At 45.2% G+C, this 72089-nt stretch overlaps 1 pseudogene; it reads right to left on the minus strand.

Moving 5' to 3' along the window:
- Positions 1–2470: 2470 nt before the first annotated feature.
- LOC100406279 (protein FAM98A pseudogene) lies at positions 2471–9568 on the minus strand (annotated as a pseudogene).
- Positions 9569–72089: the final 62521 nt, after the last annotated feature.

Here is a 72089-nt window from a genome sequence, read left to right on the forward strand (position 1 = left end):
GGACAGTGATTTGCTTTTAAAATTACTCCATGCGTGGGTCGATCATTCAGATTTTTATCACAATGGGGCCTCCTAACAGTGGGGATGGCCCTGTCCCACATCCTGCTCACCCACCTGGCTCCTGCTGGCATTGCCTTCTTTAAAGCACTTAGCGCCATTGTGATTGCGATCCTTCTTAAAATCTGTATGCTAGTTAACTGTCTGTCCCTCTGACAAAAATGAAAACTGCACAAGGGTGGTGCCAGGCAAAATGTCTGACCTACTGAAGAGGACTCAGTAATATTAATTGGTTGAATGAATGAAAGGTTAGCGTGATAAATAAATCCAAAATTGATTCATGAGAAGCAGTGCAGTCTTTCCTGCCTCTGATGGATTGAGATTTTTTTTAAATAGAAAAATCATAATTAAATTTAACTTTTGGAGTGTTTATTGGGAATAATAAACAGGCTAGACATTTTAAAAAGCGCCAGGAAGCAGATGACTATGTAATTTTTTTTGAATTTAACAGATACATTATTGCTCACCTTTCACACAAAGCACACCTCCAGCCATTTCCTGTCACACGTGACAACGTTTACATGTACAGAAACCCAGCAGGAAGCATCATGTAGATTTCAGTGCAGATTTCAGGAAGGCAGAATGTAAAACGTCGACTCTGCCAGGCTTTTCTTTTCTGCAGCAATAATAAAGGGCCTCCTGCACTTGGCAAAAATCTGTCCTAACTTCGTAGTGCATTTCTTCCATTACAAAAAAAGTCTCCCGCCTAAAGCAAACTAACTTGTATTTGCTGAACCAGTGGTATTAACTTATGCATAAAACAAATTTCACTTGGCTCTTCCTTCTAACAAATTTCAAGTAACAGTAAGGTTGAAGGAGGAATTTGTTTTGGATGGATGCTGGTCAGTGTGAATTGCTGTACTTAACTAAATGCCTACGTGTCTACAGGTTCACAACTTCGTTTGCTTTTATAATCTTTATGGGTTTTGGCCGTGTTCAAGGTTTTCAGAATTGAGATATGATACAGAATTCCACCAATAAAATAAGACTGCTGAATGTGCTATCTGCAGAAGAGCGCGTTTCATAGGAACTGACCTCAAAGTTCTATCGTGAAGCACATGTGGCATAACATCTCCAAATAAAAAGCCAACCAGGGGCAGAACTGTGCTTGGAAAATAGGCATTGGAATACTTTAAGCAAAACACGTATAAATGGATTATTAATATGAGGAAAGTTTCCTAGAAGTAAATATAAAAAACTCTAGGTGAATCCTCATTTTCAAAACTGCATATTGAAAACATGAAAACTACTTATTTAAGTAATTTCTTCCAAAATGTATGCATGTTCTGACTGTGGTTAATTAAAGGCGATTTTAATCACCTTTTAAATTTTTTTCATAGAAAGGAGAGATGTTACATGTTTCTCAAATAAATAGCTTTATGTATTTCCAATTAAAAAACCCAACAGAATTGAATGAACACCTACAAATGCTTATGCCAAGCAGGAATCTGCCTGCCACCTGTGGTCTCACAATTCAAAATAGGTGCTGAATTCAGGATTCTGAAACGAAGTTTCTATTACTTCAGCTCTAGCAAAACGTAAGGTTCAGTAGCCTCGACTAGTATAATGTCCTCCCTGTCCAAATCCAAAATGATTACACTGATAACCTCCCTTGTGGGAAGAAAGTTGCCCAGGTGCCATGGCAAGAGACTGAAGGCACACTCTGTCCCAGCATAATAAATAACTGATTACTTAGTTATAGCAATGATACCAAATAGATTTACTGATTACTTAGTTATGGAAATGACACCAAATAGATGTTGGATTCAATGACATAATCAATTATTTAATCAATCTTTTTACTTCATTATTCTCTATAATCTTTACGTTAGTGTAGGAACATTTTAGTTTTATAGTATAGACATAATCGGGTGAAATACAATTTGGAACTGAAGGAACATCGCGAGAAGTGATCGTGAGGCGAGAGTAAATGCCTTGCGGTAACGCCAGCGCCTGGGGAGGCGCCCATTGCCTAGCAGGCCATGAGGGGGAGTTTCCCTCTCACTGGGATGTTCAGAGAAAACTCTGCTCTGTCCGGCTCTCAAGGAAGGTATGACACTAGCCAGGCCGGCCTGCCGACATCCAGGGGCTTAAACCCCCTCCGTGGTGCTGCACTCAAATGGTCACCATCCTTGTCCACTTTCATGTTCCACTTTCCCACCCGGTGCTCTCTTGTAAATTCTTAGAAGCTGTGATAAGTAAGACTAGAAGAATCCTAAAAGCCTTTGATCTCTCTGATAAGTGCATAGAAAGATACTGATGTATGTGCCTCCTCTCATTGCAGCGGCTACCTGAGAGGGAGGGGCCCTCTGTACTGTATCCACGTGACTCCCTGAACTGTGCCCACGTGGCCCCCCATGTTGTAAGAATGTGATTTGGTAGGGGTCAACCCCTACCAATCATGTCAGATGAGTCACTCTCTGGCACTGCCCCCTGCCTTGTATGCAATAAATATCAGCACGTCCAGGCATTCAGGGCCACTGCTGGACTCCACCCCTTGGTAGCAGTGGCCCCCCCGAGTCCAGATGAATTCTCTTATCTCTGTGTCCTTGTGTCTTTCTTTTCTATGATCTATCATCTCCGCACACAAAAGAACATCCACTAGACCCTGCGGGGATGGACCCTGCACCCCGTGCTGGAAAAGCTGTTCATATTGACCCCCTTGGTGATAATTCTGGCTCCCTCTTCCTCCCCAGCCTCCTCTCTGATCAGCACAACCACCTTGCCCTCCACAAGGTGCTCTCACCACTGCCACAATCACCTTGGTGCCCGCCATCTTGGTATCTATTATCCTGCTGGTAGCCACCACCCTGGTATCCGCTTCCTATATATGAATATGTCTGAAATCCACCATAACCTCTACCTTGATAGCCGCCACTGTGGCCACCATAATAGCCACCTGGCTGGAAACCTGAATCTCCATAGCCACCATCTTGGTAGCTACCTTCTCCTCCACTCCATCTGTCCAGCCTCTTTTTTAGTTATTTCCTCTTCCTCCCCCTTGGCCACCATGGTCATAGCCGCCACGTCCACCTCTCCCACCTCCTTGTTCACGACCTTCTGGTCCTGCATATGAGGAATATTCATAACCACCTCTTCCTCCTCCTCAGCCTTCTGTTTGCTGCTGGGGCTATCTTGCCGCTTCTGCCATGGTGGCATCTCTGGGAGTGGAGGTTTGATTTCATTGGGTCTGCCACCTCTGTCAGGCACCTTGCCCATCAACACCTTATTGATGGCACCACAGTCTTCTCTTATAGAGCCACTGCTTGTCCTTAAAATCTTTGACAAGTGCTGTCTTGCAGCCAAAAGATGGGCAACAGAAATAGTACTTTTAGGGTACAGGAAAAACTTTTCAACTGGTAAACCTTGGCTAATTTTTCTGTCTGACTTTTAGCTCTGTCAGACCAGCTCAAAGACTGTACAGTGACATCCAAACGTTTTATAAGCAACTTTCTCCAGACTTCATACAAACAAAACCTCCGAGAAACATATGGGATTATGAAAAAGACGAGACCTATGACTGACTGGAGAACCTAAAAGAGATGAGAATGCAACCAAGTTGGAAAACACACTTCAGGATACCTTCCAGGAAAACTTCCCCAACCTAGCAAGACAGGCTAATATTCAAATTCAGGAAATACAGAAAGCCCACAAAGATACTCCATGAGAAGATCAACTCCAAGACATGCAATCATCAGATTCTCCAAGTTTGAAATTAAGGAAAAAATGTCAAGGGCAGCCATAGAGAAAGGCCAGGTCACCTATAAAGGGAAGCCCATTGGACTAACAGTGGATCTCTCAGCAAAAACCCCACAAGAGAAGAGAGTGGGGGCCAATATAGAGCATTCTTAAAGAAAAGAATTTTCAACCCAGAATTTATATATGGCCAAACCAAGCATCCTAAGTGAAGGAGAAACAAAATTCTTTTCAGACAAGCAAATGCTGAGGGAATTTGCCACCACCAGGTCTGCCTTGCAAGAGCTCCTGAAGGAGGCACTAAATGTGGAAAGGAAAAACTGGTACCAGCCACTCCAGAACACATAAAAATACAAAGACCAATGACACTATGAAGAAACAGCATCAACTAGTGTACAAAATAACCAGCTAGAGTCATGATGACAGAATCAAATTCACACGTAACAATATTAGCCTTAAATATAAATTGGCTAAATGCCCCGATTAAAAGACACAGATTGACAAATTGCATAGAGTCAAGACCCATCAGTGTGCTGTATTCAAGAGACCCCTCTCATGTTCAAAGACACACATAGGCTCAAAATACAAGGATGTAGGAATATTTACCAAGCAAATGCAAAGCAGAAAAAAATCAGAGATTGCAGTTCTAGTCTCCGACAAAACAGATTTCAAACCAACAAAGATCAAAAAAGACAAAGAAGGGTATTACATAATGGTAAAGGGATTAATTCAACAAGAAGAGCTAACTAAATTCATATGCACCCCACACGGGAGCACCCGGATTCATAAAACAAATTCTTAGAGAACCACAAAGAGATTTAGACTCCTACACAATAATAGTGGAAGACTTTAACATCTCACTGTCAATATTCGACAGATCAATGAGACAGAAAATTAACAAAAATAATCAAGACTTGAACTCAGCTCTGGATCAAAGGGAACTAATACGTGTCTACAGAACTCTCCACCCCAAAACAACAGAATTTATACATTCTCCTCAGTGCTACATGGCAGTTACTCTAAAATCAACCACATAACTGGAAGTAAAACAATCCTCAGCAAATGCAAAAGAACTGAAATCATAACAAACAGTCTCTCAGCCCACAGTTCAACCAAATTAGAACTCAGGGTTAAGAAACTCACTCAAAACCACACAACTACATGGAAATTGAATAACCTGCACCTGAATGACTCCTGGGTAAATTATGAAATTCAGGCAGAAATCAAGTTCTTCGAAACCAATGAGAATGAAGAGACAATGTACCAGAATTTCTGGGACACAGCTAAAATGGTGTTAAGAGGGAATTTTATAGCACTAAATGCCCACATCAGAAAGCTGGAAAGATCTGAAATCAATACCCTAGCATCACAATGAAAAGAGCTAGAGAAGCAAGAGCAAACAAATCCAAAGCTAGCAGAACGCAAGAAATAACTAAGATCAGAGCAGAACTGAAAGGGATAGAGACACGAGACCCTTTAAAAAATGAATCAATCCAGGAGCTGGTGTTTTGAAAAAAATTAATAAAATAGACCATTAGCTAGACTAATAAAGAAGAAAAGGGAGAAGAATCAAATAGACACAATAAAAAAATGATAAAGGGGTATCGCCACTGATGCCACAGGAATACAAACTACCATCAGAAAATAGTATAAACACCTCTATGCACATAAACAGGAAATTTAGAAGAAATGGATAAATTCCTGGACACATACACCCTCCGAAGACTAAACCAGGGACAAGTCAAATCCCTGAATAGACCAATAACAAGTTCTGAAACTAAGGCAGTAATGAATAGCCTGCCAACCAAAAAACACTCAAAATCAGATGATTCACAGTCAAATTCTACCAGAGGTACAAAGATGAGCTGGTACCATTTCTTCAGAAACGATTCCAAACGATTGAAAAGGAGGGACTCCTCCCTAATACATTTTATGAGGCCAGCATCATCCTGATGCTAAGACCTGGCAGAAACACAACAACAGAAAAGCAAACTTCAGGCCAATATCCCTTATGATCATCAATGCGAAAATCCTCAATACAACACTGGCAAGCTGAATCCAGCAGCACATCTAAAAGCTTATCCACCACAATCAAATCAGCTCCATCCCTGAGATGCAAGGCTGGTTCAACATACACAAATCAATAAACATAATCCATCACATAAACAGGACCAACCACAAAAATCACACGATTATCTCAATAGATGCAGAAAAGACCTTTGATAAAATTCAACATCCTTTCATGTTAAAAACTATCAATAAACTAGTATTGATGGAACATATCTTAAAATAGAGCTATTGATGACAAACCCATAGCCAATATCATATTGAATGAGCAAAAGTTGGAAGCATTCCCTTTGAAAACCAGCACAAAACAGGTATGCCCTCTCTCACCACTCCTGTTCAACATAGTATTGGAAGTTCTGGCCAGGGCAATCAAGCAAGAAAAAGAAATAAACGTATTCAAATAGGAAGAGAGAAAGTCAAATTGTCTGTTTGCAGACAACATGATCCTATATTTAGAAAACTCCACATCTCAGCCCCAAAACTCATTAAATTGAAGCAACTTCAGCAAAGTCTCAGAATGCAAAATCGATGTGCAAAAATCACAAGCATTCCTGTACACCAACAATAGACAAGCAGAGAGCCAAATCATGAATGAACTACCATTTACAATTGCTGAAAAGAGAATAAAATACCTAGGAATACAGGTAAGAAAGGATGTGAAGTGCCTCTTCAAGAAGAACTACAAACCACTGCTCAAGGAAATAAATGGAAAAGCATTCCATTCTTATAGATAGAACTGATATCATAAAAACGGCCATACTGACCAAAGTAATTTATAGATCCGATATTATTCCCGTCAAACTGCCATTGACATTCTTCACAGAATTAGAAAAAACAACTTCAAAGTTCATGTGGAACCAAAAAAGAGCCTGCATAGCCAAGACAATCCTAAGCAAAGAAGAACAAAGCTGGAGGCATCACACTAGCTGACTTCAAGCTATAATACAAGCCTACAGTAACCAAAACAGCATGGTACTGGTACCAAAATAGACATATAGATCAATGGAACAGAATAGGGACCTCAAAAACAAGACCACATATCTACAACCATCTGGTCTTTGACAAACCTGACAAAAACAAGCAGTGTGGAAAGGATTCTGTATTTAACAAATGGTGCTGGGGAAACTGGCTACCCATATGCAGAAAACTGAAACTATATCCCTTCCTTATACCTTATACAAAAATTAATTCCAGATGTATTAAAGACTTAAATGTAAAACCAAAAACCATAAAAACCCTAGAAGAAAACCTAGGCAATACCATTAAGGACATAGGCATGGGAATAGGTTTTATAATGAAATCATCAAAAGTAATTGTAACAAAAGCTAAAATTGACAAGTGGGATCTAATTAAACTAAAGAGTTTCTGCACAGCAAAAGAAACTGTCATCAGAGTGAACTGGAAACCTACAGAATGAGATAAAATGGTTGCAATCTACCCATGGGACGAAGGTCTTATCCAAATTTACAAGAAACTTAAACAAACTTACAAGAAAAAAACCAAAGAACGTCATCAAAAAGTGGGCAAAGGGCAGACACTTCTCAAAAGAAGACATTTATTCAGCCAACAAACATGAGAAAATCTCCATATCACTGATCATTAGAAAAATGCAAATCAAAAACAATGAGATACCATCTCATGCCAGTCAGAACGCCGATTATTAAAAAGTCAAGAAACGACAGATGCTGGCAACACTTTCACACTATTGGTGGGAGTGTACATTAGTTCAACCATTGTGGAAGACAGCATGGCAATTCCTCAAGGATCTAGAACCAGAAATACCATTTGACCCAGCAATCTTATTACAGGATGTATACACAAAGGAGTGTGAATCATTCTATAATAAACACACACACACATACGTTCATTGCAGCACTGTTCACAATTGCAAAGAAGTGGAACCAACTCAAATGCCCATCAATGATAGACTGGATAAAGAAAATGTGGTACACATACACAGTGGAATACAATGCAGCCATAGAAAGGAATGAGCTCCTGTCCTTTGCAGGGACATGGATGAAGCTGGAAGCCATCATCCTCAGCAAAGTAACACAGAAACAGAAAACCAAACGTCATATGTTCTCACTCCTAAGTGGGAGTTGAACAATGAGAACACATGGACACAGGGTGGGCAACAGCACACACCTGGGCCTGTCAGTGGGGGAGGCGAGGGAAGGGAGAACATCAAGACAAACGGATGATGCATGTGAGGCTTTTTTTCCCTAACAGCGTCTACAGAAACCAGCTGCAAGCATGTGAGGCTTAAACCTGGGTGATGGGTTGGTAGGTGCAGCAAGCCACCGTGGCACACGTGTGGCAAACCTGCATGTTCTGCACTTGCATCCTGGAACTTAAAGTAAAAATAGATATATAAATAAACAAAAATTAAAAAAACTTCACTAGTAGGCTTTTAAAAGCCTTACGAAGCTATTACCACAATTTTCAAAAAGCTGTTCTTTGAAGAAAGAAGAATAAATAAATTTTAAGGGATTTGTTGTTTACACACTTTTTTGGACAGTAAGTGTGTACTTCACACTTTACGCTTTCCACTCAATTTGTTCCACACCTATTACTAGTTCCCAACACCTGGCAGTATTTGGGAGGAAAAAAGGGTTGCACTTTATTTCTGACCTAATCCACATATGGCGTTCCAGCTGTTTTAGGGGAGGCAAACTATGGCCAGACTCTCCTGAGCTCCCAGGCTAGGAAACGCACGCATTGGCAGGCACACCTAGGACCCTGCTGGGGACGTCCTGCTTCGGGTCTTCCCTGGGGTGTGTTCTCTTGAGGTGGGAGGATGAGCAGGTGTCTGTCTGCTCCTGACTCTTTCATGCCCTCTCCTCTCTTGGGGGTGCAGACCCACTGTGACGTCGTGCAGCCTTGTGTAGCCCTACAGATCACTTTACTCTTCCCTGTGGCTTCCTGGCTATGTGAGGGAGGGTTCCAGGGCGTTAAGCCTCTCAAGCAGCTGTGGCCCAGCAAGCATAACCGTGCCTTCTGACCAGAGCCCTGACTCAGTGCGTCTGCAGTGCCTAGTGAGACCTGGTACTTGTGTGGCAGCCATCATGTTGGTGTGGGGAGGAGGTACAGCATGCTGGCCAGAGGCATGGCTCCGACCCCTGATAGCCCAGGATTCACCCCTGGCTCCGCTCCCCAAGACTAGAACAGGCTTTGCTGAACTCCCTTTTGCCTCAACTTTCCCATCTGTAAAATGAGGTTGTTCCTACTGCTGTTGACTGAATCGTGTCTTCCCCAAACTCATGCGTTCAAGCGCTCACCCCAATGTGACTGCATTTAAAATCGGGCTTCCAGGAGGTAATAAAGGTTATATGAGGTCCTAAGGATGGGGTCCTAGTCCTACAGGATTGGTGCCATAAAAGAAGATGGTCTCTCTCCTCTCCATGCTCACACATCAAGGGAAGGCCATGTGAGGACAGTGGGAGGGTGGCCGTCTGCTTGCCAGGAGGAAAGCCCTCGCCAGAAGCCGACCCTGCGGGGTCTCAATCTTAGGCTTTTCAATGTTCAGAGCAGTGAGGAAATAAATGTCCGTTGTTTCAGCCACCCAGTCTGTGCTGTTTGTTTCAGCAGCCTGAGCTAGGCCACCTGTCCCGTAGAGCCTCTGGGAGATGTGAGACGAAGCTGGCCTACCACCTGGCAAAGGGTACATCTTGCAGGGTGGCTCGTAACTACCAGGAGAGCTAGCTTCAGAGTCTCCAAGGCCACTGTGCTCTTGGGCTCCTTTCCTCATCTAGCCCTTTTAGAACAGTGCAGGGCTAAGAAAGCTCTGTGAAGACTGAAAACCCACGTGCACCTGTAAGCCCCAGGTAAGGCCGGGACGCAGACCCACTTTGGTGTGCAGAGCTGAATCACTAGTTCTGCCTTTCCATGGACACCCCCAGGGGCTCTGAAAGAGACTCTGACAGGAGTTAGGGTAGAGGGACAGCTCTCTCAGCCCTGACAACTCAGGGAGCTGATCTAGGAGAGACAGAGGAAGGATGTCCATTATTCTTCCGAACACAAAGGTAGGTTAAGAGAGCTACTGGAGTAGCCCCTGTTCCAGCACTCACTTTAATTCTTTAAAGAACTTGGAGTGAGTTCAGCCTTCAGAAAGCTGTTCATTGTCCACTTCTATCTTTTATGTATTCGAGAAATATTTGTGAATATCTGCTGTGAACTACTCAAGGTAGTTGCTGGGAGTAGGATGTGAAGGAAAAGAGAGATTATCTCTGCTGTGTGGAACGCACAGACTTTCAACAATGCTGAAAATACAAACATGATGACAGATTAGCATAAGTTCTACGAAGGGGACAGTGGAGCTGTGAGTGAGGACTTGCAGTGGAGGCGAATTTAGCTTGGTTGTTCTGGGAAAACATCTTTGAGGACACATATGTGAGCCAAGGCCTGAAGGACACAGTGGAGTGGTGAGCGCATGAGAGAGTCTATGGAGAGCACAGGGGACACAGCGAGAGAGTCTGAAACAGGCAAAGACAACAAAATAAGCAAAAACCACCTTACGACTCCAGAAGCTGCAGAAAAGGGGTAGAAATGCAAATTGTGTCCAGTAGAACGCAATGAATAACTGCCCTGTGGATGGCGACCAGTTCTGCATCTGTCTGTAAATGCATTTCTATATTCTTTTTAGGACTGGAAATTCAGTAACCACTTACACTCACAAACAACTGTATGAATACGACAAGTCCTTCCTTACGTGACTGTGAAACTTTAATTCTTCTTTGTGACATCTCTGTGTCTGAACATCGGAGCTCTATATGTCTTATGATTATTTGTCTGCATTCAAAACAGGCTTTATCTCTTGTGGGAATGTATAGTTTTCTTATCCCTGGATGGTTGTAGGACAAAATAATCTTTAGATTGCAACCAAATATTGGGAGATCAGGGATTCTCTGGAGGGAGGGGAGCTGCCAGGCCTCAGCAAGTTGTCCTGTTGGTTTGAGCCATAAAGATAGCTCTATAAGAGAGCTCAAACCAAGTTCATTAAGGTATAATTTGTGGATACCTGGATGATTTCTAAGTAAGATAGAATATTGAAACACTGATTGCTGAGCATAATTTTAAGTGTATATACTTTTGCTTATTTTTATATGCTAGATAGAGGCTATGTCTTTGGGTCATGCTAACGAACTGAGCACCAGTAGGAGATTTGTCAAAGGTTAGGGGCACCTCCACTCAGAGTCCCTTTGTGATTGTCAAATTGTCAACCAAAAGGTATCTGAGATAGGCCCCAATCAACTTAGTTTATTTTGCCAAGGTTAAGGACATGCCTGTGACACAGTCTCAGGAAGACTTAATGACATTTGCCCAAGGTGTTGGGACACAGCTTGGTTTTATACATTTTAGGGAGACATAAGACATAAATTAATATATGTAAGGCGTACCTTGGTTCAGTCTGGAAAGGTGGGACACCTCAACTTGGGTAGGGAGCTTCCAGGTCATAGGTAGTTAAGAGACAAATGGTTGCGTGCTTTTGAGTTTCTGATTAACCTTTAACTGAATGCGCAATTGACAGGAATAGTCATTTATGCCTTAGTCTGGCTTAGTGAAACTAGAGGGCAGAGGAAGAAATCAGATATGCATTTGTTTCATGTGAGCAGAGGGATGACTGAAGTCCGTGTGCCCTTGGTCCACAGGGAATTTCCTTGTGGGTCAATTGTGAGGGAGGTATGTAGCTTTTTTATCTTGGTACATATCTTATTTAGGAATAGGATAGGGGGCAGCTTTGAAGTTCCAAGCTTGTCTTTTCCCTTTGGCTTAGTGATTTTGGGGTTCCAAGATTTATGTTCCTTTCACAGTATTAATAAGTTAAATCATAAAATATCTTAAATTTGGCCGGGTGTGGTGGCTCAAGCCTGTAATCCCAGCACTTTGGGAGGCCGAGGCGGGTGGATCACGAGGTCGGCAGATCGAGACCAACCTGGTCAACATGGTGAAACCCTGTCTCTACTAAAAACTACAAAAAATTAGCTGGGCATGGTGGCGCGTGCCTGTAAAAAAAAAAAAAATCTTAAATTTAAGGAGCTCTGTCTGATTGGTTTACAGAAATACATTAGCACTTACATAAAGTGAAAATTTCTAAAATTTCAAGAAAATGGGAAATTGAACTTAATTAATGAAAGTATGCTTTAAATGTGATGTGATGTGTGTGTGTATGTATACAAAATCTAATTCAGAAATGTTCTAAAAATTCAAGTTTAAAAACTAAGCAAATCCTTGGTAAATGAGACGAATTCAATCCCATCTAAAATCTGGTTTTAAAACAGCTCTCCCTGATTTAGCAATGTTAAGCAGAATACTTACTACTTGGGTTAGTTCTTCCTTAACTAAGTCTACTGATTGAATAAGCCAGCATTGCTCCTTTGTAATTTAGAAGATTATTGAAAGTCCGTGGAATCCTGATTCTGATGAGCCGTTTACTTCAGTGCTCGTATGTTGCACTGTCAGCTTGAAGATGATCTTCCAGATCTTTAGACAACCTAAGACCTCAGAGCGATTTCAAATTGAGCTAATTAAGGCATAATTTGTGAATACCTGGATGATTTCTAAGTAAGATAGAATATTGAAACACTGATTACTGAGCATAATTTTAAGTTTATATACTTTTGCTTCTTTGTATATGCTAGATACAGGCTATATCTTTGGGTCATGCTAATAAACATATTCATTTTTGCCACATTGGAAAGGGATGTGTCTGGCTTGTAGAAAGTGGTATGAAGACATCGCTATGCTGCTAACATGTTCACGTGTGACAGGCAGTGAGACAGAAACCCCAGGATGCTCAGATCCAGAGAGATTTCTTTTTTTTTTGAGACGGAGGTTTGCTCTTGTTACCCAGGTTGGAGTGCAATGGCACGATCTCGGCTCACTGCAACCTCCACCTCCTGGGTTCAGGCAATTCTCCTGCCTCAGCCTCCTGAGTAGCTGGGACTGCAGGCACGTGCCACTGTGCCCAGATAATTCCAGAGAGAGATTTCTTATTGGGAGTTGGCTCACATGATCATGGAGGCTGGTGAGTCCAAGTCTGCAGTTGACAACCTGGAGACCCAAGAAAGCGTCTGCGGTGTAAGTTCCAGGCCAGGCTGTCAGGCTTAAGACCCCAGAAGGGCTGATGTTTTAGTTAAGTCCAGTGGCAGGACAAGACTGATGTTCAGCCCAAGGCGGGGGAGAACAGTTCCCTCTTGGTTGGCATGGGCAGGGGCAGTCTTTTTTGTTCCCTTCAGGCCTGAACTGGGTGGGTGGGGCCACCTGCATTGTGGAGGGCCATGTGCTTTGGCCAGTTCGAAGATTCTAAGGTTAGTCTCATCCGGAAACACCTTCACAGACACACCCAGAGTAACGTTTGACTAAATGCTGGGTCTCCTGCAGCCCAGTCAAGTTAGCACATAGAATTCAGCAGCACCCTAGCCCTCAGGTTTCTCTTCTGACATATGGGTGAACACACTCATAGCAGCAACTCACAGAGATGCACCCAAGCGTGCCTGTGGTTTTGGCAAGGAGAAAGGTGGTTTTGTCCTCAAATGGTGGTTTTACCTTTTTGATCTCTGGACACTTTTAGCCCTCTTAGGACTTAACAAAGACTTCAGCTCTGTTTATGTAGGTCATAGCCATATTTATTACATCCAACACTGAAGTTGGAAACTTTTTTTTCTAATTGTACTTTAAGTTCTGGGGTACATGTGCAGAACATGCATGTTTGTTATGTAGGTATACATGTGCCACGGTGGTTGGCGACATCCATCACACACTGCATGGTAACGAAAATGAAATCTCAGTCTTATTCTCAGTATTATGGCAAAATCAATTCTGGCCTTGTAGACCCTCTGAGATCTGTTTCAGAATATTTAGGAGCATAATGAAGGACAGATATTGGAAAAAGATTTTTATTTGCCTGATTTTACGATATCTGAATCTGAAATAAAAGCTTTGAAATATGTAAAATTTCAGTGAAGTCCACTGAATGTTGATGGGCTTGTCCCATGGTGACTGCAGGGTCATATTCCCTTCTCAGTCACCCTTGAAGCCTAAGTGAGCTCCTCAGCCTCAAGGGTGTCCCCAGGTGACATCCAAGCACCCTGCCTGCCTTCCCCGGAATCCTGCTAGGTGGGTTTAGCCACAGTCCCCTCAACCCTGAGATTTCCACTCACTCATTTTCCACTACTGACCCCACTCTACTCCTTGGCTACAAATTCCGTGTTTGTGCTGTCTTTGGAGCTGAGCTCATCTCTCTCCACTGCAGCAGTTCATCTGCTGAGCTGGTTTATCTGTGAGGTCCTCCAGGCTCAGGATCAGCACAGCGGGTGGGAGCAGGAACAGGTGGCTGGACTCAGTGCCCAGGGCACTCTCTGTCTGGTGCCTGATTCTACTATCAGGAGTCACAGAATTGGGAAGGAGCTTGAACCTGTGGCCATTGCCCCTTGAGTAAATTCTGCTTTCCGTCTTCAGCAAGTGTCATGGATCGTTTTTCTCTTTCACTGTAGCTTTAGCTGAGTCATTGGAAGTTTCAAGCCTTCAAAAACACAAGGAATGCCAGCTGTACCCTTCTTGCAGGGCTAGGTAGGATCAGGTGGGATAGCGTGCATCCAAACATATTTAAATATCATGGAAGTAAACAGAAACCACCCAGACGAGAAAAGCAGAGCACATTATTCGGAACTTGCTGTATCAAGGGCATCAGCTGCCAACCAGAGAATCTGGCAGCGATTAGAAGGCAGGCAGGGGAGTGGGAGAGATTTATGACGAAGACGAGGGGAGGCTCCTGCAGGCACACCCGGAAGGCGGCTGTTGGCCCGAGGGTGCTGCAGGCTGTGGCTGAGTGTGGTAGGCCGTGTGACCGGTGAAGGAGTGTGTCTGGTTCTCTCTTCTCGGTCCTGAATGGGAAGTAGGGACAAAAATTACGGAAATCATTAATCAAGTTTGGGCCACCGGGGCTGATTGTTACAGAGTCACTGTTTGCAATCTGACTTCCTGCAGGTCTGACCTGCAGCAGGTGGCTGCCAGGGCTGGGCTCTGCGTCTCCACCCGGGGCTGGCTTCCAGGGCAGCAGCTGCATGCTGTGTGCCCAGGCTCTGTTTTTAAGTCAGGCCTGGCCACTGTCAACGTGTGCACTTAGTTTCTACATATGTATTAAAGACATAAAATTTCTAATATGTGACTGAACTGATTTATGACATTAGTGTTCAATATTCTAAAAATAGAGTATTTTTAAGCCAAATTCCAAAATATTACTTGAACTAAGTAGACACATTCCCAGAAACTTCCTTCAGAAAGCAACAGCTGCTCCTATTTAAAGATTTCCCTGAAATCAACTGCCCGGAAAGCTGAGCTGGTTTATCTGTGAGGTCCTCTGGGCCCGGGGTCAGCACAGTGGGTGGGAGCAGAAACAGGTGGCTGGACTCAGTGCCCGGCACTCTCTGTCCAGTGCCTCATTCTTCTGTCAGGAGTCACAGAATTGGGAAGGAGCTTGAAAAGGGACGTGTCCAGCTCTCTCCCTGGAACAGTTCATCTACGTTGTTTGTCAAGCAGTTCTTTTGAGACCATGATTATCCTACTTGGCAGCTGATGTGGATTCTAACTTCCAGAAAAGTCAAGTGGGAGAAGAAATTATACAAGGAGCCAAAGGCAGCCACAGGAACGAGGCAGGGAGTCTGTCTGTGGGACTGATGGCTCCATACGAGGACGTAGCAGCTGTTCTGGAGCCTTTGCTGGCTGAGGCTGAGGCAAGGAGACTGTACTGTTGTGGGAGACCTCCCACCAGGCCTGGGTTGGCTAACCTCACAGTGACACAGACTCGAAAGCCCTCGGCTAAACACTCCCATTCCTGTCTTCTCTCTAAGACTTCATTTCCTTAGCAGCAGGCATTGCCAAGGGACTTCTTCATTTTTAATGTGTTTATGGGATATGTATTAGTCTGTTCTCACACTGCTATAAAGAGCTACCTGAGACTGGTTAATTTGTTAAGAAAATAGGTTTAATCCACTCAAAGTTCCACAGGCAGTACAGGAAGCATGGCTCGGAGGCCTCAGGAAACTTACAATCATGACGGGAGCAAGCAGATCTTCACATGTCAGGGGAGGAGAGAGAGAGAGCGTGCAAAAGGGGAAACACTGCACACTTCCAAACCACCAGATCTCATGAGAACTCACTATCCTGGGAGCAGCGCAGGGGAAACTGCCCTCACGGTCCAATCGCTTCTCACCAGGTCCCTCCCTAAGTCCAAGGATTACTATTTAGTGTGAGATTTGGGTGGGGACACAGAGCCAAACCATATCAGGTGCATGCATAGCTTGTGTACTGGTGAAGTCAGGGCATTTAGAGCATCCATTACTGAAATGACAAACGTTGCACCCATTCAAATATTATTTTAATACACTTTAGAAAACCTCAAACATATATAAAAATGGCCACTTGCACTACAATAAAATGTTCCCTCCCCAACCATTTGAAAATAAGTTGAGGTCACAATGTTTTATCACCCTCGAATGGCCTTGGTGTACATTTTTAATGAGGGCTTTCTCCCACACAGTTACAAAATGCCTGTCCAGGTCAGGAAGATAACATTGTTTCATTATACATTATGTAATAATAAATTACAGAATATTACCACTATCTAATCCTTAGGCCCCGTTTAGCATTAACCCTTAGCCTCAAGTTTAGCAAGATGATGAATATACTGATTAATTGAATGAAATAAAGAGCTTTTCCATATGACTGTGATAACTAATTGTAAGATGTACTTTAGAAACATTTCTCACATGAGGAGGCTTTAAAAATTTCATGAAAAATGGAATTGAGATAAAAGTTTAAAATATGATTTTATTTCTCAACATGAGTTCCATCAAGTTCCAGAGAACTTTGGAAGCAATGACGTCATGATTTAGTCCATCCCTGAAGAACTGAGTGTCCTGGGAATTTAACCACGTTAGTGCAGTGTATTTTACATTATTAAGTGGAAAAAAATGGGTGCCCTTTACAGATTTTTTAAATATTAGGAAGCAAAGAAGTCAGAAGGAGCCAAATCAGAACTGTAAGGTGAATGCTTAAATATTTCCCATTGAAAGTCTCGCAAAATTGCCCTCACTTGTTGAGAGGAATGAACAGGAGGATTGCTGTGGTGGAAGAGGGCTCTCTGGTGTCGCTTTCTCAGGTGTCTTTCTTTTTAAACTTTGGCTTTTTCAAAGCACTCTCATAAAAATCCAATGTTACCGTTCTCTGGCCTTTCAAGAAGTCAACAAGCATAATGCCGTGAGCATCCACAAACACTGTTGCCCTGGCCTTTGCTCTCGGCTGGTCTGCATGTGCGGTGACAGGGCCACCTCCACCCTGAGCAGCCATTGCTTCGATTTGGCTGGTCTGCATGTGCGGTGACAGGGCCACCTCCACCCTCGGCAGCCATTGCTTCGATTTGGCTGGTCTGCATGTGCGGTGACAGGGCCACCTCCACCCTCAGCAGTCATTGCTTCGATTGTGCTTTGTCTACAATGGTACTAGGAAAGCTGTTTCAGCTCCTGTGGCAAGTCTTTGAAGAAATGCTTCTGGATGTTGATCCCATTTTTAAAAATTCCCATTGAAAGCTCTGCTCTTGTCTGCAGCTAATCTGGGCACAATGGTTTTGGTACTCGTGGAGCGGGAAGTTTGCTCAATGTTGTTTTTTCAGTCAGAATTGTGAAGCTGAACCCATTCAGATGTCTGTAGTGTTTGCTACCATTTCTGCTGTTAATCATCAATCCTCTTCAATTATCACATCAATGAAATAATTTTTTTTTCTCAAAAATTGATGTAGACAGTGTGCTGCGAAGGGCTGCATCTTCAAAATTACCTCACCACTTCCTAAAACAAGTTACTCATTTGCAAACCACTGATTTCTCTGGGGATAGTGTCTCCATAAATCTTTTCATAAAGCATCAATGATTTCATCATTTTTCCACACAAATATTTGAGATTGGGTGTAATGGTTCACACCTGTAATCCCAACACTTTGGGAGGCCAAGGTAGGAGGATTGTCTAAGGCCATTTTGAGATCAGCCTAGGCATCATAGCAAAACCTCATCTCTACAAAAAAATTTTTTAAAAAGCTGAGTGTGATATGGGACACATCTGTCGTTCCAGCTACTGAGGAGGCTGAAGTGGGAGGATTACTAGAACCCAGTGGTTTCAGGTTACAGTGAGCTGCGATCATGTTATTGCACTCCAACCTGGGTAACAGAGTAAGACCCTATCTCTAAAAAAATTAAAACTTTAAAATTTTAAAACGTTGTTTGTTTTGGCTTCTGTTCTAGCAGAATTCATGTTGCTCTGACAGGCATGCTTTTCAAACTGATGTCTTATCCTTCTCAGTGCCCCACTATATCCTGTTCAGACATGGTATAACAAGTTGGAATGTGTTTATTTTAGTGCAAAGAAATTGAATTCCATTTATAGTTTTTTCATAATATGCATTTTTCATGGGCTTTTTGAAGACCCCTCATAATGGCAAAACTACACTATACTGGGGATATAACCCTAACACACCCAGTAGAAAATATGCAGAAGACGTCTGGTTTTAAGTAAGTGTAATAAACTTGGGTATTTCCTCTCAGCTGTTCAGAAATGGCCCCAAAGCTGAGAGAATAAGAAACAGAAATGCTTAGTCTATTACATGACATGTGAATACATTTGAAGCCCTAATGCTCTGAACAGCAGAAAGAGCTGCTGGAGGCAGTAAATTCTGCTTGTAATGGATGAAGTTGTGGAGGGAAGATACACTGTTTAGTTAAAAAAATAAAATAAAAAGAAACAGCGCAGAATGACTTCCATAATATCATTAAACTTATGCGTTAAAGTTTTTAAAGTAAAAAAAGTTACAGCAAGCAAAGTTTATTATTGAAGAAAGAAAAATGTTGTAAATAATTTTAGTGTAACCTAAGTGCACAGTGTTTATGAAGTCTGCAGGGGTCTACGGCCGTGTCTTAGGACTTCACACTCACTGTCGTGTCGCTCGGAGCGACCTGCAGTCCTGCAAGCCCCATTCATGGCAAGAACCCTATACAGGTGAGCCATTTTTAAGCAGTACCTTCTCTGTGCTTAGATACACAAATGCTATTGTGTTACAATTGCCTACCATATGCAGTACAGTCACGTGCGATACAAGTTTGCAGCCTAGGAGGAATAGGCTGTACCATCTAGCCAGCTGTGTGGTAGCTTATACCATCTACGTTTGTGTAGGCACACTCTCTGATGTTCACAAGACAAAATCGACTAACAATGCATTTTTCAGAATCTATTCCCATATGACTGTATTTTCTATGAGAACATATGCATGTAACTGTATAAAAGATCTGAAAAGTCCACACCACTTGATAAGAGGGTCCCTGTGGGAAGCAGAGGCAGGTGCTGGGAAGGCACAAGTACTCAAGGAGAACTTTAGCTTTATTAATTTTTTTTTTTTGGAATTACGTTAAAATGCACTTGCAGTGCTTCTGTCATTGAAAAGCTGATTTAATGACAACCTCTCCTCTTGTCAAGCAGTAGGGATCAGAGCAGGACAAATTCTTGTCCTTTCATGTATCCAACTGACATCAACTTGTGGAAACATCACTGAAGATGGTCTGAATGGAAACTGTTCTAACTCTGGGAGAAGTAGAAGATGGGAATAGTTACTGCAGCCACAGCAGTACAATAAACTCAGGACTTCGTGAAGGTGAGCTGCACCTGGACCCAGAGGAACTCTGAAAACATCTAAAACACATGACGTTCTGGGGACACTGGCACACACTCTCTCAGATGAGGACCTCCATCATTAAAATGAAACTTGAACTATAATCTCTAATCATTCCCATTCCTGTGAGCTCTGTTTTTCTTTATTATTGCTATGTCGTTTGTGTTTAAAATAGAGGCTTCCTTATTCCTAGTTACTAACCAACCTGTTGCGGTCTGACTTCTGCCTTTGGAATTGCTCTTGCCACGTCCATCAAAGGCACAGTACTTGCCAAACTTGAGAGCCATTTTTTCAGACCTTTAAAGAATTTTTTTAGGCCGGGCACAGTGGCTCACGCCTGTAATTTCAGCACTTCGGGAGGCCGAGGCGGGTGGATCACGAGGTCAAGAGGTCGAGACCATCCTGGTCAACATGGTGAAACCCCGTCTGTACTAAAAACACAAAAAAATTAGCTGGGCACGGTGGTGTGTGCCTGTAATCCCAGCTACTCAGGAGGCTGAGGCAGGATAATTGCCTGAAACCAGGAGGTGGAGGTTGCGGTGAGCCGAGATCGCGCCATTGCACTCCAGCCTGGGCAACAAGAGCAACACTCCGTCTCAAAAAATAAAAAACAAAAGAATTTTTTAGACATTGATTCTGCTAAGAGTCCCTCCTGGACTCTCCTCCCTTGCTCTATAAGGCTAGCATCTCTGGCTCTCTTCTTATCTCTATGAATTCCTTGGCCTCTTACCTGCTATTCTTTTCCTCTGCCTGTTTCTTAAGTGTTAATGTCCCTCAAGCTCAGTTCTGGGTCCCTGTGAGAATTGCCAAAATGGCCCGAATTCGGCCTCCCCCCACCCCACCCACCCCACCCACAACCCTCACAGTATGGCTTTGTAGGGTGGAGTCTGTTTCCCCATTGCTGGAATCAGGGTTGGCCTTGTAGAGGAAGTGACGCTCTATTAGGTCGGGACTGAGGCCTCGTGGGCATCGTCTCCGTCTTAGAGTCTGCCTGGCAGCAACAGAGAAAGCCTGAGCTGATTGGCGAGCTGTGCAATTGCAGGGTCAGATCCTACTGGACCTTGCAATCCATGTCCCAACCACTTGCCATCAGCCCCAGAAATAGAATTACCTAGTTGACCGGCCACTGAACCTAGACTTTTGAGAGAGTCCAGCCAGGAAAAAACTATCCAGCTGAGTCCCGTCCAAACAGCTTACCCACAGATTTATGAGCTAAATCAATGCTTGTTTATTATGTAGCAAAAAGTCAACTGTTACATCCTCTTCTTAATTCTTGGGGGCCCCCTTACTCACAGGCATGACATCAGCTTCTATGACCCGATGATGATTCAAACACAGTGCCAAAAAACATCTTGATGAGATGAAGACACAGGCTTTTGACATGATGCTTTTGAAGAATATTCATTCTCTGGATTTTTAGCGCCAATACATCCTTATTTAGGACTTCCTCCTTTCATTGTAGTCTGGAGTTGATGTTATAACTACGGTTATAATTTTTAAACTTACAATGACTTATTTGAACAAAATAGCTGGAAAGATCAGAAACTGAAAGAAAACGTACAGTGCTAGCCTTTACTCCCTGCTAATGTATTTGACTAAAACCCACACTCCACTTGAAAATAAATCCTAATGCAAGTGTTTGGCTTAGTGCACATGAATGTGGCACCTACCCCAGTCCACAGTGGTGCCTAGCAAACCACTCCAACAGTAACTACATAAAACTCCATCTTCTTAGGCTCACAAGGTTGGGGATTTGGAAAGGGCTTGGCAGGGATAGTTTATCTCCACTCCATGGTGTCTGGGCCTCAGATAGGAAGGTAAGAAGGCTGAAGGGTGAGTCAGTGGCTCAGGACTGGAATATTCTGGAGGCAACTTCACTAACACGTCTGTGGCTGATACTGGCCATCAGCTGAACTTCAGCTGGATGCTGGGCCACTCTCTAAGTGCTCTCTCTGCCTTGGGCTGGTTCGGGCTTCCTCAGGGCATGGTAGCTGGGTTCCCAGAAGAGGCGTTCAAGAAGGCCAGGTTGAAATGCTTGGTAACTTTACAATGTCGTCTAGCCTCAGAGGTCACATAACATCAATTTAGCCACACACTTAGTCAAGGCTATAACCAAATTAGCTCAAATTCTAGTGCAGGAGACTGCTTGTTCAATAGGAGTATCAAGGTCACACTGTTTTGTGTGTGTGTGTGTGTGTGTGTGTGTGTATTATTTTTAAAGCACACGGAATGGATGACATTGCCCTGGTGATTCTTGGAAATTGCACTCTGAAACTGAAGCATATGCAAAATGCATCTGGGAGGAGGATCCAAGATGGTCAAATAGGAACAGCTCTGGAGTGCAGTGCCCAGCGAGAAAAGAGCAGAGGGTGAGTGCACAGAAACTCACACAAATCTGAGTGGCTATTTCGACTGGCACCTGGATCACCTGGAAGACAGAGCCACCCATTCAGCTGAAAAGGAGGGGGCAGAGACAGGGAGCCAGGCGATCTGCTCGGCGGGTACCACCCCCACAACACAAACAAGCTTAAACCCACTGGATTGAGAGTTTCACAGGAAGTGCAGCTGGACCCAGGATGGTGCAGCTCACTGGGGGGAAGGGCGTCCCCCACTACCAAGGCAGTTCTCACAGCAGCTGGGCAGAGCCTGTGGCAGTTCAGTAACACCTCTGCTGGCAGACTGTGATTAGACTACTCCATGCAGGGCAGGGAATCTATGAAAAATGGCAGCAGCATGACAGGAAACTTCCAAGGACAGAGCACCTGGGAAAAGAGGCAGTTATGAGTTCTGCTGCAGCAGACTTAAAAGTACCTGCCCAGCAGCTCTGCAGGGAACAATGGAGCTCCCAGTACAGCACTTGAGCTCTTATAAGGAACAGTCTCCTCAAGCAGCTCTCCAATCCCCATATACCCAAAGAGACACCTCATAAAGGACATCTCAGGCCAATATCTGGTGGGTGCCCTTCTGGGACGAGGATGACAGAAGAAGAAACCAGCAGCAACCTTTACTGTTCTGCAGCCCCTGCAGGTGAATCCCCAGGCAAGTGGAGTCTGGAGTGGACCTCCAGCAGTCCTGCAGCAGAGGGGCCTGATTGTTAGAAGGAAAACTAAGAAGCAGAAAGAAATAGCTTCAACATCAACAAAAAGGACATCCACTCAGAGACCCCATCTGAAAGTCACCAACTACAAAGACCACAGGTAGATAAAGCCATGAAGATGGGAAGAAACCAGCACAAAAAGGATGAAAACACCAAAAACCAGAATGCCTCTCCTCCTTCAAGGGATCACAACTCCTCACCAGCAAGGGAACAAGGCTGGATGGAGAATGAGTCTGATGAATTGACAGAAACCGGCTTCAGAAGGTGGGTAATAACAAACTTCTCAGAGCTAAAACAACATGTGCTGACCCCATGCAAAGAAACTAAGAACTTAGAAAAAAGGTTAGATGAGATGATAACTAGAATAAACCTCTTAGAAAAAAATATAAATGGCTTGATGGAGCTGAAAAACACAGCACAAGAACTTCACGAAGCATACACAAGTTTCAATAGCCAAATTGACCAAACAGAAGAAAGGATATCAGAGATTGAAGATCAACTCAATGAAATAAAACAAGAAGGCAAGAATAGAGAAAAAAGGGTGAAAAAAAAATGAAGAAAGCCTCCAAAAATATGGGACTATGTGAAAAGACCTAATCTACATTTCATAGGTGTACCTGAATGTGACAGAGAGAATGAATCCAAGCTGGAAAACACTCTTGAGGATATTATCCAGGAGAACTTCCCCAACCTAGCAAGGCAGGCCACCATTCAAGTCCAGGAAATACAGAGAACACCATAGAGATATTCCTCAAGAAGAGCAACCCCAAGGCACATAATCATCAGATTCACCAGGGTTGAACTGAAGGAAAAAAGGCGAAGAGCAGCAAGAGAGAAAGGTCAGGTTACCCACAAGGGGAAGCCCATCAGACTCACAGGGGATCTCTCTGCAGAAACCCTACAAGCCAGGGCTGCACTATGCCCCACCACGTGTACCCACACGGGACTTCCTCCTGGGATGAGTGGCCAGCTGGCATACACACAGGAACAGCCCCATGAGTGAGAGTTCCAGTGACTTCCAGCACCTTCAGGCAGAGACCGCAGCCTCCTGCTGGGAAACTTCCCGAGGGAGCCTCACCATGACCAGGTGGCTGACGAGCAGACCATTCCCTAAATGCAGAGGGAGCAATCGGTGGATGCCAGTGACAGTGAGCTGCAAGACAGACGCTGGAGGTGGAGATGCAGGGCTCCTGAGGGTGCAGGAACAGGCCAGGAACTGCAGGCGGGGTAGGAAAAGAGCACCAGAAAAGCCCAGGGCAGCTGCCAGCTCCTAGTCCCCAAGCCCCTCCCTCCTCCTGTCCCCCAGGTGGTAGCTGCTGGGCCCCTGCTTGCCTTTCCTCCTTCTGTACCCTAAGTGGGAGGGCAGCCAGCAATGAACTATGGCCCACAGTATGTCAACTCCCCAGGGATCATCTAGTCCAGGGATTCTTTTTTCAAAATTTGTAAACATGGGGAGCTGTTTTTCAAACAAATACAATGTGTGAAACAGATCAAAATGAGAAAATGGGAAAAAATAGATAAACAAATAACTGATATGCACAGCACCACGGAAAAATCCCAAAACCATTATGTGAAGTGAAAAAAGCTAGACACAAAAGATATATAACGGTATGCTCCTATTTGTGTAAAATTTCAATAAAGTCAAACTAATCTATAGTGTCAACAAGCAGATCAAGAGAGACTGGGTCAGAGGGAGAAATGGACCACAGAGGAGGGACGTCTGCCATTGATGGAAATGTTCTGTTTTCCTGGCATTGGCAGTGGTTCCTGGGTGTCTTTATCTGTCAAACCCACTGAACCACATATTTTGAATCGGTGCACTTTACTGCACATAAATTAGACCTCATTAAAGTTACATCTTATCAATAATAATTTAATTAGCATATCTCTGGCATTGAGTCCTAGAATTTGATGTGTTCTTTTGGTCTAAATATTTTATTTATTTTCGTTTAGGATAAATTTTCTTGTATCTCTTCTTAATTTACTATTTATTGTCTGTTTAGTTCAAAATCTCCAGAACATCAATTATGCATATGTTGGATCCTCTTTTTGTCTTCAGTATCAGTTAGCTTTGCTCTGAGGTCTGGGTTTTTATCATCTGCATCCATTATGGTTATATTAAACCTTTTTGCAATATCAATAATTTCCTTTTCAGCCATGTCTGTTTTGTATGTTGATTTTTCAAATTTCTTAATTGATTCTTTAATATTATTTTGTCTCTAGTTTTATGCTTTTCAGAAAACTTTTAAATGTCATGGCAGACACAGAAAATGGTAATATTTTTGCAGCATATGGGTACAAATGGCTGATGTTGTGGTCAGAACACAACTTATCCAAGAATCTTCACTATTAATAGGCCTTGTTCAGCCTTCCTGAAGGCCAAGAATATCAGTGTGTGGCATAAGTTGAAAAATTCTGCCTTATTTGTTTCTTTGGGCTGAAGTATTTCTTTTAATTTCATTTACTTTTTTAAACATCCTGTCTTTTAACTCTTTTGTGTTATTAAATTCCTGTGTTAAATAGTTGTTTTATAATCACAGCCAACAGAGAAATGCAAAGCAAAACCACAGTGAGATATCATCCTACCCCAGACAGAATGGCTATTACTAAAAAGACAAAACCAACCAACCAAACAAACAAAAAACAGACGTTAGAGAGGATGCAGAGAAAAGCAAACTCTTACACACTGCTGGTGGAAACTAGTGCGGTCACTGTAAATAACAGTATGAAGATTTCTCAATAAAGTAAAAATGGAATTACCATTTAAGCCAGCAATCCACCCAAAGGAAAAGAAATCAAAATATCAAAGGGTTTTCTGCACTCGAGTGTTTATTGCAGCACTGTCTACAATTAAAATATGGAATCAACTTAAGTGTCCATCAGCGGATGAATGGATAAAGATAAATGTATATATACACAATAGAATACTATACAGCCATGAAAAAGAATGAAATCTTGTCATTTGCCGCAACATGGATGGGACTTGAGATCATTATCTTAAGTGAAATAAATCAGGCCCAGAAAAACAAATAACATCTTCTCACATGTATATGGTATCTAAAAACTTTGAACATGTGGAGGTATGGAGTGGAATACAGAAAACAGACTAGAGAGAGTGAGTTAGGGGAGGCAGGGGGAGGTTGACCAGACATGAGTTAAACGGTACATTCATGCAATAAGATAAAAGGAATAAAACCAGTGTTTGATAACAGCATAGGGTAACTATACTTAACAAAAACGTATTGCACGTGGCCGATGGATACCCTGAGTACCCTGAGTAAGTTTTCCTAATCCTTTGCCCCTCCCAACTTCCACCCTCCTGTAGGCTGCAGGCTTGCAAACTACACATGATACACATGTCACATGTTTCTTCAGGCAACCCGTGAGTCTGCAAAAAAAATGTAAAAAATTTTGTTTTATATGTCAAAGCACTTTTGGAGAATTTACTCCATTTTTGGAGGAAAAGATTGTGTGTGTGTGTGTGTGTGTGTGTGTGTGTGTGTGTGTGTGTGTGTGTTATTCTCTAGCTATATTTTCATTTGGCTGAAATAAGAGTATATAGAGCCAGCATTTAAAAAAAAACAATTCTTGCTCATATTTGTGTGGCTCTTTGGGTTGATACAGAGGTTATTTTTTTCCACTGTGCTATCATTTGAGATCCAGGAACTTCATGTTCCAGACAGTTTTTTGGTAGCCCCTGAGGAAGGCAGGGAGGAAGGTGTCCAGCTGAGGTAATGTTTGGTCTTCCTTAGACACTTGCGCCGTGGTCTCGCTTCTGAGAGTTTGCTATAGGTCCATGGCAGTGTTGATTCCTCCCACCTGGAATGTATATACCATCCCAGTGGTGGGGTCTGACCCTGGCTCTAGGAGTACAATTCACTGAATAAGCTTCCCTCGTGCGGAACCCCAATGTGAGGTCAGCAGACATTGCTGTTTATGACTCCTGTTTTACCTATTCCTTTCACCTTTGCAGCTCTGTGTATTTTAGAATATTAGTACAAAATTCTCAGTTTTTGTCTGTTTGCCAGTATGACTTCTTTTTGTTTTAACTTTTAAGTTCAGGAGTACAAGTACAGGTTTGTTGTATCGGTAAACTTGTGTCATGGGGGCTTGTTGTGCAAATAATTTCACCACCACATATGAAGCCTAGTACCCATTAGTAATTTTTCCTAATCCTTTCCCCCTCCTAACCTGCACTCTCTGATAGGCCTCAGTGTGTGTTGTTCTCCTCTGTGTGTCCATGTGTTCTCATTATTCAGCTCCCACTTATAAATAAGAATATGCAGTATTTCGTTTTCTCCTGTATCAGTTTGCTAAGGATAATCCTATGTTCTCACAAAAGACAAGACTTCGTTCTTTTTCATGGCTGCAATAATGTCCTTTGACAGTGAACCAGATCTTCACTTTAAAGGACATTATTGTGACACCTGGAGACACGAAAGCAAAGCCTGGGGGTGGGTGGGGTGGTGGTCAGCACAGCTGTCATGTATGGTGGCCACGGATGGTCAAGGACGAGTGTGTTCTTGTTTCTTGGAATCACAGACCAAAGTTTTTGGACACATTAGGGCAGGAATTTCAGATAGTTTGGAGAAGAAAAAAAAGAGTAAAGCCAGGTCAAAATAAACAAACCAGAAGCTGACTAATGAAAAGAGGAAATTTATACATAATGTCATCAGAAGTCAGTAGAGAAGGGTTTAAATATCATGGCTAGGCTGGGCGCGGTGGCTCCAGCCTGTAATCCCAGCACTTTGGGAGGCCGAGGCGGGTGGATCACGAGGTCAAGAGATCAAGACCATCCCGGTCAACATGGTGAAACCCCGTCTCTACTAAAAATACAAAAAATTAGCTGGGCATGGTGGCGCGTGCCTGTAATCCCAGCTACTCAGGAGGCTGAGGCAGGAGAATTGCCTGAACCCAGGAGGCGGAGGTTGCGGTGAGCCGAGATTGCACCACTGCACTCCAGCCTGGGTAATAAGAGCGAAACTCCGTCTCAAAAAAAAAAAAAGAAAAATATCATGGCTTAGCACTGGGGGAAAAAAGTTTTAAATTGCCACCTCACACCACGCTCTAAGATATATTCTACGTGGAATAGAAAGATGAATGTCACAAGCTAGACCAAGGACTAGTGTCCTGCCACATATAGAGAATGCTTTAAAAATGGATCAGAAACCCTATCAAATCACAATGGCATTTTTGCAGAAATAGTAAAATCCACCCTAAAATTCATATGGAATTTCAAGGGACATTGAATTGCCAAAACAATGTTGAAGAACAAAGTTGGAGGTCTCACACTTCCTGACTTCAAAACATATTACGGAGCCATAGTAGTTTAAAAACTATGATGCTGGCGTAAAGATATACCTATAGACCAATGGAATAAAATTCACAGCCCAGAAATAAACCCTTGCATGCATGGACAATACTTTTCAACAAGGGTGCCGAGATCGTTCAGTGGGGAAAAGGCAGTGACAGTGAAGAAATTGACATTCATTCACGTACAAAAGAAGGAAGCTGGACCCTTACCTTCCACCACATATAAATATTACTTAATAGTAATTACTGCAAATGGATGTACTTGTATTAATTATACTTTAAGTCTTATTAAATATAGTTTTATAAGATTCAGCTCTTAAATGTAAGATTAAACTATAAAACTCGGACCACCTTCATACATTGCAGTTGGCAGTAATTTCTTGAATATGACACTGGAAGCACAAGCAACAGAGGAAACAAGGGATACACTTGACCACATCAATATTGAAACCTGTGCACCAAGGACACAGCCATCAAAGGCAACCCACGGGATGCGAGAAAATACGTGCACATCAGATACCTGATAAAGGTATCCAGAATATGTAAAGAACTCCCACAACTCAACAACAACAACAAAACGTTTAACAACGGGCAAAGGAATTAAATAGACATTTCTCCGAAGAGCTACAAACGGCCAGTAAGCACACGGAAAGATGCTCAACGTCACTATTCATTAGGGAAATGCAATCAAAACCGCGGTGAGGCAGCACCTCGCCCACTAAGGTGGCCACTGTACAAGATGCCTCTGGAGTTGAAGGACATGGATATTTTCTCTCGCACAATGAATTAAACTAGAAATAAGTAATAAAGAAACACTCGGGAAACCCTCACATATACCAGGTAAGACATACACGTCTAAATAACCTGTGAGCCCCAGAAGAAAACATGGTGGAAATGTGAAAGTATTCTGAACTAAATGACAATGGAAGTACTACGTGTCAGTAGCTTTTAGGCTACAGCTAAAGCCTTGACTGAAGAGACGTATGAATTCAGAAACACGTATCACAGAGAAACAGCCAAAGTAAGCTGAGTATGCATTTTAACACGTTAGAGAAATAGCAGCATTTTAAACCCAAAGAAACTATAAAAATAAAAGCAAAAGTTAATGAAATAGAAAATAAGTGTATAGACAAGATCAGAAAATAGATCAATAGAATCAGTAGAAATAGACAAGATCGATAAAACCATTACTTGGTTCTTTGAAATAACTAAAATCTCTAATCATCCGTTTGTGAGACTGACCCAAGAGGGAAGGCATAAAATTCAGGAATATAAAAGACCCAGCGAATCTTACTGAAATAATAAGAGGCTCTAATAAGCAACTTTCTAATCAATGAACTTGAAATTTTACATAAGATGGAGAAATTTCAAATGTTCAAAATATACACAAGAAAAACCTATATAAGTCCTATGTCCGAATTTATTACCTGAAGGTGTAATTTAAAACCTTCCCACAAAGAAATCTTTAATCCCAAATAAATTTGCCTGTAAATTCTTATAAACATCTAAGAATGAAATGGCAATCACAAATTCTTACAGCGAATAAGTAAAGAAGGAGCACTCCGTATTTATCTTATGAAACCAAAACAGCATTGATGCCAAAACGGGGCATTTCAGGGGAGGAAAACTGCAAGCCGACTGTGTTAGGCCGTTTTTGCATCACTATAAAGAAATACCCAAGACTGGGTAACTAATTGAGAAAAGAGGTTTAACTGGCTCTGGTTCTGCGAGCTGTAAGGAAGCTTGGCGCCAGCATCTGCTCAGCTTCTGGGAGGCCTCAGGGAGCTTTTACTCACGGTGGAAGGTGAAGCGGGAGCAGACACATCACCCATTGAGAGCAGGAGTGAGAGACAGAGGGAAGGTGCCACCCCTTTTAAACAACCAGGTCTCTGGAGAACCGATCCACTGTCTTAAGGACGCACCGAGGGGATGATGCTAAGCTACTCATGAGAAATCCACCCGCGATCCAGTCACCTCCCACCGAGCCCCACCCCCACACTGGGATTGCATCTCCGCTGAGATTCGGCAGGAACGAACATCCAGACCACATCTCTGACTACTCCTGAGCCTGGATGTAAACCGAGAGCACGTCATGTTCATTCCAGGAATACAAGATGGGTTAACGTTTGGAAATTAACCAGTGTGTCACGTCAACGAGAAAGAAAAAAGAAAAATAATTTGTCTTAATCCGCGCAGGAAAGTGTTTAATAAATACACATTTGTAATATAAAAATCTGGAACTTTCTTATCCAAATTGAAGGAAACTACCGAAACCTTAGAGCAAGCATCACACAGAAAATAGTAAATGTTGATAGTGTTCTGTTTGAGATTAGGAACAAACGAGAGTGCCCGCTTACCCACGCGCGTTCACCTTTTACTGCAGCACCGAGTTGTCCAGTGCTGTGGGACTCTCTGGGTGTGCAGGCACAGCGTGGCTATGTAGCTCACTGCCCTCAGCTGTTGGGACTGCCATCCTGGGTCGCCACTCTCTCCAGAGAGTGGCTGCCATCCCCATGCTCCAGCCACGGTTAAAGGACAGAGTGCTCTGTCTTCGTGGGCAAAGCCTCTGTGGAGGCTTTGTGCCATCAAATTGGAGCAGTGTGGCTGGAGCAGTTGGAGGTCCTGATGCCCAGCGCATAGAGAATGCGTCCGGGACGTGCTGAAGGATGTTGCCAGCAGGGTTCTCAGCCTGCCCATGGAGCCTGTCTTCCTAGCCTGGCACCTGCGCCATCATTGGATCAAGATGTCATTGGGCACCACCCCTTTGGACAGGTGCTCTTCAGCCCAGGCAGCCAGGAGGACACTGGTAAGCTCTCGGCATTTGGGATGACACTGATCGACACGGCATTAAGGCCGACTTTCATCTCTTTGTCACCTTTGTCACAGGGTAGAAAAATAAAGTGATCCAACACTCAGCTGGACCAATGTTAGACTTAACCGTAGCCTCTAAAGCCTCCCAAATGTGGTTGCTGTAAAAATTGAGACCATATTGTAGATGCTGCTCCTAAATCCTTTTCTCTCCCCACAGGCAAATGGCCACTATGGCCACAGGAGAAAGCCCAGCTCATTTCAGTAATTGATTTTGACATCTGAAAACTAACAGCAATAAGACATTTTGGAATGAATCACTGAGTAGGCCAAGTGAATTTAAAACAATCATCTTGGGTTTAATGTTTAAAGGGGTTTAATTTAAAATACCTAGTTGCCCCTTGATTATTCAGCTCTGAAGTTCCGTGCATCAAAGTTTTAATCTCAGAAAGAACCCTAGACTAGCTGGGTTTCCCCTGCGGGCCGGTATGTGCTTAGGGAGCGCAGCTGAGCCACGAGGCAGCCTGTCACAAAGTCACCGAGGCTCCCCAGCTGCCACACCAGTGGGTATCGTAGTTTCCGTGCAGGGACCCCCTCTGCGTTGTCACAGACAACTTTTGTGGAGAGCTCATGAGCACTGGCCAGTTCTCTGTGCCTCTGTCTTTCTCACAATGGGCTACATTAGGTCTAAATCGTGACTTTCTTGCAAAGAAGCCACACTTCTCAAATTCAGGCTGCATTAAGTGAATGATCACTTGGGCAGCCACGTTTACTAGAAATGCTCTTGCTATCCCAGGCTCATTCTTGCTGTCTTAAAATAGATGTATTCATCATTAGCAGCTGTTTCCCCAGTGGGTGTCTGTGGGAATGACAAATCCTGCAGTCCCACGACTTCATGCTGGATAGTGCCAGGCGCCAGTGTGTTTGGAAGGGTGAAGTGGCTCTTTCTGTAGGCCCAGGTCAGCTCCGGCCTTTGTGTTGTGGCCAGTGAGCTGTGTGGAGACACCTGTCCCCAGGAAGCAGCTCACTCCTACCCTCCAGCCCTCAGGCGGGCAGGCACTCCCGCCCAGCTGTCCCAGTCCTGATGTGAGTCAGTGACCTAGAATCCAGAGTCTTCCAACAGCCATGGAAACCTCCTGTCACATGTGATTTTTTTCAGAACTCGGGCTCACGGTGCAGTCCTGTGCCCTGAGACACCCGGGCTGTGGCCGGATCTGTGGACGCACACCAGCTCACCCAAGCTCCTCAGTCGATTGCTCGGCGGCTCTTACTGGTGATCAGAGCCTATAGGCCGAGCGACTGCTTCTCTAGGAAAATTAACTCCTGTCAGGTCTGGCTTGGGGCTGGTGACCCATCCCATGTCCTCAGCTCCAGCATGGAGGAAGGGGCTGGCTGGGGAGTGTGGAGGGACAGGGAGCTGTTCCCAAGCTCCACACCACTGCTCACCACTGGGCAATCCAGTGAGCTTCCACGGATCTGACCACAGCTACAGGGTCTCAGGGCACGGGACTCTGCACTGCAAGCCCAAGATTTAAAATAAAAATAACATGCCCCCCACTCCTCCAGGGGGATGTGGGTGGAACAACCTGGGACCAGCCAGAGAAACATGGTGGGCAGGTTTCTGGCTTGGTTCCCCTTTCCAACTCTTCTCCCAGTAGTCAGGTCCTGTGAGGACGCCCCACGCTCCCGACCACCCCAGGCTCGCACCCTCTAATACCTAGCCTGACTCTCATCTGAGCCATTGGGCCTTGCTGGAGAGATGGGCGCTGGGCAAGCACTGGCCTGCTGGGGCCTCTGGATCCTCTCACTGGGGTGATGGCCAGGCTGCCTCCTGCAGGAACCACTGGTGTCACCTCCATGACCAGAGGCCACTGCTGGGGATGACCAGGCCCACCATCGCATCCTCTCTGCTTCTGGTGCAAACTCTCTGAGAGGTACGTGCAGGACAGAGCCTGGACCTGGGCCCACACTAGCTTCCTACCAGCCACTGTGCCCCAAATCAACTCATCCACGAGCCACAGGTGGGGCGACTGTGCCCCCAGGGGGTCCCTGACAGGGAGAGTGAGTGCATGTGTATGAAGAGTGGCAGATCAAGAAGGTCCTGAACATCCTTTTGTAGGAGGAGTGGCCTAGAGCCAGGGGAGTGACAGTCCCCCCGGTACCTCCTCAAGCTCTGGAGGGTTGAATCCTCCTCGCGCCCCACATGCGTGATGATGCAGAAGCTCAGAATGTGCCGTCATTTGGAAACAGGGTCTTATGAACGTGCTTAGCTAGGGAACATGACATGAAACCATCTTAGATGTAGGGCAGGCCTAGTCCAACGGCTGGCGTTCCCACAAGAAGAGGAGTTGACACCACAGGAGGAGTCCACAAAAGCAGAGGCTGAGACTGGAAGGACACAGCCACAGGCCAGGGAGCGCCTGGAACACCAGACCCTGGCAGAGGCCAGGAAGGACCATCCCTGGAGCCTGTGGAGGGGCGCAGTCCTGCAAGGACGTCACACAGACTCCCACCTTCAGAACCCTGAGATTAAAACTGCTGCTCTGTTATGGCAGCTCTGGGACAGTATAGACAAGCTAAGGCAGAAACAAGGGGAGAGAAAGAGAGAGACATAGAAACACAGGGAGAGAGAGAGAGAGGAGAGGGAGGGGAGGGAGAGACAGAGATACAGAGACAGAGAGAGAAGAGACAGCCAGAGAGAGGACAGAGGGGGAGGAGAGTAACAGAGAAGAGAGACAGAGAGGGAGAGAGAGGAAAGAGGGAGAGAGAAAGAGAGAAGAGGAGGAGAGGGTCCTCTTTCCTGGCAGTGGGTGTGTGGGGGGAGCGGCGGTGGCTGGAATCGGGGGTGCTTCCTGCTCACAGTCACTTCCATGTGCCAGGGTCACTAAGCAATCTGTGTGGGACACTGTGCTCCCTAAACACATCCAACAATCTGTTCCATGAAACTGCTTTGCCTCTGACTGGTGAGTCACAATATTGAGTCACAATTTGTATTAAAGTTATGATGCTCGATTTCACAATATTTGAAAGTTTATAAATTCCTCCTTGGAGTTGACTGAGGTTTTCCCTATCCTGAGCCTCTAGCTCCAGCATTAAACTCATTGCATCCTAGAGATGACTTTATAGGTGGGAAAAGAAAAAAGAAAAACTGGGAAGAACAGCTCTTTCTGGAAGCAGTCCCTATGCCTGTGCAACCTCCACTTGCCCTGAGCCAGGAGGAGGCCGGCTCCACCCACGGGGGCTGCTGAACCCAGGCTCCTGCCACCGCCAGAGGAGCCCACAGAGAGGGACAGCTCTCAGGGTCCAAGGATGGGTTTCAGGACTTTCAAAATCATTTTAAACTGTGGATTTGTTAATATCAAGTGGCATTTTAATATGAATGAAACCATTAGTGAAAAGGTAACATGCTTATGATTCATCACAAAATCACTTGTGTGGGCTGTTTCGTGTCTTAATTCTTCTCGTGGACAAGCTTGTCATGGTCTGTTCCTCCTTGTCTCTCCCACTCAACTTCAACAACAGGAGCCTGAGGTGGTCCTCTCCCCCGGAAGTCCTCTCTGTACCCCCAACTCCTGGCGAGACTTAGACTTGGAGTGCAAAAAACATCTGTTAAATTGGACTGAATCAACATCAAAAATCAGACATAAGTCAAAATTTTAAAAAATTTAAAAACAATTTTTAAAAAGACAATATTGGCCAGGCACGGTGGCTCAAGCCTGTAATCCCAGCACTTTGGGAGGCCGAGGTGGGCGGATCACGAGGTCAAGAGATCGAGACCATCCTGGTCAACATGGTGAAACCCCGTCTCTACTAAAAATACAAAAACATAGCTGGGCATGGTGGCGTGTGCCTGTAATCCCAGCTACTCAGGAGGCTGAGGCAGGAGAATTGCCTGAACCCAGGAGGCGGAGGTTGTGGTGAGCTGAGACCATGTCATTGCACTCCAGCCTGGGCAACAAGAGCAAAACTCCATCTCAAAAAACAAAAACAAACAAACAAAAAAGACAATATAATACCAGGTGTGGTAACTCATGCCTGTAATGCCAGCACTTCGGGAGGCTGAGGTGGGAGGATCACTAGATTCCAGGAGTTGGAGGCTGTAGTGAGCTATGATCACGCCACTGCACCCCACCCTGGACAGCAGAGTGAGAGATCACCTTAAAATATTAATTAATTAAACCTAAAACAATCTAGTAAAACAGTGAGGAATCAATTGCAGAATGTGAAAGGATATGGTAAAAATTATTGAGATAGTAAGTGGTTCTAAGCCTACAGGTAAAAGTAGACTCCACAAAGGACCAAAGAGACATTGAAGGAAAACGTTAATTGCCTAAATTATATTTGCAAACAAAGACTGGAGGAGTCATGACAAGTGACAGTATAATCACGCATGAAGAGGGCCGGGCGCGGTGGCTCACGCCTGTAATCCCAGCACTTTGGGAGGCCAAGGCGGGTGGATCACAAGGTTAAGAGATGGAGACTATCCTGGTCAACATGGTAAAACCCCATCTCTACTAAAAATACAAAAAATCAGCTGGGCATGGTGGCGCATGCCTGTAATCCCAGCTACTCAGGAGGCTGAGGCAGGAGAATTGCCTGAACCCAGGAGGCGGAGGTTGCGGTGAGCCGAGATCATGCCATTGCACTCCAGCCTGGGCAGCAAGAGCAAAACTCCGTCTCAAAAAATAAATAAATAAATAAATAAATAATAAATAACACATGAAGAACGCTTACAGAGCAGTAAGAGACAAACATACCAGTAGAAAAATGAGCAAAGGACAGGAACACATGACACAGAGAAGCATAGAAAATAAATTTCCTATAAGTCTATGGAAAAAGTTTTTTCTCAGCAATAATCAAATAGATGAAATTGAGATAGGAAGCCTCCCAGCTGAAGCTGCAAATTTCAGAGTATTACTTGCACATGTCGTTGGCGAGAGTGTGATTTATACCCTGGGAACATGCACCTCCTGTGACCTTTTGGAGAACAGTTTGCAGAGTCTGTAAAGTCTGCTCACACATCCACTTCTCGAACGCATCCTCAGAGTTACTTATTTGTCCATTGTTGTCTCAATAAGATTATTTAAGTCTCTGAGAAGTTGAAGACGACCTGTATATTCATCCATAAAATATGCTAAACATAAATGATGGGACCGCCGCGAGACAGAAGACTGTAACCGTTTTAGAAAATCTATATTTTAGTCCTTATAAACAGATATTTACTTGTATGGGAAAATGGCAATAATGTGGAATAATCAAAGGCAGATTACAAAACTGCATAGCATGATTCTATTTTTATGTGGAAATTCTGTACACATAAGCGAAGGGTTAAGGATCATCTTATCTGTGCAGGCAGGGTTGGGAATGCTTTGATTTTCTGTGTTTTTCACTTTTGAACCTATACATAGATAAACACTGTTACTTATAAACAGTTCAAAACTATTATTGAAAATTAAGCTGTGAGACTATGGTAGTAAATGAAGTTACTTTGTTTTAACGATATTTGGGGAGGAGAATGAACTAATATTGAGAATGTCCAAAAACATTTTTGCTGACCCGCTAATGAGCACGTATTGTTTTGAAAAGCGGCTCATAGGGCATGCCGTGGTCTCCGGCATGAACAGTGGCCTGGCTCTTCAAAGCTCCCCAGCCCTGCTTTCGCTTCTCTGCAGAAGACACGATTATCAGGTGACTCGGCTTTACCAGTTTGGATGAGTTTGAACAAAGATTATGCTCTTTGCTTACATTCTTCAGATGATTGATTCACTTCAAATTCTAATGTAATTCTCTCTTAATTTTCTAGAATGGAGTCTCCTGACAGATGACCTTTCAGCTGGAGAATTCTGTCCTGGGGCAGTCCTGTGCACTGGCAGGTGCTCGGCAGCCTCCCTGGCCTCTACTCGATGCCAGGAGCCCCTCTGCCCTCATTGTGGCAACCAGAGATGCTTCAGACGTTGCCAAACGTGTCCGGAGGGGCAGATTCACCCCCAGTTAGGAACCACTGCTCTAAAAGAAGCATTGTTATTCACAATTAGAGAAGCAGACTTGTCCATTTCTTTACCTAATTTGCATTCTATTTTCAAAATCACCCCGAAATTGGTAACATGTTTATATGTAGACATAACACATGAAATATTACATCAATAGAATCAGATTGAGAGCTCCATGGCCTCTTTGATAGAATATTATTAAGAAATAAATTTCAGCCTGCAATTATAAAATGGGGTAAAAGTATTCACTTGTGGTATTCAAACACGTGTTTTTTTGTTTTGTTTTGTTTTGGTAAAAAGTATTCCAGCCAAATTTTAAAATGACGACCTGGGTTTTTTTGTTTGTTTGTTTTATTATTATTATTCTTTAAGTTCTGGGGTACATGTGCCAGTTTGTGCCATGGGGCTTTGCTGCATCCATCGCCCCATCATCTACATTAGGTATTTCTCCGAATGCTGTCCCTCCCTTAGCCCCCTGCCCCCCGAAAGGCCTCAGTGTATGATGTTCCCCTCCTTGTGTCCATGTGTTCCCATTATTTAACTCCCACTTATGAGTGAGAACATCCTTTGTTTTTCTTTTAAGATGGAGACTCACTCTGCCACCCAGGCTGGAGTGCAATGGCACAATCTCAGCTCACTGTAACCTCCACCTTCAGCTTCAAGCGATTCTCCTGCCTCAGCCTCCCAAGTAGCTGGGACTACAGCGCATGCCACCATGCTAGGCTATTTTTTTTTTTTTTAAGTAGAGATGGAATTTCACTATGTTGGCGAGGCTGGTCTTGAACCCCTTACCACAGGTGGACAACCTGGGTTTTTATACAGCCCAGAGGAACATCTCCTACTCTTGGTCTGAATTTGAATAGCTGAAACAGTGTTCCTTGTCTTTAGGTGGAAGGAATTATTAAAAGAAAACCTGGGAATTGAGTAGTGAGGCTCTGAGAGGCAGCTAAGGACATTTCTAGGGGTAAGCACCAAGGTGCCCAAGGCGGGAGTCAGAGAGACGTCCTTGAATGACACCACATGATTCTTTGTTGTAAAGAAACCCCTCCCTGGTTTTAATCCTATCCACCCAAGAAACTTGCAGCAGTCAGTGCCAGTGGAGAGGCCCTGCCACACCCTGGGTTCCCTCCTGGGAACAGCTCCTTTGTGACGTTGGTTTATTCTGGGTTTTGTTTTCATTGTTATCTCACTCTATTTGTGTGTCTCTCTCTGACTTGTAGGTTTTAACATGTGCTGACTTAAAGGAAGACAATGGGGTGTAGACAAAGGGTTGCAGGCTTCAGCGCTCTAAGGCCCAGCGAGGCGGGGAAGTGAGGAGAGCGGCAGAGGCGATGGGGAGGGTGGGTGCTGTGGGGGCAGCTCTGGGGACAGTGGAATTCATGCACGGGTGCCAGAATATATTGCCAGATGGCCCTATTTTTAAAGACAAGTTAGAAATTCATATTTTATGTGAACTTTTCCTATTTTTAAATGTGCCTAACCAATTTAAAAGAGATTTAAAACACTTGGCAGCTCAAACACACTTCTGCAAGCTAGACACAGCCCCTCTGCCACCGGGTGGAGGACCACCTGCTCATTAGGAAGGCTTTGTGGAACGCATTCCCGACCTGGCAATAACCCTTCAGATGGAAACATGCATTTAGATGTGGTGAGCATCTTGCCAAAGCTGACTTCTGAAAATTCTGTAAACTCCCCACCTCTGTAAAGATGCCCTGGGTGTGGAGCTCCCCAGCCCATCTGGCAAATGTCTGACCCAAGGAAGGCCCTGTGTGCAGGTCTCCTAGGCTGAAAGAACGCGGTGGATGGAATACACGCCCCTACCCTGCACACCTGAAAAGGTAAGCCTGCAGCTCCCAGGAGGCAGGCGGGCCTGGGCCTCATCTCAGTCTCACGCGGCCCATCTGGCTTTACTGGACATGGAAATCCCAGGGGCACGGGGACTAGAGGGATCAGGGCGGATTTTCTGCAGGTGCGTGTTGTGGTTCTCCATCCTGGTGTGATAGGAAACGGAAGAAGAAATGGAGGGCGGCTCTAATGGCAGGCAGGAGGCCAAAGCAGCGCCGCAGCCCAGGCAGGATTTTTGCAGGGCTCACTCCTCTCTTCACTTCTTTGCATTCAGAATTCCTGGAGACTTTGCAAGGAAAAGTGCAGCTTTTCAGCTAGCATTGATATCTCTGTTGGGTGATTACTGATATTCATATGCAAAGCTGGAGATCTTCAGAGAAGGAAACAAGTACATAAAACAATCCAGAACGTGGAGCTCAGATGGGGATCAGCGCCAGACCTTGGCTGAGATGCTCGGAACTGCGTTTGCACCGCGTGGGTGGTGAAGTGTCTCCATCTCCTGGCAAAACGCAGCTTCACTCTTCATGCTCAATTTTTTTTTTTTTTTTTTGAGATGGCGTTTCGCTCTTGTTGCCCAGGCTGGAGTGCAATGACTCAATCTCGGCTGACCACAAGCTCCGGCTCCCAGGCTCAAGTGATTCTCCTGCCTCAGCCTCCTGAGTAGCTGGGATTACAGGCGCACACCACCACACCCGACTGATATTGTGTTTTTAGTAGAGATGGGGTTTCGCCATGTTGGTCAGGCTAGTCTCCGACTCCTGACTTCAGGTGGTCTGCCCGCCTTGGCCTCCCAAACTGCTGAGAGTACAGTAGCTGCTGCACATGGCCTACGCTGAGATAATTTTTTACTGAAATGTGTGGTCTTAACCTATTCTATTCGGTTTCATGTAACTTACCTTTGTCCATAAATGGTGGTAGAAAACTTCCCAAAAAATGAATTTATAAAAGCTTCTGAATATCTGACCTATAACATTTAGAGACAGAGTCACATTCTAAGGCACTGGGGTCTAAGGACTTCAACGTATGAACTGGAGGGGGAAGCAGCTGGACCTGTAACAGCGGTGTCATTATTATTGGCATAGAAGAGAAACCTAATCCTTGCTCCATAGTTCAGTGGCTCCAAAAAGTTTCTGGAGCAGTGACAATTTGTCATTATTTTTTTTATTTCCTAGCAACATGTCACAACACACTCTTGCAGGGCAGTTTGACCTATCAACAAAACTAACCTAAATTATCTGTGTTTTAGAAAATTTGCAGTGCTTATGTGAGATGCCTTGGAGACATGGAACACTCCAGCTCACCATGGAAATCCCACTGGATGTCACTGCCCTGGAAATAGCTTAAGGTTTTTTTTGTTTTGTTTTGTTTTTTGAGACGGAGTTTTGCTGTTGTTACTCAGGCTGGAGTGCAATGGCGCAATCTCGGCTCACCGCAACCTCCACCTCCTGGGTTCAGGCAATTCTCCTGCCTCAGCCTCCTGAGTAGCTGGGATTACAGGCACGCGCCACCGTACCCAGCTAATTTTTTGTATTTTTAGTGGACACCGGGTTTCACCATGATGACCAGGATGGTCTCGATCTCTTGACCTCGTGATCCACCCGCCTCGGCCTCCCAAATTAAAATTAAAAGAGAAATGAGCTGAGACAGCCACAGGGCCCCTGGGATCTGCACAGCGCTGTGACTCCCAGCTAGATGACCCTAGGCAGCTGTGTCCACATAGAGGTGACACTCAAGACTTGGGTCCTCCATGAGTAATTGGCACTTCTGGTTTGGACCAAGAGCTGTAAGCACTGAAGCATCTAGGAGATGTTCCGGCTGAGGTCTGACCTCCTGGGCCTCTCCCTGCACCCACAGCTGTCTGGTTGCACACTCTACCAGATGAATTCAGGGGTTTGACCTCCAGAAATGAAGGTGCAAGACAGTGGTGGAGGATGTGGGCTGACTCCCCACATCCGTTTACCTACAGGGAGCTGCACAAGCCAGTGGTTTTGGGCCCTGCCTGTGTGTGTGTGTCTGTGTGTGTGTGTGTGTCTCTGTGTGTGTGTGTCTGTGTATGTGTCTCTGTGTGTGTGTGTCTCTGTGTGTGTGTCTCTGTGTGTGTGTGTGTGTACTTATGTATTTCTGTGATCTTTTGTTTCAAGTTAACCAAGGAAAGATGATTCTTTACCTGTTTCTCTTCCTCAGCCTATTGTTGACAGTCCTGACATTTTACCCTAGGTAATTTCGTCTTTGCTAATTCTCCCTATACTCCTAGAAAGGACAGTCCGTTCACTCGTTTGCCAGGTATTTAATGAGGTTTTCTGTACGATGACTGTGGATGTGAAACTGTGGATGTGAAAAGGGTGATTAAGTCATAGAGCCTGCATTTAATTAATCAACAGTGTCCTAAAGGAAGTTACCCAAAAGACTGAATACAAGCAAAAATTTACACCAACAAAGGTGTGTTCTGCAGTTTTGTAAGATTCTATAAATGTCAATTAGATCGAGGTAGCTGACAGCGTTGTCCAGCTCTTCCACGGTCCCACTGACCCTTCACCTAATTGACCCAACGATTCCCATGAAAGAGACATGAAAATCTCCAACTATAAAGGTGAGTTCATCTATTTCTTCTTTTAATATTTGCATCATGTATCTGGAAACTCTTTGTAAGCATCTACACGTTTATGACGGTCATGTCCTGTTGATAAGTGACTCTTTCACCATTGCAAAAATCCCTCTCTATATCTGACACTACTCATTGTCTTGTGGTCTATTATCTGTGCCACTGCAGGCTTCTAATGCCATCCACAGGGTCAATCTTTTAATATCTTGTGACTATCAACCTAGTCATGTTTCTTTTTTTTTTTTTTTTTTTTGAGATGGAGTTTTGCTCTTGTTACCCAGGCTGGAGTGCAATGGCGCGATCTCAGCTCACCGCAACCTCCGCCTCCTGGGTTCAGGCAATTCTCCTGCCTCAGCCTCCTGAGTAGCTGGGATTACAGGCACGTGCCACCATGCCCAGCTAATTTTTCATATATATATATTTTTTTTTAGTAGAGACGGGGTTTCACCATGTTGACCAGGATGGTCTCCATCTGTTGACCTCGTGATCCACCCGCCTCGGCCTCCCAAAGCGTATCAACCTAGTCATGTTTCTATACCTACAATGCATATATTGCAGACAGTGTGGACTTAGATTGGATGAGGGAAGCACCACTATGGGAATTTGGAATATTCAAATTAGAGACCCCTTGATGAAAAGGCGGCATTTCAAGTCATTGGGAGAGATGGGCTCATGGAGGGTGTGGAGAGCGCAGAAAGAAAAGTATTACAGGGAGGACCTGGGGAAGTCGCAAGGTGTAAGAGACGGGAGAGTGAGAGGCATGTCGTGGAAATCTGGGAGGCGAAAACTTGAGGAAGAAAGGAGCAGCTGATGGTGTAAAATAACGAGAAGAGTTTAAGTGGGATGAGGACCTGGGGAAAGTCAGGTCTGACACTACTCATAGACTCTGTCTGTTATCTGAGCTACTCCAGACTTCTCATAGCATCTATGGTTTTTTTTTTGAGACGGAGTTTCGCTCTTGTTACCCAGGCTGGAGTGCAATGGTGCGATCTCGGCTCACCGCAACCTCCGCCTCCTGGGTTCAAGCAATTCTCCTGCCTCAGCCTCCTGAGTAGCTGGGATTACAGGCATGCGCCACCATGCCCAGCTAATTTTTTGTATTTGTAGTAGAGACGGGTTTCACCATGTTGACCAGGATGATCTCGATCTCTTGACCTCGTGATCCACCCGCCTCGGCCTCCCAAAGTGCTGGGATTACAGGCGTGAGCCACTGTACCCAGCCCTATAGCTTTTAATTTAGATTTCTGATAGCATCCGTATAGTATAGTTTTTAATTTAGATTTCCGATAGCATCTGTATGGTATAGTTTTAAATTTAGATTTCTGATAGCATCTGTATGGTATAGTTTTTAATTTAGATTTCTGATAGCATCTGTATGGTATAGTTTTAAATTTAGATTTCTGATGGCATCTGTATGGTATAGCTTTTAATTTAGATTTCTGATAGCATCTGTATGGTATAGTTTTAAATTTAGATTTCTGATAGCATCCGTATGGTATAGCTTTTAATTTAGATTTCTGATAGCATCCGTATAGTTTTTAATTTAGATTTCTGATAGCATCTGTATGGTATAGTTTTAAATTTAGATTTCTGATAGCATCCGTATGGTATAGCTTTTAATTTAGATTTCTGATAGCATCCGTATAGTTTTTAATTTAGATTTCTGATAGCATCTGTATGGTATAGTTTTAAATTTAGATTTCTGATAGCATCCGTATGGTATAGCTTTTAATTTAGATTTCTGATAGCATCCGTATAGTATAGTTTTTAATTTAGATTTCTGATAGCATCTGTATGGTATAGTTTTAAATTTAGATTTCTGATAGCATCCGTATGGTATAGCTTTTAATTTAGATTTCTGATAGCATCCGTATAGTATAGTTTTTAATTTAGATTCTGATAGCATCTGTATGGTATAGTTTTAAATTTAGATTTCTGATAGCATCCGTATGGTATAGCTTTTAATTTAGATTTCTGATAGCATCCGTATAGTATAGTTTTTAATTTAGATTTCTGATAGCATCTGTATGGTATAGTTTTAAATTTAGATTTCTGATAGCATCCGTATGGTATAGCTTTTAATTTAGATTTCTGATAGCATCCGTATAGTATAGCTTTTAATTTAGATTTTTGATAGCATCCGTATGGTATAGTTTTAAATTTAGATTTCTGATGGCATCTGTATGGTATAGCTTTTAATTTAGATTTCTGATAGCATCCGTATAGTATAGCTTTTAATTTAGATTTCCGATAGCATCTGTATGGTATAGTTTTAAATTTAGATTTCTGATAGCATCCGTATGGTATAGCTTTTAATTTAGATTTCTGATAGCATCCGTATAGTATAGCTTTTAATTTAGATTTCTGATAGCATCTGTATGGTATAGTTTTAAATTTAGATTTCTGATAGCATCCGTATGGTATAGTTTTAAATTTAGATTTCTGATAGCATCTGTATGGTATAGCTTTTAATTTAGATTTCTGATAGCATCCGTATGGTATAGCTTTTAATTCCCCTACTAAGGCTTTTGCATTTTTTCATGATTGCTATGAAGTTAGCAGTATCAGCTTGTGATTTCCCACTGCCTACTCAGTTATTATTGTGCCACTTTATGTAAAATATTAAACAACGTTGGCATCATGTTTTCATTTATTTCTGACAGTCATCCTATGGCCACGAGATAAACCAACCTCGGATGATGTTGGAACTGGTGAACCAACTCGAACTAAGTCTAGACTTTTTAGACAGGGTTTCCCTCTGGCCCTACTGGTGTGTACTACCACACCCCACTAACTTTTGTATTTTTTGGTAGAGATGGGGTTTTACCATGTTGCCCAGGCTGCTCTCAAACTCCTGGGCTCTAGTGATCTGCCCACCTTGGCCACCCAAAGTGCTGGGATTACAGTGTGAGCTACCCTGCACAGTCAGTCGACTTCTTGTTGGTAAGATAATAAATACCCTATTGCTTAAACCACTTATAGTCAAAGTTTTCCATGATTTGCAGCCAAGCCTGCTGTAACTGACAGAAGCAGCCTCTTCACAGAAGAGTCACTCAGTACTGAGAACACGAGGCATGCTGATGCCCACAGAGCAGAGTGAGGGGAAGGGCACTTCGCAGGGAAAGCATCGGGAAGGCAGGGCATGGAGGGGCAGAGCACTGTGCTCACGGTGACCCCTCTTCTACCTGGGACTCAGCACTGCTCATAACGTTTAAGCATAACAGTGTTTGTTCAGAGTATAAGATGCTTTTTCACTTTCACTGTTTTTGCTCTAGATAGTTCAAGAGAAAATAGGCATACTTTTGCCCTACAACACTTTGCCTCACATGATTCTGGAAGACAGCACAGTATAACAAGTCTTGTCCTACTTAGTCTTTGTCCTAAAAGCCACGGGTGGGCTGGGCATGGTGGGTCACAACTGCAACCCCAACACTTTGGGAGGCCAAGGTGGTCAGATCACTTGAGTCCAGTTCAAGACCAGCCTGGCCAATATGGCGAAACCCTATCTCTACCAAAAATACAAAAATTAGCCAGGTATGGTGGCAGGTGTCTGTAATCCCAGCTACTTGGGAGGCTGAGGCAGGAGAATTGCTTGAACCTGGGAGGGGGAGGTTGCAGTGAGCCAAGACTGCACCTTTGTACTCCAGACTGGGCAGCAGAATGAGACTCCATTTAAAATAAAAAGCCACAGGTGAATGACTTTGACTTAGAGACCCCTCCTCATCTGTCCTGATGCTGAGCTCACCTGCTGTCTTGTCTTCGAGCACATGGTCTGTAAGTAATACATCAGCTTGTCTCATGTCTCACTGCCCTTCGCCAGCCCATGTTAAAAGCAAGGCATACTCCCTCCTCATCCTCACTTGTTAGTCATACCTCAACCCCACGACGTGTGACTTGATGCAGCATGGAATGGAAACCACACTCTCACCTCAACCCCACGACGTGTGACTTGATGCAGCATGGAATGGAAACCACACTCTCACCTCAACCCCACGACGTGTGACTTGATGCAGCATGGAATGGAAACCACACTCTCACCTCAACTCCACGACGTGTGACTTCTGATGCAGCATGGAGTGGAAACCAGACTCTCACCTCAACCCCACGACATGTGACTTCTGATGCAGCATGGAGTGGAAACCACACTCTCACTTCAACTCCACGACGTGTGACTTCTGATGCAGCATGGAGTGGAAACCACACTCTCACCTCAACCCCATGACGTGTGACATCTGATGCAGCATGGAGTGGAAACCACACTCTCACCTCAACTCCACGACGTGTGACTTCTGATGCAGCATGGAGTGGAAACCACACTCTCACCTCAACCCCATGACGTGTGACTTCTGATGCAGCATGGAGTGGAAACCACACTCTCACCTCAACCCCATGACGTGTGACATCTGATGCAGCATGGAGTGGAAACCACACTCTCACCTCAACCCCATGACGTGTGACTTCTGATGCAGCATGGAGTGGAAACCACACTCTCACCTCAACCCCATGACGTGTGACATCTGATGCAGCATGGAGTGGAAACCACACTCTCACCTCAACCTCATGACGTGTGACATCTGATGCAGCATGGAGTGGAAACCACACTCTCACCTCAACCCCATGATGTGTGACTTCTGATGCAGCATGGAGTGGAAACCACACTCTCACCTCAACCCCATGATGTGTGACTTCTGATGCAGCATGGAGTGGAAACCACACTCTCACCTCAACCCCATGATGTGTGACATCTGATGCAGCATGGAGTGGAAACCACACTCTTTAAGAGTAGTAATCACTTCTCAACTCTCCAGTCCAACTTGTTTCTTTTGCAGTCCTCGTTCTGCTTCAACTCTTCTCTGCATTTTACACCGTCAGCCGTTCCTTTCTTGGCGACGTTCTCTCCTCCCTGATATCCGTGACATTCCCTGCACTTGCCCATCTCTTACGTGTTGGGACCTCCCCAGGGCCCTTCCTGTAATACTCTTCTTTCTGCACTCCCCTCACCCGCCATAAGCCCATCTATCCCTATGACTTGAAATAGTAATACCACCTTTTCATCGAGAGGTCTCTCATTTCAATTTTCTGAATTCCCAAAGAGGCGTTTCCAACTCCCAGTCAAACATCTTCATTTGTTTACCCCTAGAGACTTCAAGCATAATGTGTCCCAAGCTGCATGTTTGTTTGGGGACACATTATCTACTTTGTCCCCTGCTCTCCTTCCCAAATCTGTTTTTCCTCCCCAGTTCCCTCTCCTCTTGCCTACTTGTCCAAACTCGAAATTCATAATTATAAATTTCTACTCTCTTTATTCCCCAAATCTACCTGCTCACTGAGGCCCTTCGATTCCGTTTATGGTATTGTCCCACACTTTGCATCCTTGGTCACGGGGCACACGGGGACCTGGGCTGGGCTCAGGAAGGGGAGGGTCAAGCCGGGGGGTTGGGGCAGCAGCACAGCTGCCTCTCTTCACAGCAGCCAAGAGCCTTGGTCCCCAGGATGAGAAGGAATCGTGTCTGTGCCCAATGCTGGTGGAATCTGTCACATGAGGCTGCCTTTCCACCCAGAGGCTCAGAAGCAGCCTGGGGGTCTGTCACCCGAGGGTGCGGTTGAATACTGAACATCCTGAGGATCAGTCCCTGTTCACCATGACAGCTGAAGTGGCCAAATCCATTCAGAGTCCAGGTCCACACAGCCAGTGAGGCTGCGGCTGGGACCCATCTGGCCTGGCATCAGGCACCCAGCAAATGGGAGGAGGGGGTGGCGCCAGCAGGTTCATCAGGCTCTAGCATCAGCACCCTTTCCTCTAAAGAAAGATCACATGGAACTCACCCTCAGCTGATAAGACAGGCCCGGAGGACGAGCTGGGTGTGGAGCACACGCCCCTTCATCAATCTGACCCCGTCCCGACACAGAACAGGCGGTCAGTGAGTTCATGCTAAAGGCATGACAGAGGGCGGTGTCCAACCCTGCCGACGTGCCAGCAGCAAAACAGTCTCTCCTGTCTAGTCCAGAACTTTCCAGTAAGATATATCTGCGCCTCCACGGAGGCACACAGTGATGACAATGTTCTGTTACGTGACTGCGCAGTGAGCCGTGTTCATGACTGTATACATCTGTTGAAACTCATCAAATTATGTTCTTAAAGTTGGTGTGTAAATGGTGTATCAGTCAAATTGATGCCCCAGAATAAAAGAGCCTGGTGTTTACATTTGGAAACTGAAAAGAAGTAAACATGATAATTCTTTTAATTAGCACCAGTAAAAACACTGGAAAAAATGTCTTAATGGCTATAAACAAATATGACTGAGTCATGAAGTGTGGGATTCACACCTTCTCTCCCTTCCTTCCACTCTGTATTCAAATGACAGTTATTGAACATATTGAAAGTATCGTCACCTAAATCTTGACCAAGTCCACCCCTTTTGGCCTCTCTGCTGTGGCTTCCCTGTGGGGTGGCCTCCCTATGTCCCTCTCCATCTTGCTGCTCTGCCGCTCGCCGTCCCACGCCTTGAGTGTGCAGCGTCCGGAGGACATGTGTGACCCTGGGGCTTCTGTGCTCCTCGTGGATGATGGCACAGAGCGCATGCCACACGAAGACCCACGTCCAGCCTCTTTCTGCTCTCCGGGCCCCTCCTCTGCACACAGCCTCCCCTGGGGAAAGCCCTGGGGCTCTGGGTCCAGATGGCTGGGCAGTGAACCACCCTGCGGCATTTCCTCATCTGCAAAATGGGTATCATGGTAATAAGTAACAGCAGAAGCAACCACAACAAGAAAGCATCAGGGGTTTGGGAGGACCACGTGAATTGATGGGAGCATGTTCACAATAGTGTCTGTGCCTTCTATGAGCTCAAGATTGTGAGCCAGGGTTTCCTGCAATTTCTTGCCTCACAGTTTAAACTTCAGCAACTATAGAAATATTTGTTTGCTCCAGTATGCACACACACACACACACACCATGCATGTGGACACACACACATGCACATACACCACACATGCATGTGTACACACACACACCACACACACACCATGGACATACACATGTATATACACATCATGGATGTAGACACGCACATACACCACATATATATGTACACATGCACCACATATACACACATCCACAGCATGCACACACACGCACGCACGCGCACACACACACACACACACACCCCGAGCCTCACCTCTGCTCCTCTAGCCCTTGGCCAGATGCTGCCCTCTTGGGTGCCTGAGTCCTGACTGCCCGCAGCTCAGACTCCTCCTCAGGATGCTCCTCCGCCTCTCTCTGAGCTGAGTCAGGAACCCCTCTGCACTCCGGGAATAACGTGGGTCTGCTGCGTGTGGCCCTGAACACTGGATAACATGATGCACGTTGATAGAATCCTGGCACTTGGATAGGGGCCTGAGTGCAGGTCCTGGAGAGGCGGGGGCACGGGCTGGGTCTTCTGCAGGGGGGCCCCTCTGTGAACAGACATGGGCTCTGTCACGCTCCTGGGCCCCCCAGTACTCCCTGTGTCTACACTGCACCCAGGCCAGCGCAGCAGGGCCCGCGAGGAGGGGTATGCCAAAGGGACCATGTGGCTCTTCCCATTTGCAAAACAGGAGCGGGGAATCCATGTGAGGGTGGACATTGAGGGTGTGGAGCGACGGTGGGTGAAGCTCAGCCAGGCTGAACCCATGGCTGTGTGCTCACTGCGCAGGACTTGCGGACTCTATGTTCTAGGTTAAGGCCGAAAGAGCTGTGGGGCTTGCTTGGCTAAAACATGGGCCTAGGGGTGCCCTGTCTGGAATGAAGTAAGGTGTGGCCTGCTTTGGGATGCTGTGGAAGAAGCTGCAGCTCACAGCGGCAGGGGGAGTGTGGACCAGCAGAGAAGACTGCCACGCAAGACCTGCTCATCCTGGAGCATCCAGAGACCCTGCCTGACCGTGACAGCAAACCCGGGAGGGGATCTGCACCTTGCAGAGCTCCTCTCCACAGGCCAGGCCGCACAGCCAGAGCCACGGCCACCCCAGACCAGGCCGCACAGCCAGAGCCACGGCCACCCCAGACCAGGCCGCACAGCCAGAGCCACGGCCAGCCCCGGAAAGCTAAAGGCAGCGAGAGACATCAGAACCAGGTATCGGGGCGGGGTGGCGCCCGCAGGCACAGCAGAGGCCAAGCAGCAGCCGGTAGAGGGTGGCTCCCAGGGCCTCGTGGCCTTGGCTGGTGATAGTGGCATTTGTAGAAGGGAAACAGAGGGAAGCCTACTCAATTCCTTCTTGATCTACATAAACGGTGGAGTTCCAAACCAAGTGAATGAAAGCCTAATCTGAATCCTAAAAGCAGAGTGTTGCTGCCCCGAAATCAATTCTGACTCAGCGGCTGATAGACCCCGCTCCGCTGCCCAGGGTTTATACGGTTACTCTTTCTCCCAGACTCCCCAAAAGGGACAGCACCCACGTCACTGTGCACGAGAAAGGAAATAATCAGAACTTTCCAGGACTACTGGACTCTGGTTCTGAAATGACTCTGATTCGAGGAGACCCAAAATGTCTGTGGCCCCCAATCAGAGTAGAGGCTTACGGAGGTCAGGTGGTCAGTGGAATCTTAGCTTAGGTCTATGTCTCAGTGGGCCCCGTGGGTCCCCATCCTCTGGCTTCTTCCCCAAGTCTAGGAGCATAAGTGAAACACACACTCAGCAGCCGGCAGAACCCCCTCTTACTCCTGGCTGTTCCCAGCATAACGTCGTGCACAAACTAGGCTCTCAAAGGCACTGTGGAATAGAAGAGGAATCGAAAGGGTAATGATGGGATCGAACGCGGTGTGAGCAGCAGGGGTCTGCTTGCTGGCTTTGTGTTTGCAGCTGGTGGTGTGGGTCTGACCACCGGGCATGGTTCTGGCCTGTCCCGCCCCCTGCCGACCGCTTCTTGCTCAACGGGACCACGTGCAACAGGGCCACCTGCTGGGCCTCTGCAGCCTCGGCTCCGGTGGGACAGTTGTCCCGTCACAGCTGCTCTCGCTCTCACGTCTCTGGCACATTCCACTACCATTCACGTTTTAGAGTTCTCCGAACAGCCCCTGTTAAGTTAGGTCACCTTGGAACACTTGGCGCCCATTCTCCCTCAAGTATGTGCTGGGAGAAGAGTCAGAGACATGACTTTATCGGTGCTTCCGTTTTCTCTATTTACGGGTCTCTCTGTTTTGATGTCACCCTGTATGTTTAGAACGAAGGCCACATGACACTGACTCACCCCTCTTAACCTCCCCTTGTGACGGCGCAGGGCTCAGCCACCTTTCACTTCATCTCACTGCTTTAAGAGTCAGCAGAAACTTTACACTGAAAGGTGGTGAATGTAACAGGTGATTTGCCATTTCCTTCTTGGTCCATAAAATGGAAACCACTGAATCTCTTCACTTGTCCAATCGCCTGTGTTTATGGAACTTCGTTTCATATTAAATATGAAATATGATCCAAGCTGCCCCTAGATGATTCCACAGTTGAATTCAGAACTTATCTGGCTGACTCCTGGATTACAATAAAATGAAGACCAGACAGTGGTGGATTGCCTCAGATCACATAAAATGTGACACAATATTACTAATTTTTAAGGCACTCAGTTTGCACAAGAAATAAGAAAAGAAAAACGAGAATTGAAAAAGGAAGCACAAGGCACAGAGGGAGGAAACCATGGGCAGTGAGGGCAGAGCTGGGCCACGTCCCCAGGCTGGCATGATGAATGTAAGCTTTTTGTTTACTCTTCTCTACTTTGTTCTTTAAAATATGAGTTTCTGAAAAGTCTTTGGCTTTCTGTGTTTGTTAGGACCGGGATTTGTGCTTCATGCTTTGCACAGTCAGGGAAACCCCGGTCAACAGGCCGGAAGGAGAGTCAGCCTCAGCAAAGAGGAGTCCTGCAGTTCTCTCTCGTCATCAGAAAACAGAACGGTGTATGGATTTTTACAATCAGTAAGTTCCTAATAAAATTGAGAGGACTGAGGGTCTTTTTCTTTCCCTTTAGGTAAAATTAATTTTGAGGTTCTTTCTAGAATGGCAAAGTCATTGTAGGGGAACAGACTGGCTTCCAGGTGAGTCAGGGAGGACAGTAGACAAGGGAGCAGGCAGTGCCCTGCGGGGAAGTCAGGATGCAGAGACGCTCCCTGGAAACCTGGAAAGAGGATCTAGGGCAGAGCTCCTGTGGGCTAGCTCTGGTACCCGTGGGCTAGCTCCGGCACCTGTGAGCTAGCTCCGACACCAGGCCACCTCAGCTTGCTCCACCCACACTATCAAACTGCAGAAGGCACAGCTCCTGGCGGGAGAGAGGGAGTGTTAGTGGAAGGCATCTTCATGAAGAGTGGTCAGGATAGGTCCACATGCAGCAACGTCCAGCCCATAAAAAGGATATGCATGTCCATCAGTGAGCACATCCTTGTCAACACGTTTTCAGCAGAAGTAGAAATGATGTAGGTGCAGGGACATCAGCTCCTAGAGGCATCATGGAGAAATTTCATTAAATACCAACTACAGAAACATGATGGAAAACAGCTATGGGTCTGTAAGCAAACAGACCAGCCCCATGTAAACTTAAGCCCAAGTATTCCATGATGCCAACTGCAGATCACCCTTCTGAAAGGAAGAAGGCTTCACCGCACAGCCCTGGGGCTTGTCCACCCTGCTCGCCTGCCCCGTGGGGCACTCTCACCGGTGATGGCCCTGCCTCAGGTGGACGACTCAGGACTTGAATGGCTTCGTTCCTTGGGTTCTGTTCTCTTCTCACACTTCCCATTCCACCTGGTCTCTCTGGGTGGGTTTTTTGTCTTTGAGATGGAGTCTCACTCTGTTGCCCAGGCTGGAGTGTAGTGGCACGATCTGAGCTCACTGCAACCACCACCTCCAAGATTCAAGTGATTCTACTGCTCAGCCTCCTGAGTACCTAGGACTATAGGCACGCACCACCACGCCCAGCTAATGTTTCTGTTTTTTGTAGAAATGGGGTTTTGCCATATTGGCCAGCCTGGTCTTGAACTCCTGACCTCAGGTGACCCACCCACTTCAGTCTCCCAAAGTGCTGGGATTACAGGTGTGAGCCACCGCCCTTGGCCCTCTGTGGGTGGTTTTACCCACATGTGGCCGCAAGAGTCATCTCTCTACAGGTGACTCTCAGCCCCATGTCCCCAAGGACAGTGCTGAAGAATCCCGGTATTTGTGAGTTTAATGACTGCAGGGTCACAATATATATAGAAAAAGGCGGTCCAGTCCAGTCTACAGTCAGGTTCAGCTGGCCTCAGTGTCGTGACTGTGCTTCCAGAGCAAAAGGTTCGATGTGGAATTACCGGGTGCCAGGCCAGCCATGGGCAAGGGTCACAGCCACCACACACTATCTAAGGCAGGGCTACAGTCAGAGTCCTCACCAATTCTGATAAAGTTGGAAATTTTAAGCAAAACTCTACGGAACAAACAGAGTTGCAGTTTGTCTCGGTCTCTGCACCTGAATTCAGGCTTGTGGGCTGCTGCATTTTGGGTGACACAGCTGCCCCTGCCACGTCTGCAGAGGCTGCGAGGTCCCGGCACTTCTCTATATCTTCCTCTTGTGATGTCTTGGGATGGAGCTGGGCTGCCTGGTTGTATGACCTTAAGAACGCTGGGGATGGAGGGAGCATGAGAGAAACCGAACTTGCTTTGGTCTTGTCCCCTGGGGATGGAGGCGGAAGGACGAGATTGCAGGGGCGTATGTGTGCACATGCATGTGTATGCGTGTGTGTGCAGGCGTGTGCATTTTGTGTGCACCTGTGGGTGTGTCTGGAGTGGGGGTGATGGGGTGCAAAGAGGCTGAGGTTGTGGGAAAAATCAAGGACACTCAGGGGAGGGGTGTGGAGCTGGGGCGGGGCCACACCAGGACTGAAGAGCTCATTGCACTGAGCTCTAACTGCACATTTGACCAGACCTGCCCTTGGTGGGCCGCCGGCCATCCAGTTCAGAATTGGGGTGCTCAGTGGGAAAGGGCCGGGGGTTGGGGGGGGATTCCTGAGCAATTTAGCTATGCCTGGGGTGCCCTCTGGTGGCTCAACTTTTATTCTGATTCCAAGTTTTGGGAACTTGGAAACTCAACCACTTAGAAAATTGGGACAGTTTAGGGGGACTGGACATTTGTTGGCTGTGAATGAATGGAGCCTCTAACCAGGTCCTACTCACTGGGCACGCGAACCCGCTGAAGCAGCAAACAGATTCTGTATACAACAACAGGAACTGGGGAAGCAAAGTGTGTGCAGTTTGTGAAACAAGGTCACAAAACAAGGTCACAGTCCTTTTGTTATTAAAGCAAGGGTGGCCCTGAGCCCTCATTCTGGATTTTGGAAAGTCTGATTACCTCCTGGGGTCTACCTTCTGCGATATGTCCAGACACCTCAGGCCAAAAAATTAGCTTCCTGGATAGAAAACCAGGAGGTATCTATCCTCCTGGATAGAAAACGCCATCGCCCATCAGAGACCTCACAGTCATCACTCTGTCATGTCGTCTGTCCTGCTGTGCAAGAGCCCTTAAAGGCCAGCCACCCCTCTGCCCACTCAGGCCATGAGCCGGGTCATCACAGGGCACCCGAGAGAAAGAGGCGAGGGAAGGAAGGCTCTCTCCTAACAGCTTCCATGATACCGGGGCTCACATGACCCAGCTCTTCTTCGTGTATCTATGCAGCTCATGTGTGTGTGCACGCATACATGCATGTGCAAACGGGTGCACCCACTCACAACATGCATGCATGCACACACAGGTATATGCACACACGTTCACACGTGTGTGACACACCCCAACATCTCTCTTGCCCACAAGGACAAATTAAGGAAAGAACATAGAGAGAAGTTTTGAGAATTTCTGAGGGGGTCGCATCTCTTCCCTATCCACCCCTTTTGCCTCCGGGAGGTCTCTGCCTGATGAGACGGCAGGAGGGTGGGGACTGGGGTGCAGCTGGCGGGCAGCTGGTCAGTGCCACTGGAGCACTTGTTTTGAAAATGGAAGTTTTTTTCTGGCACCATGGAAGTATTAGGAAACAGTTTGAGCATAATGCAAGATTTGCGCTTGTTTCTGTGTGAGTTCACCCACTGGAAGCACTAGGTGAAAGTGTGAATACAGAACACACAGGTGCTCGCACCTCAAGCGTTCGCCAGGCCCCCAGCCCGCCGCAGGTGTTAGGAGCCACCCCACCCCGTCTGTGTTAGAACTGACAGGGTCGGGACACACCACCCACACACTGGGGTGCCTTGCGCACTGGATATTTCAAGGTGAAGAATATTTTCAGGTGGCAGGTGCAGGAAGGATTTTCTGACCTTCCCCAGAAGCAGGTCATGAGACCCTCATGTGAGAGGGGCCCTCCCTGTATCTGAAGGGACAGGAAGAGAAATCCAGACGAAGAGGCCTTGGTCTGCACAGTTTCCCACACTCAGCGCAGACGAAGAGGCCTTGGTCTGCAGTTTCCCACACTCAGCGCAGACCTTTCTAGTCCCATCACGTTTTCTCACGACTTCCCACTCTATCAAAGTTGGGATCGTCAGTTCCCTGTGAAGGTTCCTGAGTCAGGTAAAACTTATATGAAATCAGTGTAGACGCTTTTCTCTTGGCAGGCTGTCTTTTGTTAGGGGGCCCAGCTGGTGAACCTAAGACGGTTAGAAGAAACAGGTATTTTTCTTCCCCTACACAGCTTTCCATGTGATACCAGGTAACTTCCCCAAACTTCACAAGGGTCGCAGGTGGCCACCCCCACCGCCCACTTCCATGGGAAAACCTCAGGGCTTTTTCATGGTAAAGTGGTGTATTTTCTATAGTTCTTACGTATTTCTTAATCACTTAATGTGTGTGCAACTGTTCATATTTATATTGGGCTCATTTTATTCCATGTTTTTTACATGAGTAAATTCTTCAGTGGTGACTTCTTAGATTTTGGCGCACCCATTACCTGTGCAGTGTGCACTGTACCCTGTGTTCTCTTATCCCTCTCTCTTCCCACCTTTTCCGCTGAAAGGTGAGCCCCCAAAGTCCACTGCATCCTCATAGCTCAGCTCCTCCCACTTACGAGTGAGAACATACAAGGTTTGGTTTTCCATTCCTGAGTTACATCACTTAGAAGAATGGTCTCCAGTTCCACCCGGGTTGCTGCAGATGCCATTATTTCGTTCCTTTCTATGGCTGAGTGGTATTCCACGGTAAATATATATCACATTTTCTTTATCCACTCATTCATTGGTGGGCATTTGGGCTGGTTCCATAGTTTTGCAATTACGAATTGTGCTGCTATAAACATGCATGTGCACGTATCTTTTTCGTATATAATGACTTCTTTTCTTCTGAGTAGACACCCAGAAGTGGGATCGCTGGATCAAATGGTAGATCTACTTTAGGTCTTTAAGGAATCGCCACACTGTTTTCCATAGTGGCTGTACTGGTTTACATTCCCACCAACAGTTAGAAGTGTTCCCTTTTACACCCACACCAACATCTATTTCTTTTTTCTTTTTTGATTATATCCATTCTTGCAGGAGTGAGATGGTGTCACATGGCGGTTTTGATTTGCATTTCCCTGATAACCAGTGATGTTGAGCATTTTCCATGTGTTTGCTGACATTCATGTGTCTTCTTTTAAGAATTATCTGTTCATGTCCTTAGCCCACTTTTTGACAGGATTGTTTGTTTTTTCTTGCTATAATTTGTTTGAGTACCTTGTAGATTCTGGATATTAGTCCTTTGTCAGAAATACAGATTGTGAAGATGTTTTCCCTTCTGTGGGTTGGTTTACTCTGCTGATCATTTCTTTTACTGTGCAGAAGCTTTTTGGTTTAATTAAGTCCCATCTATTTATCTTTGTTTTTGTTGCATTTGCTTTTTGGTTCTTGGCATAAAGTCTTTGCCTAAGCCAATATCTACAAGGGTTTTTCCAATGTTATTATCTACAATTTTTATAGTTTCAGGTCTTAGATTGAAGTCTTTGATCCATCTTGAGTTGATTTTTATATAAGGTGAGAGATGAGGATCCAGTTTCATTCTTTTACATATGGCTTGCCAATCATCCCAGCACCATATCTTGAATAGGGTGTCCTTTCCCCACTTTATGTTAGTGTTTGTTCTGTTGAAGATCAGTTAGCTGTACGTATTTGGCTTTATTTCTGAGTTCTCTAGCCAGTTCCTTTGGTCTATATGCCTATTTTTACACCAGTACCATGCTGTTTTGGTGACTATACCCTTAGAGTATAGTTTGAAGTCAGGTAATGCGATGCCTCCAGATTTGTTATTATAGCATAAATTTTAGGATTTTTTTTTCTAGTTCTGTAAAGAATGAAGGTGGTGTTTTGATGGGCATTGTACTGAATTTGTAATTGCTTTTGGCAGTATGGTCATTTTCACAATATTGATGCTACACATCCATGAGCATGGGATGTGTTTCCTTTTGTTTGCGTCATCTATGATTTCTTTCAGCAGTGTTTTGTGGTTTTCCCTGTAGAATTCTTACACCTCCTTGGTTAGGTATATTCTTAAGTATTTTATTTTGCTTGTGGCTATTGTAAAAGGGGTTGAGTTCTTGATTTAATTCTCAACATTGTTGCTGCTGGTGAATAGCAGAGTTACTGATTTGTGTACATTAATTTTGTATCCTAAAACTTTAATGAATTCATTTACCAGTTCTAAGTCTTTTTGGGATTTTTTTCTAGAGTCTTTAGGGTTTTCTAAGTATACAATTATGTCATCAGCGAACAGTGACGATTTGACTTCCACTTTACTGATTTGGATGCCCTTTATTTATTTCTCTTGTCTGATTGCTTTGACTCGAACTCCCAGTACTAGGTTGAAGAGGAGTGGTAACAGCGGACATCCTTGTCTTGTTCCAGTTCTCAGGGGGAATGCTTTCAGCTTTTCCCCATTCAATATAATGCTGGTGGTGGGTTTGTCATAGATGGTTTTATTACCTTAAGGTATTTCTCTTCTATGCTAATTTTGCTGAGGGATGCTGGATTTTGTCAAATGCTTTTTCTGCATCTATTGAGATGATCATGTTATTTTTCTTTTTAATTCGTTTATGTGGTATATGGCATTTGACTTGCATATATTAAACCATCCCTGTATCCCTGGTATGAAACTCAGTTGATCATGGTTGGTTACCCCTTTTTGATATGCTATTGGATTCAGTTGGCTAGTAGTATTTTGCTGAGGATTTTTGCATCTATGTTCATCGGGGATATTCGTCTATTTTGTTTTTTATTTTTGTTATGTCCTTTTCTGGTTTCGGTATTAGGATGATACTGGCTTCATAGAATGACTTACAGAGGATTCCCTCTTTCTCTATCTTTTGGAATAATGCCAATGGAATTGGTATCAATTCTTCTTTTAATGTCTGATAGAACTCAGCTATGAATTTGTCTGGTTCTGGACTTTTTTTCTTGGTAAATTTTTAATTACCATTTCACTCTCACTGCTCATTATTGGTCTGTTCAGAGTTTCTATTTCTTCCTGGTTTAATCTAGGAGGGTTGTATATTTCCAGGAATGTATCCATCTCCTCTGGGTTCTGTAGTTTATGTGCATAAAGGTGATCATAGTAACCTTGAATGATCTTTCGTATTTCTGTGTTATCAGTTGTAACATCTCCCATTTCGTTTCTAATTTAGCTTATTTGGATCTTCTCTCTTCTTTTCTTGGTTAATCTCACTATTGGTCTATAAATTTCTTTTATCTTTTCAAAGAACTTTTTGTTTCATTTATCTTTTGTAATTTTTTGGTTTCAATTTCATTTAGGTCTGCTCCAATCTTCATTATTAATTTTCTTCTGCTGGGTTTGGGTTTGGTTTGTTCTTGTTTGGTTCCTTGAGGTGTGATGTTAGATTGTCTATTCGTGCTCTTTTGGATTTCCTGATGTAGGCGTCTAATGCTATGAACTTTCCTCTTAGCATTACTTTTGCTGTATCCCAGAGGTTTTAATAAGTTGTCTCACTGTTATTGTTCAGTTCAAATATTTTCTAAATTTCCTTCTTGATTTCATTGTTGACCCAAAGATCACTCAGGAGTAGGTTATTTAATTTCCATGCATTTGCATGGTTTTGAGGGTTCCTTTTGCAGTTGACTTCCAATTTTATTCTACTGCAGTCTGAAAGACTACTTGATATAATTTCAACTTTCTTAAATTTTTTGAGACTTGTTCTGTGGCCTATCATATAGGCTATCTTGGAGAATGTTCCCTGTGCTGATGAATAGAATGTATATTCTGGAGCTGTTGGGTAGAAGGTTCCGTAAATAGCTGTTAGGTCCATTTGTTCTAGGGTATAGTTTAAGCCCCTTGTTTCTTTGTTGACTTTATGTGGGATCACCTGTTTACTGCTGGCAGTGGAGAATTGAGGTCCCCCCCATTATTGTGCTGCTGTCTCATTTCTTAGGTTTAGTAGTAACTGTTTTATAAATTTGGGAGCTCCAGTGGTAGATGCATATATTTTTAGGACTGTGTTATTTTCCTGTTGGATTCATCCTGTTATCATTATATAATATCCCTTTTTGTCTTTTAAAACTGCTGTTGCTTTAAAGTTTTGTCTGATATAAGAACATCTACTCCTACTCACTTTTGGTGTCCATTTTCATGGAATGTATTTTTCCACACCTTTACCTTACTTGGTTGGCTGGGACTCCTGAAGACAGCAGATACTTGGTTGGTGAGTTCTTATCCATTCTGCTATTCCGTATCTTTTAAGGGAGAATTTAGGCTATTTACATTCAATGTTAGTATAGAGATGTGAGGCACTGTTCTACTCATCATGCTATTTATTGCCTGAATATGTTTTTTTTTTTTTTCATTGTGTTATGGTTTTATAGGTCCTGTGAGACTTATGTTTTAAGGATATCCTATTTTGGTGTATTTCAAGGATTTGTTTCAAGATTAGAGCTCCTTTCAGCAGTTCTTGTAATGCTGGCTTGGTAGTGGTGAATTCTCTCATCATTTGTTTGTGTGAAAAACACTATCTTTTATGAAGCTTAGTTTCACTGGATATAAGATTTGTGGCTGATAATTCTTTTGTTTAAGGAGGCTAAACATAGAACTCCAATTTCTTGTAGTTTGTAGGATTTCTGCTGAGAAATGTGCTACTAATCTCATAAGTTCAGAGGGAAGATCTTGGACTCAAAGGCTGCTGTTCAGATTCATCTGTCCCACAGGGGTGCTCCCTTGATGTGTTGCTCTCCCCTTTCCCCTAGTGATGGGGCTTCCTGAGAGTCGAACTGCAGGGATTGTTATTTCTCTTCTGTATCTAGCAACCCAGCTGAGCTACCAGGCTCCAGGCTGGTACTGTGGGGTGTCTGCAAAGAGTCCTGTGGTGTAATCCATCTTCAGGTCTCCCAGCTATGGATACCAGCACCTGCTGTGGTGGAGGAAGCAGGGAACTCAAGTGAACTCTGTGAGGGTCCTTAATTGTATATTTGTTAAGTGAGCTGGTTTTGTGTTGGTTGACCTCCAGCCAGTAGGTGGTGCTTTCAAGAGTGCATCAGCTGAGGTTGTATAGGGAGGATCAGGTGGTGGGCAGAGCCATGGAGCTCCCAAGAGATTATGTCCTTTGTCTTCGGCTACCAGGGTGGGTAGAGAAAGACTATCAGGTAAAAGCAAGGTTAGGCATGTCTGAGAGCCTCTCCTTGAGTGGGGCCTGCTTCAGCTGCGGTGGGGGATGGGGTATGGCTCCTTGGCCAATGTAGTTATGTCCCCAGGGGGATTATGGCTGCCTCTACTCTGTCACACAGTTGCCAAGGAAGTGGGGGAAAGCCAGCAGCCACAGGCCTTACCCAGTTCTCATGCAGTCCACAGCCTAAAAGGCTGGTCTCATTTCCAACATGCCCCAGGGTTAGAGTGTGAGCTAGGCTGAGAACTTGCCCAGGCTGCAAGCCTCCGGCTGAGAAAGCAAGCCGGCTCACATTTCCTGGGCTGTCCCACAGAGCCTGCAGCAGCAATCCACCGCCTTCAAAGGTCTGTGGATTTTCTCAGCTTTCCGAGTATGTTCCTGCAGTAGTTCTTGGAGCAAAAGTTCACAACATGGATCTCCACATGCTGCTCTGTCCATCTGAGAGGGGACTGCAAGTTAGTCCTGCCTTGTATCTGCCATTTTTTCCCAGTCTCCATCATCGGGCTCATTTTTTTTTTTTTTTTTTTTTTTGAGACGGAGTTTCGCTCTTGCTACCCAGGCTGGAGTGCAATGGCGCGATCTCGGCTCACCACAAACTCCGCCTCCTGGGTTCAGGCAATTCTCCTGCCTCAGCCTCCCGAGCAGCTGGGATTACAGGCACGCATCACCGTGCCCAGCTAATTTTTTGTAATTTTAGTAGAGACGGGGTTTCACCATGTTGACCAAGATGGTCTCGATCTGTTGACCTCGTGATCCACCCGCCTCGGCCTCCCAAAGTGCTGGGATTACAGGCTTGAGCCACTGCGCCCGGCCCGGGCTCATTTTTTTAATGTCACTGCTGGCATATTTGAATGCTCTGCCTCTCACCTGACTCTTCCCTTAGCCTCTGTAGTTTTTAAGGCATGATCTTGCATAGTGTGGCGGTGTTTAGGAATGCACATGATGTACCACAGTGGAACAACTTATGTATACAAGGACAAAGAATCCAAATCAACATAGCTCTGGAAATGTAAGTTTTGAGACAGCTCCTAAGATCCAAGCACATAGCAATACGATGTAAAACATAAAAAGAGAATATTGGAAAGACACAGCAAGATTCAAAATCATGATCATATCTTTGGCTCAGAAATAAAGAGCCGAAAGCAACGTCCACAGGGCTGAAGCTGAGATCCCACCAGGGAACTATAAGCAGGAACAGTAAAATAATTCTAAAACGTTGATAATAAAATTAAAAACTTGGAAATTAAAAGCACTGTTAGCAGTGTTTCTAATGGAGATACTTCAGAACAATTCAAATTTCCTCAATGAAAGAATCAAAAGATAAGCTGTGAAACAGTCATTTATTATCAGACTATATGGCAGTTAAAATAGCAGAGCAGGCCAGGTGTGGTGGCTCACACCTGTAATTTCAGCACTTTGGGAGACTGAAGCAGGAGGATCACTTGAGGCCAGAAGTTCAACACCAGCCTGGGCAACAGAGCAAGCCCCCATCTGTTAAAAAATGAAAATAAAAATAGCCAGGCATGTGGCTCACACCTCCCAGCTCCTTCGGAGGCTGAAGCTGGAGGATCACTTGAGCCAAGGAATTTGAGGCTGCAGTGAGCTATGACTGGGCCACTGCGCTCCAGCCTTGGTGACGGGGTAAGATCTTATCTCAGAAACAAGTAAGTAAGTAAAAGAGCAAGAGCCACATCTATCCGCATATATAATAAACTCCTGCAATATTACACTGAGTGGGGGAAAACCATTATAGAATGACATATATAGTGCGACACTGTCTATTTAAAAAATTTTTAATGTAGAAAATACTTTATATCAGTGGTTGTCAAATTACTGCCTGAGGGCCAAATTCAACCTGTGCCTGTTTGTGTAAATAAAGTTTTATTGAAACATAGCTGCACACAATCATTTGTTTCTTTTTTTTTCTTTTTTTTTTTTTAGTAGAGACAGGGTTTCACCATGTTGACCAGGATGGTCTCGATCTCTTGACCTCGTGATCCACCCACCTCGGCCTCCCAAAGTGCTGGGATTACAGGCGTGAGCCACCGCGTCCAGCTGATCATTTGTTTCTATATTGTCTATGGCTGCTTTCACACACAGCAGCAGAGCTGAGTAGTTGTGACAGAGGCCACATGCCCACAAAGCCTAAAATATTAATGATCTGAGTCTTTACAGAAAAAACCTGCTGACCCTGTTATATATGATTTATGGATATATATACACACATATACACATATGCTACAGAACATAAAAGCAAAAATTTGCTTGGGATTAATACACCCAAACCTCGGCTGTGTCTGGGAGAGAGGAGGGAAGAAAACTGGGACCAGAGATGGGCGCTTCAAAGGGCCACAGCTGTGTGGAGTATTTTTTTATTTAAAGGAATTTCTTAATTAAACATGGTAAACTGTTGATTCACTTAGATGGGAAATGAGTACACAGTTATTCATTATGTCCTGTGTGCTTTCCAGTGTTTTGAAAATATTTTATAATAAAGAGTATTGAGAGGGAAAAAGATGTATGTTATGTGGTTGATCCAAGGGCCCGATGAGGCGTCCATGCTGCGTCTTACGTGGCCAAATCAGGGTGCAGCTCTGCGTGGCCACTGTGCAGTGTTTGTGGAGAAAGCAAGAAGGAATCCCTCCTCAGAGGAAGAATGACTGTTTAGACCTGTTTGTGTTTGGGGGACTTTTTTTAGCACGTGAATGTACTAATACAAATTAAATATAAAAAAGAATGACGGCCGGGCATGGTGGCTCAAGCCTGTAATCCCAGCACTTTGGGAGGCCGAGATGGGTGGATCACGAGGTCAAGAGATCGAGACCATCCTGGTCAACATGGTGAAACCCCGTCTCTACTAAAGATACAAAAAATTAGCTGGGCACGGTGGTGCATGCCTGTAATCCCAGCTACTCAGGAGGCTGAGGCAGGAGAATTGCCTGAACCCAGGAGGCGGAGGTTGTGGTAAGCCGAGGTCGCGCCATTGCACTCCGGCCTGGGCAACAAAAGTGAAACTCCATCTCTAAAAAGAAGAAGAAGAAAAAAAAGAATGACTGGGAACATAGCCCTTCATCTCCTCTTGGCCACACGTTATTTCTGGAATTGACACACCATCTCTGGGTGCTGGCCCTCACCAGCCACAGTAACAAGTGTGACTGTTTCACCCAGTCAGTCCAGGGGCATTTGTCAAGTGCCTGCATATCCAGGCTTACACGCTACTCCACCCATTCTTTATGGAAAAATGCATCACAAATCTCATCTCAGAGAACACAGTCATGAGCAAGAATGTGCAATGCAGACTTAGAAACCCTGTTCCCAGTTGCTAGGAAGGCCTAAGTTCTGATGCAAGTGAGGGAGTTTATATCCCTGCTTATATGCGGGTCCCTGGATTCTGTTGCTGGTCCTATGGGGCCTGACTCAGAGATGATGGCCATGGTGTGAATACCCTGGGAGTACATACAGCTCACCCCTCAGAGAAGCCAGATGGCTCTTAAATTAGAAAGGCTGGCTGGGTTCGTCCTCACCCTGGGGCCAAATAAAAGCTGCAGCATGCACTCATTGTCCCTAGTCTGCCCTCGTCTTCCGGTCACTTTGTCACAGAGCTTGCCCCTGTAAGGCACCCCCTTGAACTGGGTTGACCCCACAGGTCTACCGTACCGTACTTGTGAGGTTGGGTCACAATTATTCTGTACCCCAGGGTTTAGAGCAGGCAGTGATCATGGCTCCATCTCTCTCCTGGGTTTAGGGCAGGCGGTGGTCAGGGCTCCATCTCTCCCCAGGGCTAGAGCAGGGTGTGGTCATGACTCCATCTCTCCCCAGGATTTAGAACAGGCAGTAGTCATGGCTCCATCTCTCCCTGGGGTTTAGGGCAGGCAGTGGTCACTGCTCCATCTGTCCCCAGGGTTTAGAGCAGGTGGCGGTGGTCATGGCTCCATGTCTCCCCGGGGTTGACAGAAGTCAGTGGTCACTGCTCCACCTCTCCCTGGGGCTTAGGGCAGGCAGTGGTCACTGCTCCACTTCTCCCCAGGGTTTAGAACAGACGGCAGTGGTCACTGCCTGGTGGTCCATCTCTCCTCGTCGGTGGGCTTTGCAGGCTACCTGTTGTCTGGTTCAGCGGAGTGCACTGCGCTTGACGATGCCAAGCAACCCTGTTGAGGGTGAAGCTCCACCCATCTCTGCTCGCTCTGTTTTCCTAAAGATCAAGTTGCCCTACTTTTATTTCTAATTGAGTCAATTAGAAAACCAACTTTCTTTTTTTTTTTTTTTTTGAAGTTTTTTTTTTTCAAAGAGAAAAAGAAGGGGAAAAAAGAAAAAGAGGGAAAAAGGAATATTACTTCATTCCTGAAATGGGTTTCAATAATGGCCGATCAATATTTTGAGTGTTTAAAGTGGTTAATGCATATTTTATGTGTTTAAAATGGAGATCTCTATTGTGTTTATTTGTTCTGGCTCTGAGTTCAAGTCCTGGATATCGTTATCAATTTGTTGTCTTGTTGAATCTAAATCTCATTATGTGTCTTATGTATCTGGGTGTTAAGATCTCTTATTGTTACATTAATCCTTTTACCCTTGCATCCTTGTAGCTTTGAAATCTATTTTATTAAGTGTGAGAATTGCAACTCCTGCTCTTTATTTATTTTTGCTCTCCATTTGGTTGGTGAGTTTTTTCCATCCCCTTGTTTTGAGTCTTTGTATATCTTTAGATATATCGTTAGATTTTGTGGATAATGTATATTTTGTGTGTTTAAAATGGAGAGCTCTATTGAGTTTATTTGTTCTGGATCTTAGTTCCAGTCCCATCATGGCTCCATCTCTCCCCGGAGTTTAGAGCAGGTGGTAGTCATGGCTCCATCTCTCCCTGGGGTTTAGGGCAGGCAGTGGTCACTGCTCCATCTGTCCCCAGGGTTTAGAGCAGGTGGCGGTGGTCATGGCTCCATGTCTCCCCGGGGTTGACAGAAGGCAGTGGTCACTGCTCCACCTCTCCCTGGGGCTTGATATCGTTATCAATTTTCTGTCTCATTGAATCTAAATCTCATTATGGGTCTTATGTATCTGGGTGTTAAGATCTCTTATTATTACATTAATCCTTTTACCCTTGTATCCTTGTAGCTTTGAAATCTATTTGTCAAATGTGAAAATTGCAACTCCTGCTTTTTATTTATTTATTTTTGCTCTCCATTTGGTTGGTACGTTTTTTTTTTTTCCAACCCTTTATTTTGAGTCTATGTATATCTTTGGATATACCATTAGATTTTGTCTGTATCTTTTGATTGGGAGATTTGGTCAATTTAAATTTAGGGTTGCTGCCGTTTGATATTAACTGGCTATTATGTCCATTCATCGATAAAAATTCTTCTTTATGTTAATGCTCTTTACTTTTTGGTGTATTTTTAGAAACGGTCATACTGGTTGTTCCTTTCTGTGTATAATGCTTCTTTTAGAAGTTCTTGTAAAGCAGGCCTGGTGGTAATAAAATCTCTGAGTGCTTGCTTGTTCCTAAAAGATTTTATTTTTCCTTCAAATGTAAAGCTTAAATTGGCAGGATATGAAATTCTGGGCTGAAAGTTCTGTTGATTAAGTATATTGAATATTGGCCCCCACTCTCTTCTAGCTTGTAGGGTTTCCGTTGAGAGATCTGCTGTAAGCCTAATAGGCTTACCTTTATGGGTAACTTGATCTTTCTCTCTGGCTGCCCTTAATATTTTGTCCTTCATTTCGATCTTGCCGAATCTAACGATTATGTGCCTTGGGGTTGGTCTTCTTGAGGAATATCTTTGTGGTGTTCTCTGTATTGCCTGGGGTTGAATAGTGTCCTGCTTTGCTAAATTAGGAAAATTTTCCTGGATAATGTCCTGGAGAGTATTTTCCAGCTTGAATTCATTCTCTCCGTCACATTCAGGTACACCAATCAAGCGTATATTAGTCCCATATTGCTTGGAGACTTTGCTCATTCCTTTTTATCCTTTTTTCTCTATTCTTGTCTTGTTGTTTTGTTTCATTAAGTTGATCTTCGACCTCTGATACCCTTTCTTCTGCTTGATTCATTCGGCTGTTTAAGCTTGTACATATTTCACTAAGTTCTCGTGTTGTATTTTTCAACTCCATAAGTTCATTTGTATTCCTCTCTATATTGTCTATTCTTTTCAACATTTCATCTAACCTTTTTTCCAAGTTCTTAGTTTCTTTACATTAGGTTAGAACAAGTTCCTTTAACTCCCAGAAGTTTCTTATCATCCACCTTTTAAAGCCTACTTCAGATAATGGAACACAGTCCTTTTCCATCAGGGCTTGTTCCGTTACTCATGAGTCCTTTTCCATCAGGGCTTGTTTGGTTGCTGATGAGTCCTTTTCCATCAGGGCTTATTCCATTGCTGATGGTTTCTGATTTTGAGTATACTCGGCCTTCTTAGGCTGTTTTTTTCCCTTCATTGTAGATGAACCGCCTTTCTAATTAGGTTTCTGAGTCGACGTCCAACTTATTGATTCCCAGTGCTGGGATCCGAGCAACCCACTGTGGCGGCCTAAATAGCAGCAATAAAACTGATGGTGCTCTTCTGCCCGGGAATCTCTGGTCTGGCTTCCCTCTTGATTCCGCAACAAGCGGCTCTGACTTCCCAGAGCTCCAAACTCTGGTCAGTAGGGGAAGCAGTCCCGTTGGCTCTGCATGAAGAACTGCTGCGCTGAGACGCCAGCAAAACCGCTGCGGTGGCCACAAGAGTCGTGCTGGCGACCCGTGGGGCTCCTCCACTGGGAATCGGCTGATCGGTGAGTGACGAAAATTCGTCTAAAAGTGTGGCGTCGTCTCGTTCTCTGAGCTTTCACTGGGAGCTATAATCCTGAGCTGTTAGTGGTCGGCCATCTTGGATCCTAAAATCCCTGAAGTTTTAAAGTAAGTCTTCCCAACTTGCTTTTCTAGTTCTCTGAATGACCAAGTAGAGTACCTAAGAAACAAATCTCTAATACGCATCTAAAGTTGTGCTTCAGGGACCATCTTCGGCATCACCTGTTTACTGCCCTAAATAATGACTCAGATACTGGTCTCCACTGTAGAAACATCCATCCTGTCCTAAATGAAATGGAACTCCTGACTGTGCTCCTGGCCTCCTACCCACTTGGGGATGTAACTCAAGTGTGCTGATGTGGTCAATGTTTGCAGAATCGACTTTGGTTAAACCCCTTCCTTAGAGACTGGAATCTTGGTCTAGAACATCACTCTGGAATGTCATAGTTATTGTGTCACGTAAATGTCCAATTTAACATCCTATAACCCCATGGCATCTTGGGCACACATACAGCACCAGTTACCTTATACTCTGAACAAGAAATGGGTCAGGAAGAATGCGAGCCTTGTCCTTGCAGATTTTCTGTTTCCTCGTCCATAATGCATACGTGTAGGGAAACTGGCAGGAGAGGTGAATAAAGAGAAGAAACATCTGTCCCCTTTGCTTTATATGACCAGCAATCAGTGCCACCGATGGAGCAAGAGTCATATAAACATCAGATATTTTATTCAAGTCAACGATCCTGTGTGATAGAAATTACCCCATTTTATTTATGGAGCGACAGAGGCTGAGAGAGATCAAATAACGTGCTGGAGTCTTACATCTCACAGGCACCAGAGCCAGGATTTAAACTCACCACAGCCTGTTCTTTTCCCTGTGTGCTGTGAAAGCCCACACACAGCAGTCTGCTCTCCTCCAGGTCCCTCACTGCATCTTTCATTCTTCTGGGCAAGGCCTGAGAGCAGAGGCCCTGAAGCCCAGGTCCCAGGCCCCTCAGGGAAGCTTCTGTTGTAAAGCAAAAATAAAATGCTAAGCCCCCTAACCATCTGAATGAGCCCCTCTTCTTAGAATGCCAAGGGCATTCCAAAGTTAATATGAAAAATGAGTTCAGGCCATGACTGGAAGCGGGGGTGGCAGGATGGGGTTGAACATGCCTCAATATACCTTCCTCCCTCTTGGAATCCAGGCACAGCTGACGAGCATTAACATCATCAAATACTTTAAGTCTGGTAAGAAGCATTTACAATCTACTCCCTGCTACCTGGAGGCTTCGTCTGCATCATAAAACCTTGTTCTCCACAATGCCTTATTGTAACCCAGACACTTCCTTCTATTGATTCCAGGTTTTGGGGGGTTTTTGAGAAGGAATTTGGAATTCTGCTCTTGTTGCCAAGGCTGGAGTGCAATGGTGTGATCTCAGCTCACCACCACCCCCATCTCCTGGGTTCAAGCAATTCTCCTGCCCCAGCCTCCCAGGTAGCTGGGATTATAGGTGCCTGCCACCAGGCCCAGTTAATTTTTTTGTATTTTTAGTAGAGATAGGGTTTTACCATGTTGGTCAGGAGGATCTTGAACTTCCAACCTCAGGTGATCCGCCTGCCTCAGCCTCCCAAAGTACTGGGATTGCAGGCATGAGCCACTGTGCCCAGCCTAATTCCAGGTCTTTAGATAAAAACTCTTACAACCAATTGCCAATCAGAAGTTGTTTGAGTCTACCTGTGACCTGGAAGCCCCTACTTCAAGTCGTCCCACCTTTCCTGACCAAACTAATGTATACCTTACATGTACTGATTGATGACTTAAGTCTCTCTGAAATGTATAAAACCAAGGTGTAGCCCAACTACCTTGTTCTCACGACCTCCTGGGGCTGTGGCACGAGCTATTGGTCACTCGTATTTGGTCAGAATAAATCTCTTCAAATATTTTATAGAGCGTAACTGTTTTCGTCCACACTCCATGCAAAGAGAACAAGACGGGAATGGGAGATTTCAGTTCTGCCTGGGTGGCCAAGGCTCCTGGTTTTCTAACCACAAGCAGAACCAAGCTGGTATAGCCTGTCACAGCACCCACATCTCTCCTGCCTTCTGGAATCTGCTCCTTTTCCTTCAGGGCTGAGCAGGGACCCAGGCCCTTCCTTCACTGTCCTGGAGGCCCCAGCACCTGGTCACATTGCTGTTCTCAGCCTTGAAACATGGAGGGCTCATCTCATCATCTCAGTAAGTAAAACACGTGACAGCCTCAGTGAGCACATGTGGTTTTCTTCAGGGCAGCCCACGTGGCAGTCCTGGCAAGGTCTCCTCAAAGCAGGAAAGAGGACTTCTCATGGGCATGGTCTCCTCAAAGCAGGAAAGAGGACTTCTCATGGGCATGGTCTCCTCAAAGCAGGAAAGAGGACTTCTCGTGGGTCAGAGTAGGCCCATGGCAGAAACGTAAAGGCAGTCACCTGGCTGAGAAGGAGAAAACACTCCGATCCTTCCCAGTGAGTCTGCAGTGGTGGAAAACAGCTGGAATAGCTTTCCTACCACAGCGCTTAGTTCTCAAGGGGGGATCTGCTACTCATGGATTCTAACGTTCCCTTTCAGTTACATCATGGAAAACAGGAAGAAAGAGGAAAAAACAGGAAAGGAAGAACAAAATACACTGAAAACAAGACGTAGGAAGAATGAGTAGAATGAAGCATTTACACAGAGGGGAAGAGAAAAATATCAATCACAGAAAGAACCAGGGAGTTTATAAAACAGGCTGCATGAAAATCTTTTATCAAAAACACTGTCCAGGCCTTTTTGTTAAAAATTAAAGCAATTAGCTAGTTAGAAAAAGACAAGTACCGTGGAACTCCACTCACGGTTAGAGTCGGTGGCTAGACAGCCATGAACAGGGGAGGAGAGCGCCCACCCAACCGGGAATGTCTGGAGACCATCAGGTGAGGTTCAGGCGGTGGTTCAACTGTTTCTCTAAAATAGGAACTGGTTGCAGCAGCGCCAGGGAAAGGCCGTCTCCCAAAAGTTGGGAAACACCTGAAACTGGTGATCAGCAGTTTCCTGTAAGCTCTCAGGAGTGTAAGCGCAGTAATGTGCACTAACAGAGAAAACGGGAGAGTTTACCTAGTGCATGACCCTCCTCCAGGAACACGCGACCAGTAAGGGCAAAGTGTTTCAAGCGAGTATGCGCAGACTTCAGTAAACACACTGCGCATGCGGCGCCTCCCACGCGGTGGCCGGACACTGCGCATGCGGCGCCTCCCACGCCCTGGCCGGTACTGTGCATGCGGACAGCCCACCCCGTGAGAAGAAAAACGCAAACCCTGAACATGCCAATGTATGAAACCCAGGGTGGAGGGCTGCGCAGCACACTTATCTCTCAAGTCGCCCACTTCGCCCTCTTCCAAGTGTATTTCCCTTAGTTCCAGCTCTAAAGCTTTTCAATAAACTCTCAGTCCTGCTCCAAAGCTCGCCTTTGCCTCTCATGCCTTGTGCCCCTTGGCCAGGTTGCAGCAGGCCCTGTGAATTTTCTGCTGCGAACGGCACGAGGTCCCTGGACTAATCAAATTCACAGAGACAGAAAGTGGAATGGTGGATGCCAGGGGCTGCGGAGGGCAATGGGGAGTGAGTGCTTATTTAAGGGCACAATTCAGTTTTGCAAGATGAAAACGTACTATTGATTGTGCGAAAATGTGAATATGCCTAAATGCCTAAAAATGGTTAAACGGTAATTGGTATGTGTGTTTCACCACAAATTAAAAACGTAAAAAATAACAATGAGTAAAGAAACGTGGAACGCGTTGTTCAGGGCCACAGACGGCGGCGTGGCCTTGGCCTCTGTGCTCCCCTTTCCCGGACGGAGCCCGGTTCGGTGTTTTCGGTTCTGTGCTGCGCAGAGAACTTGGCAGCCGGGTCCTGTCCACAGAAGAGGGGCTTTCCGAGGGCTCCGGGAGAGAACGCCGGGGGGTCGAGGCCAGTCCGGGCACAGCAGCAGGGGCCAGCTTGGAGAGAGGGACTTCTTTATTCAAGGGAAAGCGAATGTGGTATCCAAGGAGAAGGGCCCTCGCAGGCGCGGGCAGGGAGGCCGCTCCTCCCGGGGCGGCGGGTTCAGAGGCGGAGCTTCCTGCGGGAGCTCAGAGGGGCCCCAGAACCCCCTGCACCCCCTCCACGGGCTCTGAGCAAGCGGCCCTCGTGGGAGATCTACCTGCAGTGCCGGTTAAGAAGTCAGGGGCAGGCCAGGCACGGTGAGTCACACCTGTAATCCCAGCATTTCGAGAGGCCAAGGAGGGCGGATCACGAGGTCAGGAGTTCGAGACTAGCCTGACCAACATTGTGAAACCCTGTCTCTATTAAAAATACAAAAATTAGCCAGGCGTGGTGGCGTCCACCTGTAATCCCAGCTACTTGGGAGGCTGAGGCAGGGGAATCGCTTGAACCCAGGAGGCGGAGGTTGCGGTGAGCCGAGGTCATCGCACCACTGCACTCCATACTGGGTGTCAGAGCTAGAGTCCATCAAAAAAAAAAAGGAAGAAGAAGAAGAAGAAGAAGAAGAAGAAGAAGAAGAAGAAGAAGAAAGGAGAAGAAGAAGAAGAAGAAGAAGAAGAAAGAAAGAAAGAAAGAAAGAAAGAAAGAAAGAAAGAAAGAAAAATAAAAATAAGTCAGGGACAGAGGAAAAAAGCAAACTGTCCCTTTAAACCAGAGCGCCTTTCACCCCACACGAAGGACTCCGCCTTGGTCCCCTTGGGTGAAAGCTGCCGCTGCGGAGCCCCTCTGCGGCTGGGTGAGATCGGGGTTCACAGGCTGAGCCAGCGTTAGGAGGCGCCCGGCTGATCACGACCCCCAACGCTGCTGAGGCCGGAGTCCTTGCAGGAAAACCCGGGGCCCCGACCCTGGGAACGCAGCATGGAGCCTGGCAGGGTCGTGAACAACGCTCGGTGCGGGGGACCCAGGTTCACGGCGCAGGTGCCCGGCTCCATGCCGCTCTGCCGTCCCAGCCCACGCGGGCCCGGGCAGCTGCTCTGCGCCGAGCCGCAGAGACTTGGCCGCAGGTCCCGACCGCGCTGCCGCCCGCGCGAGGCCCCGGACCTCTGCTCCAGCGCGGGGAATGGGAGGACTCTGACCGCATGAGAACCCAGAAAGTTCCAGGTGCAAGGAGGTGCCCGGAATGTCGCGAAACAAACCTGCAGTTATGACAGCTCCGTATCATGCACTGGGCGAAATTATTACAGCTCCAACCTCTTTTTTACATTTCCTAATAAATTTTAACACCAGTTTCTCGCTCCCGTGAGCAAAAAGGCAAGTGTTGCCGCCAGCAATCATTTGTGCAGTTTCATTGATTGGTTCCACACTGCACTTACTGCTGATGACCAACAGGGGGTGTTAATTAACAGCCTTATCAATATTCTGCCCATTGACGACAGCAAATCCTAAGAGCTCAAGTTTCAACTCAATTCGGAAAACGAAGATTTAACTAACTCCTTCAATCTTATGGGACTTCTATCCCTCTCGGTGCTTCCAGTTACAAAGTGTTTAGTTTCAAAACTAG

The sequence above is a fragment of the Callithrix jacchus genome, chromosome 1 (assembly GCF_049354715.1).
Source record: "Callithrix jacchus isolate 240 chromosome 1, calJac240_pri, whole genome shotgun sequence".
NCBI lineage: Eukaryota > Metazoa > Chordata > Mammalia > Primates > Cebidae > Callithrix > Callithrix jacchus.